Below are 72,089 nucleotides of genomic sequence, written 5' to 3' on the forward strand. Positions count from 1 at the left end.
CATATTGGGTTATATGCTTAAAATTATATGTTTATCGTCGTCTAGTTTAATACTTGTCTTCTATTGCTATTGAATGGATTGATCTGAGGTTTGTTATGTATGCTCTGTTACTACCTATGTTTTGTGGAATTTAGTTTTCTTGCTGGGCCTTGGCTCACGGGTGCTACATGGTGCAGGTAAAGGCAAAGGTAAAGGAAAACTGGACCAACCATGAGTTGGAGAGCTCTAGGGCAGAGTGTACATCAATAATTGCTCGACCGCCACAACCGAGGGAATTTACAGGAACTAGAGCTCTAAACTGTATTTTTCCATTTAGACTGGCTACTGCTGTATTAACTTTTGAGAGTCATTTCCTCCTTGTAAATCTTATTTTTTGGGATCCCATGTATCAAACTCTTATTTTAATGGAAATCAATCATTTTATAATCAAAATCTTTTAACTCTAACATGTCAGATGACTTTAGAAACACATTTTAGCTCAATTGACCTGATTAGCAGGTCTTGTATTATTCTAAACACACAGTGTAACGGTCCTGGTTACCCAGGGCGTTACAGTAATTGCCTTGTAAACACCTTTTTGGGATCCCATGTACAAACTTTTACTTTTTAATGGAAAACAACTATTTATGATCAAAATATTTTAACCCAAATCTTTTAATTGACCTTAGTAACACGTTTATGTCCAAACGACTTAGTTAGCAAGTCCTGTACTATTTAAAATACACAATGTAATGGTATTGGCTATAAAAGGCATTACAGGCTATATTAGGGCATCATTTCTCATCAGCACGCAAAGGAAGAAGAAAACAAGGAGCAGTCGCTTATTTCTCGAGTATTCATTCTGAGGCAGTCATAGTCGGAGATTGAGACTGAGGCTGGTTCCTCAAGGATGGCAGGTCAGCTTTCTAGTTTTGATTTTGTATTGTGCTGACTGATTTTGGTACCATGTTGTTCTTTGATTGTTGCATATATAGAGGCATAGAGATGATATGCAGATTGCATGATTATGTTGTGATGAGTTATATTATGGTGGAAAGGACCCATTAGTTGTTTTGATAAAGTTGGTTATGACTGAATTTAGTATGATCTTGGATATGGATTGGTTAGCCAAGTGAGAGGCAATGATAGATTGCAAGGAAAGAATATTAATTCTTGGGTTTGAGAGTGGAAGACCCTTGTGGTAACTGGCACGGTGCATGAATTTTGTATGCTTATGACATCTGTATTGAAAGCTAGAGATCTATTGCAGGAGGATGCATATAACTCTTAGCTAGTGTGGTGGATACCACTTAGGTTGTGCCAGTGGGATTAAGACAAACTGGATTAGTCTGTGAGTTTCTGGATGTGCTTCTAGGGAATTGGCTATAATTACGTTTACACAAGGAGATAGAATGGTGAGTGGATTGGTGCCAGAGATGGAATCAGGCTTAGGGAACTGTTTTGAGCAGCTTCAGCAAAACTGTAAGAACTAAAGGCTCATTTATTGAGTAAGATGGTATTCTCCAAGGTGGATCTTTGATCTGGTTATTACCAGCTAAAGATCAGGGAGAAGGATATGCAGAAGACTACTTTTTAAATCAAATAAGGGCACTGAGAGTGCTGAGTTATTTTTATGAATTAGATGAACAAAGTATTCGAGGATTATTTGAATTGAATTTGTGATCTTCTTGATCGATAGTATTGTGGTATACTCTCAGTTGGAGATTTTCCAAGGTCAAGGAACGCCTTAGGGGCAGGAGTTTCCTTGGACGAGAAGGATATTATATGTGCTTTGGGAAAGAATTCTGAGTCTTCTTACAAATCAGAATCAGTTTGTAGGTTGTTATGACAACTCAGTGACAGGGCAAAGTGATTGCCTATGCATCATGTTGGTTAAAGGATCTGACCAGGACTAGAGTAGAGTTTCTGGTGGACCAAGTTGCCAGCTTTATACTAGAGATTATTATTTCAGAAAGGATCAAAGGAAAGACATTTAAGTGAACTACAGATAGGAAGATTGAGTGGAAATTCCTAGCTGGATTGGCTAAGGATTATATAGTGTCAGGTATGAATTTATTGAGGTATAGAGATCGAATTTGGAATCCGATGAACACTGGGATTAAATGGGAGATTCTGGATGAATATCATATTATCCTCTTATTCTCTTCATCCAGGCATCATGGAAATGTAACAGAATATGGAAGCTTTATAGTGATGGCCTGGGATGGAGAGGGACATAATGGAATACGTGACAAAGTTCTTAACCTGTTAGCAAGTCAAGACAGAGTATCAGAAATCAGTAAGGCTATTGTAGCCTTTGAGTATTCCATATTGGAAATAAGGAAACATCGCGATGGGTTTCGTGGTGGGGCTACCCAGGATAGTGGGCCAGCGTGATTTGGATTGGGTCGTTATGAACTAGCATTTAAAGTAAGCCCACTTTTATCAGTAAAAACAAGTAACACAATTGATCAGTATTCAGATCTTTGTGTGAGAGAGGTGGTATGCATTCATGGGAATTCAAGGTCCATCTTATCAGATGAAGACTCTATTATTACTTCCAAGTTTTGGGGAAAGTTGCAGAAGGCAATGAATATACCGTTCTAAACTCCATTGGGATCCCATGTATTGAGATTAAACGTTTATAATGAAATGGTTGACTTTTGACAAAAAAATTTAGTACCTAAACCCGTGGTTGGTTTCAATTACACTGTAATGCCCCAAAATCCCTAATAAGGTTTAGGACCTTGATTAGGAGGCCGGGAGGGCCATAATTGATTTATTATGCCATTAAATGATTATATGCATGTTTATGTGAATTATATTATTATATGATGATAAATACATGCATATGGGTCCACATTTTACTATAAGGGAATTTTAGTAATTTGGCCCGTTGAGGGCATAATTGTGTATTTTCATGCATGTTGGTGAATTTTGAATAAGACCACATTATAATGTGGATTTGTTCGAGTCATTCGGCATGAGACGATCTGTGAATGCAAGTTATCAATCTGGTCATAACGGGGTTAATTTCGGGGCTCGATGTGAGTCTCGGGGTAATTTGAGGATTAGAACATTACCGGTAATTAAAGGGTAATGGGATATGATTTATTAGCATTTGAAAATATTGAGAATAACGGGAATTGGGGGCGTTAATTATGATTAACGAGATAGGCGCGAAAGGACGGTTTTGCCCTTGGTGGCCTTAAGAGGATTTTAAATGACCTACGGGCATTTTGGTCTTTTGACCTTAAGGATAGATATAACCCTTTGAATCTGTAGAAACTTGGCCAAAACAGAGCCTCCTTCTTCCCTTCAATCATTCATCATTTCCTCTTCATTTTCCTTTGAATCTTTGAGCTCTTTTTGAGGAACCAAGCTAGGGAACCAAGCCTTGAGGGTTTTAGGTTATGCTCTACCATTGAAGAGGGTGTGTTATGGAGATTGAGGTGAGTTTTTAGCCATTAAAACCCTTGTTCTTGCTCTGTTTTCATTTGGTTTTTAGTTTGGTTCTTGAGTTGGAAAGTTGAGAATTCAATGGGGTTTTTGGCAAAGGTTACTTAGGTTGTGATGCCTAGGTCATGTGTGGATGGTCTTTGGGTTCATTTGGGGGTTTGGATGGAGTTTGGAAGCTTGTTTTGAAGGTTGGAAATGGAGGAATCGTGGGAAGGAAAAGCCATGGTTGATCAGCCTGGTTGTAGTGCTACAGCGCTAGCCAGGGGGCTTTCAGCCCTGCCAATAGCGCTGGGGCGCTAGGGGCGTTGCGCTACAGCGCTACCTTGCTTTTCCATATTCCTGTTTTAGGCACTTTTGAAGGTTTTTAGCTCGGGGTTTCAATTCCTAAGGCTCGGGTTCGAATCTACTCACCGTTTGGGTACAATTCGGGGTCCCGGGAGTGAGGTTTAGGTCAAGACCCTTTTATTGTTGATTTTTCATTAATGGAGATTGAAATTGGTTATGACTAGGTGACCTCTAAGGAATCAAAATGATCAATCGTTCTCAAGGTTCTTTCAATTGTTATTTCTCGCTCGAACCAGAGGTAAGAAAACTGCACCCCATATGTGACGTGCATGGTTATTATTGAGGCATGTTGAGTGTTTAAATGTGGACATTGATTTCATATCAAATGCTTAGCAAATCTTGCTCACTTGTGAATGGCACTGACTTATTAGTCAGAATCGGCAATGGTGTCGGTATTAACTGTGAAGCTGTGATTTACTAGTCAAGTTCGACAGTATTACCAAGCACTGGTCGTATGGCATTGACTTATGAGTCAAGGACAGTTTTTAGCGTGTTTAACGCAAGCCGATAAAGATTAGATCTAATCGACATCAGCATTTAATGACTCATCATGAGCATTAATGCCAGACCGACCTCAAGTTCGATGAAAACTAAAAGCGCTTGTCTAGTCTAAAGGCTAGTTATTTAGAGCCAGAGCCAAAAAGCTAAGGTGACCTACACGTCACATGGCTAGGAGGGTATGGGACCTCAGAAATAGACTTATCAGTCATCTGACTGAGATAGACTTATTAGTTAACTGTTCAAAGAATGACTTATTAGTCATTTACTCAGAGCGCAGGACTTCACAAACATTTATTTGTACCTGCTTGCATGCATGAGTAGGGTTATTACTACTAGGCACGCCTATTATGACTTAGTAGCATGTTATTACTTGTTCATGAGCATATCAAGTTTTCTTGCTAGGCTTTGGCTCACAGGTGCTATGTGGTGCAGGTAAAGGCAAAAAAAAGCAGGACCATCCTTGAGTTGGAGAGCATAGGTGGCGATGTGTACATATGCAGCTGCTCGACCACCACGGCCGAGGGTTTAAAGAGGAACTAGGGTTAAACCCTATTTTGCCGCTTAGGTCAGCTGGTTGTAAATATTTTGCTGTAATTAACCTTTAAATTATATTTTTTGGATCCTAATGTATATGGTAAACGTTTTAGTAAAACGTTATATCTTAACCAAAAAATTTAATCCTAAACAGCTAATCATATTTAGTTACACGATTATGGCCAAATGACTGGATTAGCAAGTTTAGCACTGTTTAAAATGCACACCGTAACGGTCCCTGGAGATTAGGGCGTTACATACACGGTTTAAGTCCAAATGACTCATTTAGTGAGTTAAGCACTATTTAATTACATAGTGTAACAGTCGTGGATTAGGAGAACGTTACATTCATGTTTTTCAAATGATACACGAAGGATGGGGTTTTCAATTTTTAAGTTTTTATTTATATTAGTTTTAAGTTTTAATAATAGTTTTATTTAATCATATCAGTTTTATTTTTAAAAAGAATTGACGTGGACCAATTATATATTGTCACATGTACATCTACATGACACTTGATGTCCAAGTACCTACGGATGCTAATGATTGTTGACAGAATGTATTTTCACTGCAAAAAAAAAAGTTAGATAGTTAAATGTTATAAAACAAACTTAAGTATTTTTGCCGCAAATATTGCTAAATGTATTTTTATTGTCCAATAAAAGAAAATAAATAATGACATTTGGTGCCATTTACATATACATTTATATATGTATGTGTGTATATGTGTCAAATCGATGAGAGTTGAAATCATGATCCAAAGCCAGCATAAGTCTCATTTCCAATCAACACACAAATTGATGTTGTAAAGATTAATTCACAAAATATGGATGTGTATATGTTTGAAATGTGTTTCAGTATATATATTAATGTTCGACAAATAAAAGAAATAAAAAAAAATCAATGGTGATGATTTCGGTAGCTTTCTAATCACAGTCTCTTGCTTTTCCCTTTAATTATGTACCACATATTCTCATATTATCTAGTGAACCAAAAAGAAGAGAGTAGATGAAGAATGCAAATTTATTTACCCTTAAAGACCTTGAAAAAGAACTTTAAAAATACATTTTTTTTTCTATTTATTTTCTTTTGCCAAAAATCAATCCTCGTTACTGTTTTGCTCCATTATCAATTATAAAGCTGATTTTTTTATTATAATTTTTTCTAGCATATTTCTCGTAAGAACGAGGAGAGTGAGGAAATGGAGACCGGAGAGTGGGGAAAATCTTTCTTTACTTTTAATATAATTGGTGGAAATGGCTATGTTACAAACGAAAATTAGCAAACTAACCACTTCCTTTTTTCTTTTCTTATTTCATAAATTAAAATTTAGAAACACATGATGTGGCATTAATTAACCCTAAAAAAATACTTAACTAATCAATTAAATAATTAAACAAAAACAATAATAAACTAATAACAAAAACAATTTTGAATCCCTAAGACCTAAAACCCACAATACCATCACTTTCTCCCTTTCTCCCTTTCTCCATCATCTTCTTCCCTCCTTCACATTCAAAGTCCATCTCACTCACCATTTCCTTTATTTTTCTCTTATTCAGCCTACTGCAACCCCTTCTAATAACCCTAAAACCCTCATTTATCCCTTCTAATAACCCTAAAACCCTCATTTATCTCATATTACTCCTCGGCTACATTATTTTAATAAGAAAAAAATGGAAATACCAATTGATACAGCAACTAGGTTAGTATATATATACATTTATATTTTCTTTTCAAATATTATTTTTGGATTATGTGTTTATTGAATCATAAAGATTTAGATTTTAAGATTATTGCTAGTAAAACTAAAAATGACTCTAAAATGTGCAATTGTTAAAGCCTGTGTTGTTATATTATCTTAAATAATATAATGTTTGATTAAATAATGTGACAAAATGTAATTTGCCACACTTTGTAATATATTATTGAAAGTTACAAATTAGACACGTGTGTGTTCAAAAGTAACATATTTTGGAGTTACAAAACCAGTTACAAATTTGTAACCCCAAAATATTACCCAATAATATGTAGAGTGTATGTTACACATTTTAGTTTGGATTTAACAATTCCATTATGTAATATGGTTGTTGGAGACATGTTTTTAACTCTCATTAGGTGTATAGATGTTACAAAATCATGTGGAAAGAAATTATGACGTTTTTTCGAAAACTGAAATTTGCATTGTGGTCGCAACCACTGATTATCCTTGGCCACGGCCTGGGGTAAAGAGACTAGTGGTCACGGCCAGGAGTGCTAAAAACCAATTTCTTTTTTTAGTTTTTTCCAATTTGAGCAGTTCTAACACCCCAAGCAACTCCCAAATCTTCATTTTAATTCCATAAACATCCAATTAGACATTGATAGCAGCCATGAGGGTTGGTGAAATTTGAAATTCAAAGGGTATCTCAAGCTCTATAAATAGAAGTCTAATGCTCACTTGTAAGACAGCACTATTTCTATCCACTAGAGCACTTTGCTAGAAATACACAAAAATGTTTGATTATTCCAGAGTGTTATTTCCAATATTGAGGGAATCACTTAGTGCTTGAGATATGAGAAAATAAGCTTTTGGACTAAGGTTGTAAACCTTGTTCAAGTTGGTGATCCACAATATTCTTCACTTTGGTTGTGTGAGTGAAAGAGCTTTATTTCTTATTCTTGTTTTTTTATTATTTCTTATATTGTTCTTTGTCACCTTTCTCCCATTTTCTCTTTATATTTAGTTGTATCTTTTTCACATCTTTTGCTTTACTACTTCTAGTTTATCTGTAACTTTTGTCATAGAGTTGTTATTTCTTTTACTCTCTTCATCTTCTCGTTTCTATATTTACTTGTATTTTTGCAATAGACTTGTAAACTTATTTAATCCTCATCTTTTCATTTGTATTCTCTTGCTTAGAGTTGTAATAGTCTTACTATTTTCCATTGAGACAAATGTATTATCTCTAGCATCTATGACCCATAATTATTTGAAAGAAACATTGTGCAATTGTGTATGACCCTATGGGTTGCTTAGTTATTTGAGCTAAATGGAAAAGAAATCATGGGTGACCTTGCGACGCATAGGGTCGTTTATGTTTTAAATTAGACATAGAAAGCTGACTAAAAAATTGCACTAAGTAGGATGTAAAAAAAAATACTATGTGACTCTATGCAACCCACATGGTCTCTTATGCGACCCTCAATGTCTTTTAGTTCAATTTAAACTAAGTATAAAAAGCCTTTATGCGACTTGACCTAGAAGGCCGCACGAGAGGTCACATGGGTCACATAAAGTCGTTTAATTTAATTTGCAAAAAATAAAAATATAATTGATAAAAACACATCAAAATTTGATTATCTGAATTATCATGCTATAATATTAATTTGTAATTCATGTTTTGTATTGTTTAGTCCTATTGTTATTAGTTTTATTAATTTAGAAATTTTTATTTGTTTGTTAAATTATTCAATGTTCTAGAACTGTGTTGACAACAGAGCTTCCTTGTGCACCTCGTGTTATTTCTTATGCACAAGGGAAATCTAAAGTTACTGTCAGATCTTTGCATAAGTGTTATTTCATCAAAGAACAATTTAAAGGAAAAGTACTTTAAGAGCAACTCTATAAAAATCGAGGATATATCCAATACTCTAAATAGAATACTGAAAGAAGAAATGACTAGGGATAGAGCCAAGTTGTCATTTATCTACTTGCTTGGTGCATTTCTATTAATGTTGATCCTTGGTTCGACAATAGATCTCCATTGGCTACAACTAGTGGACAAACTTGAGATATTTGACAAATATCCTTGGGGAAGATAATAGAGCAAATCACCCGTCAGGACATGGAAAATGATCCTACTAAACCTTATGTGAGGTGGAACTTCTATAGATGTCCTTGGATATTTCAGGTAAAATTTTATTGTGTATCCAATTTATATTGAATATGATTTATTATTGAATGATTCATGCTTATAATTACTATTTTATCTCTGATAGGTATGGATATGTGAAGCAATGCTAAAATTGGGAGCCATGATAGCACAACGAATTCCAGGAAACCATATTCCATGATAGTTTGGTTACACTAAGCGACTCTAAAAGACCCTAAAGGTCGCTTCGACTAATCTTAGAAGCAACCTGGAAATTACATTAAGCGACTTTGAAAGACCCTAAAGATCGATTCGTATAATCTTAGAAGCAACTTAGAAATTACACTAAGCGACTCTAAAAGACCCTGAGGGTCGGTTCGACTAATCTTAGAAGTGACCTTGAAATTACACTTACCAACTCTAAAAGACCCTTGGGGTTGCTTCAACTAATCTTAGAAGCGACCTTGAAATTATATTAAACGACACTAAAATACCCTGAGGGTAGCTTTGACTAATCTTAGAAGCAACCTTGAAATTACACTAGGCTACTCTAAAAGACCCTAAGGGTCACTTCGACTAATCTTAGAAGTGACCTTGAAATTACACTAAGCGACACTAAAAGACCTTAAGGGTCACTTCAACTAATCTTGGAAGCAACCTTGAAATTGCACAAAGCGACTCTAAATACCGTGAGGGTTGTATAGGCCATGGGTCCCTAAAATTGCTCAAAGAAATTTCAAAAGACCTTGACGTCACATAGGGTCCCTTATGATAATATAATTAAATGATGAAATTGGAATTATATAATGTAAGCCAATGATGAATTCACACATATAGTCTAGTTAAATGATCATATTCTTAATAAAATGGTTTATATAATGTAATTCAATAATGAAATCACACATATAGTCTAATTAATTGGTCATATTCTTAATAAAGTGATTTTTTAATGCAATCCAATGATGAAGTGGCACATATAGTCTAATTAAAATGTCATATTCTTAATAAAATGATTTATATAATGTAATCCAATGATGAAATCGCACATATAGTCTAATTAATTATTCATATTTGTAATAAAATAATTTTTAGAATGTAATCCAATGATGAAGTTGCACATATAGTCTAATTAAATGGTCATATTCTTAATGAAAGGATTTTTATAATGTAACTAAACAACCCAATATGTTGCATAAGGTTTCTTTTAAATAATAATGGGTCACAGAGGCTTTCAAGATTGCACATTTTATAGTCATTTTTAGTTCTACTAGCAATAATCTTAAAATCTAAATCTTTATGATTCAATAAACACATAATCCAAAACTAATATTTGAAAATAAAATATAAATGCATATATATATATATATTTACTAACCTGCACATTTCATGAGGGTAACTTAGTTGCTGGATTAATTGTTATTTCCATTTTTTCTTATTAAAATAATGTAGTTGAGGAGTAATAAGAGATAAACGAGGGTTTTGAGGTTATCAGGGTTGCAGGAGGGTATAGACTGAATAAGAGAAAAATAAAGGAAATGGGGTGTCTACAATGAGTGAGATGAGTCTTTGATAGTGAAGGGGAGAAAGCGATGGTATCGTGAGTTTTGGGTCTTAGGGATTCAAAATTGTTTTTGTTATTAGTTTATTATTGTTTTTGTTTAATTGATTAGTTTAGTATTTCTTTAAGGGTTAATTAAAGCCACTTCATCTGTTTTTAAATTTTAATTTATGAAAAAAGAAAAGAAAAAAGTGGTTAGTTTGCCAATTTTCTTTTCTAACATGTTCATTTCCACCAATTATACAGGATGACTTGATTCTAAGTATGAAGTATACTCGTGCTGCAGATTTTCACAAGACTAATGCTATTGATTCTATCATTACGGAATTTAGTCGTCCTAGAGTATAAGATCAGATCAGTGCTTCAAGACATTACAACTAAATACCTCGAAAGTGATATGGTCGAGCTAAGAAAATGCCAGCAGAGGTGTTTTGGGATGAGTTCCACACTTGGTTGAAGGTACTCCTGAAACTGATTCTGAACTAGCGTTGGGCTCTGGCCAAGTTTTTCTTCCTGCCTCTACTGTTCCTGTTTCTTCTCTAGTCTCAATTGATGATCAAGTTATGTAAATAGTTTGACTTAGGTACTAATTTTATTTATCTATTCTTATTAATAGTTGCACTTAAATATCAAATCAATTTTATTTATTTGGTTGGCAAAACTTGTGTTTTTAGTTTTGACTTATTAAAATACACTTTTACAAAAAGTCACATTTTGTAGATTCTCTAAAAATAGCTTATTAAATGTTACTTTTACAATAAGTCACATTTTGTAGGTTCTTTAGAAATAGCTTATTAAAGCTAAAAATAAATTTGATTAAATTATTCAATCAAGCTCTCAAAAGAGTTTTTAAAACTTAATACACATAAAAATACTTTGTAAAAACTATGTCAACCTCGTCCTAAATCAATATTTTTTTTTCTTTAAATTCAAATTGAATTCGAAATCTTTGCTAATATGGTTTCAGGTTGGATATATCAGGTCACACATCCTTGAGTTTCAAAATGTAGTAGCTGTTCATGTGAAAATTAGCATTCGGTGGTTCTCGTATGCTTATGTCTTTTGCCTTCGCCTTCAAATAAATCCAAACTGAGGAAGATAATGGAATTATAAATGTCTTTTAGATATGGTTGTAATATACTATTATCTCTGCACTACCATTGGCAATACATCAAGCACAAACATTACATCATTGATAAATGTTCCTGTAATATGCTCATGTTGTTTTATGTGTTTTTTAACTTGTTCTTACATTTGGTTGCTGTGTTTGAAGCCTGATTATTTGCATAATTTATAGGACAAAAGCAATAAGTTCTTAGTGCGTTCTCTTAATTGTTAGCTTCTGATAAGGGGTGGTTATACTACATCTTTTTATTTTTGAAATTCAACAATCTATTTAATTTAATAATGGAACACTCATAACATTTTGCTATTAAAAGATAAACTTTATTTAAATGTTAATTGATGCCTCCTTGTGGCATTGAAATTTGAAACAGATCTTCAACTCTTGACATGAGGGTGCAATGTGTTGATATTTCTCACTGAGCCCTGTCAGCAGATGTGGTTAATAAATAGTTTCAAGGATGAAAATAACTTATTTAGAAAGCTTTGTAAATAATAGTTTTCTTTGAGTTTGTACCAGCTGAATAGGGATTTTATAATTTATTTTTGGTTGGATAATATAAACATCATGTAAGATATTTTATCATCTACAACTACCACTACCACTAAACATTTGATTCACTTCATAGAAATAAAGATTGCTTGCATAAAAAAACTCAGTCACATACCAATCTCGCCCAATGTTTGAACAGGCTCAAACTACTGACTTAACTTTTAAAATTTCTCTTATAATATTGTCTAATAAATTTATATTTACAAATATGTATATTTATATTAATATTACACATGTTAACTGAATAACAATAACTGCCATCAAACAATGCTACAATGCCATTGAATTTTCATAATATCCATCATCGTCATCTAATACACAAAGTTCAAAGAACAAACAAACAATACGAAAAGAAAGAATAATTGCAATAACAATGAAAACCAAACTGAAAACTTTAATTTTCAATTTTATAAAAAAAAATAAAAGAAGTGAAATTTGATATTTAATATAATATAAGTGTTCATGGCTGAAAATAATAATAATAATAATAATAATAATTAACAGTATATTTTTATCATTGTTTGGGAGAAGACTGAGGCCAAACACTAACACTTTCTTTCTGAACCTTAACATACAATGCCGTCGCCGCCGCCACGAAGTAGATCTGAATCAGCACAATCGAAGGCGTGTGGTAATTTATTACGCTCTTCCCCGTCGCCAGCTCCACCAGCAACAGTGCCGCCAATCCCAATATCGCCACCCGCCCGTTTACCCGCTCGCTGTACGGGCTGAACCCGAAATCCACCTTCACCCGACCCGCCATCGGCTCCTTCAAGGGCACTGGCGGCAGGTAAATCGACGCCGAAGAAGATGACGTGCCTTTCTTCGACTTCCTCGTCTTTCGCATCTCCGCCTTCTTCCCCGTCCCGCTCCGGTATCGGAGTCGGACCTGGCTCAGCCGGTCCTCGAAGTCATCGGATTCGGTCCCGGCTTGCGTCGCGGGCTCGGATGGTTCAGAGGGCGGAGAATCGGAATCGGTGGCTCTGGTTGTGAATGAAAGGAGGGGTTTAAGCGCGCGGGGGGGCTTGGAAGAGGACGACGCGAGTGGGAATGGGTTTGGGAGCTGTAGAGAGGAGGATGGTATAGTCGCCATTTTCAGTGACTCGCTTTCTTCGGATAAGGAACGTAATTATCTCATCTTTCTATCTCTACATATTCTTTTCTTTAAAACAAAAATAATAAAAAATTTATTAATCTTATTTTAAAAAAAAATTAACCCAAGGTGATAAAAAAGAAAAAAAAATTATGGTTTGAGTTGAGTGTCTAAAATAATGAAAAGGATGACAAAAAATAACTACAAGTGTTACAATGTTAAAAAATTGTGTTACAAACAATGCTTTTAAGTGAAAAAAAAATGTATAATATATTAAAAAAATAAAAAAGCAGTTTTGATTAGTGTTTTTCCCAGGGTGTCCCTTGGAATCAGTTAAGCCGATGAATTGTGAAGTGTTGGGTTGAATGGACAAGAGTGTTTTTGGGGTCTCATTATCCATTTCATTTCCACATTCACATTTTTCCCTTCTGCGTTTGCCTTGCATAGAATGCGGTTGTGTTAGTTTCAATGAAATTCATAATCAACCCCATTAACCCTTTCCAACCAAACGAAACACAATCAAAATAATAATGAACAAGAAGGCTTCTGTCTCTAAGGAGCTCAATGCCAAGCACACCAAGGTCTCATTCTTTCCTTATTAACCAATCATCCAATCTTTTTTAATGGATTTCAATGCTTCATTTTCTCTTCTTCTCCTTCTGTATGCAGATTCTTGAAGGTCTTCTGAAGTTGCCAGAAAACCGAGAATGCGCTGACTGTCGAAACAAGTACATTCATAACCCAACTCTTGTGTTGCACGTTCTTCACCTTTGCATCTTCCAATAGTGTTTTATTGCACAGTTTAGTCATCGTCTCATAATAATTTATACTTTTGCATATTTAGTGATTTAGGTTCTTCATTTGAAAGTTTTGCTATATTAGACAATATTTTGCTCTAGAGTTACTAGAGATCCATTGCAAAAATTTCAATTTTCTTGTTGGTTCATTGCCAAACTTCCCCATTTAGAGAATGAAATACTGAAGAAAATTCCAATAGAACAGCTCCTCAGATATCAGTATGGATGCATTTATGTTCGAATTTGCTAAAGGAATTATCAAAGAATGCCTCTTGTAAACAATCACTATAGTTGATTACATGAGTGGAATATTTTGTAAGCTTGACACAAAAAGAAATACTTACTATCATACCCTTTTTTAAAACCTTGACCGTAACATTCCAAATTTTGGAAAAATACTTCTATATTGGAAAGTGTTGCAGAGTTTCCCTTGTTCTATTCTTAACTTTATGTAAACTTTATAACCTACAGATCTAAACATTGTTGTTGTATACTTCTTCAGGGCACCACGATGGGCTAGTGTGAACCTTGGAATATTTATATGCATGCAATGTTCTGGAATTCATCGGAGTCTTGGAGTTCATATTTCAAAGGTGCATTTTCTTCTTTCTAATGATTCTATGTTTCATTTCTTGCAGATGTATAATATAATGGATTATATGCCAATTTGAGTGCAAGACTGCAAGCATTTGTTTAGTTTTTTCAGCAGTAGGAGATTATTTTTAGCTTATGCAATTACAACTTGGAGAAATATAAAGTTTGACTATGATGCATTGCCGTAGTCAAATCATGAATAATCTCAACACTTTTGACAGTTAATTTCAGAAGTATATGATGCCCCAATTCTGTTTGTACAATAAACCAAAAGTTGATTTTATAATATAAAAGTTTATATGTATTTAATTGCACATTGATGTGTGTTTTTCCTATAAGTGAGAATAGAAATTGTAAGAGAAATTGTATTTTCCTTTTCTATATATTTCAATTGGTAAACACAAGCATATTTATTCAGTTTACACACTTAATCTTCTTAATTACAGAATAAACAACAAATCACAAAGATAGCTACAAATCATCTAAATAAGGAAACTAGTAATTTAAAGCTACAATTAAATCATGGTATTTGATTTTCTTAGATTTTCTCTTATCTGTCAATACTCCCCTCAAGCTGGACTATAAATATTGATGAGTCCAAGTTTGTTTACTAGAAAATCAAACACTCGTTCGGATAACCCATTTGTGAGAATATCATCCAACTGTTGATCTGTCTGTACATATTTGATGCTTATAGTTCCTCCATCAATCTTCTCTTTAATAAAGTGACGGTCTACTTCAACATGTTTAGTCCTATCATGATGTATAGGGCTGTGTGCAATACTGATGGTAGACTGATTATCATAATAGAGCTGAATGAGAACTTCATATTCAATCTTCAATTCCCCTAATAGGCATTTGATCCATATTGCTTCGCACACTCCATGGGCCATAGCTTTATACTCGGCTTTTGCACTACTTCTTACAACAACTGTTTGCTTTTTACTCGTCATGTCACCACATTACCCCATACAATTGTGCAATACCTAGATGTAGACTTTCTATCATCAATTGACCTAGCCCAATGTGGATCTGTGAATACTTCAACCTTCCTCTCGGTTGTCTTTATGAAGAAAAGACATTTTCCTGGTGTTTTCTTGAGATACCTAAGAATTATGTATACTGCATTGAGATGTCCTTGACATGGATCATGCATATATTGACTAACCAGACTTACTGCAAATGCAATATTAGGTTTGGTATGTGAGAAATAGATAAGCTTCCCTACTAGTTGTTGGTACCTTTCTTCGTCAACTGAACTTCCTTCAAACATTTTTCTCTTGTCTCTGAGCTCGATTGGAGTTTTGCTGGGTTTACTGTCAAGAATTCCTGTTTCATTTAAGAGATCAAGAGTATACTTTCTTTGAGATACAAAAATTTCTCTTTTGCTCCTAGCAAATTCCATTTCCAGAAAATACCTGAGTGCGCCCAGATACTTGACTTCGAACTCTGTTGCCAACATTTCTTTGATCAGAACCATCTCTTCAGTATGGTTGCGCTAGTGACAATGATATCATCAACATACACAATCAGAGCATGGGAGATTCTTCAAAACCCAGGGGTTAACTCATGTACACTTCTTCTTCCAGTTCTCCATTCAATAATGCATTTTTTACATCAAGTTGATGCAACTCCCAATCCAAGTTGACAGTTAGCGAGATCAATACTCTAATAGTATTGAGTTTGACAACTGAAGCAAAGGTTTCAGTATAGTCAATTTCGTAGGTTTGAGTAAAACCCTTGGCAACTAACTGTGCTTTGTACCTTTCAATAGATCCATTTGCATTGTATTTGACCATGAATACCTATTTGCACCCTATTACTTTCTTTTCAGGTGGTAACTCCACTAGTCTCCAAGTTCCATTCTGCTCAAGTGCTTTTATCTCTTCAAGAACTGCCATCTTCCATTGAGGAGTACCAAGTGCTTCATTGATATTCCTGGGACTCACAAAATCTGACAGACTAGAGGTAAAAACTCTAAATGGAGAAGATAATTTGGCCTAAGAGATGAATTTTGAAATAGGGTGTTGGGTACAAGATCTAGTTCATTTCCTTAATGCAATATGAATATCTAGATTTGACTGAGTGTTTGAAGGAAGTTTACCTGGATCATCTGAGGGAAGTGGTTCTATTACCGAGTCAGGCTCTTGACTATGATAAGAATTCGATACTTGTATATTTCTTTCTCTTCTGGTATACACCCGTATTTCTTTCCGTATGTTTTGATCTTGAGAAGCAGGAGAAGATGGATGATCTTGAGGAGGGGGAGTGATTTCTGGCTCTGAAGGGAATGAAGTGTCTAGGGGTAATTCTAAACCCCACAACCACTGAACTTCTTGCTCGTGATGGATGTGCTCCCCCTGAAGCGAGGTAGGAGTGAGATAAGGAGAATTTTCGAAAAAAGCACATCCCTGGTGAGGGGACAGTAACAACGGTAGCCCTTCTGTGTAGGGTAATGTTCTAGGAATTTTTTTTTTATTGCTCTAGTATCAAGTTTACTCCAGTGTTGGGAGTGCACGTGAACAAAGACAGTGCAGCCAAAAACTTTGACTGGCAGAGTATTGGTGGAAGTGTGAGGGGAGAGAGACTAAAAATGGAGTATGGTGTTTTGAACTGAAGGGGCCTATTGGGGAGGCGATTAATTAGAGAAGTAGCGGTAAGGACAGCGTTTTTATAAGTAAGAATAGAAATTGTATTTCTTCTTTTCTATATATTTCAATTGGTAAACACAAACCTATTTATATAGTTTACACACCTAAGTCTCTTAATTACAGAATAAACAACAAGTCATAAAGATAGCTACAAATCATCTAAATAAGAAAACTACTAATTTACATCTACCATCAAATTGTGAGATTTGATTTTCTTGTGAGTTTCACTTATCTGTCAACAGTAAGATTTGATTGCCTTTCTTCCTTGTAGTCCATGCAGAATATTGTACATAGCATTTAAATACTTGGTAATTTGTTTTCCAGGAAGTTGTAAATTTATTAGTATGATCTAAACATGTTGAGCAGTGACATGTTTATAGATAGGTGGTTCAAAATCAACTGTGAACATAATAGAAATTAATTTAAACACTAGTACAACAATTTTTTTTCCCGCTCATTTGCTTAGTTTGGTGTTTTTTCTTCTTCTTTCTTTCGGAAACAGGTACGGTCTACTACTTTGGATACATGGCTTCCGGAGCAGGTTTCTTTCATGGAATGTAAGAGTTATATGATAAAACCAATTCAGAAAATCATACATACATGTACTTGGATTCTAGCATCATGTCATTGAAATTGATGTTTTGCATTAAACCTTACAACTATTTTCCACTGTTTGTCAAGGTGAAGGGTCAAAGGAAACATTTAATGGTGCTTTCAAATCATTTTGTTTCTTGTTCAGAGAGACATTAATTATATTTACCCACAAACTAATCAATGGTTCATTTTTGTCTTTTCATAGCTATGGGGAATAAGAAGGCAAACAGTTATTGGGAAGCAACAATGCCTTCAGATTTGGACAGAAGTGCCATCACAAAGCTGATTCATGACAAGTATGTGGCTTACTTGAAGCCTATTTTGAGCTTTTACACTGAACATAGAAATGGACTTGTTATTTCTCCCCATTTTTCACTAAATTATTTTAGGAACTAACAGGTACGAAGGAAAAATATGGACTAAGAAGAGAAGTATAAAAGCAACTGCAGAACCAGGTGCATCACAAAGCAATCTCAATATGGTTACCGATAGTCCAAGGAAAGTACGGAGTCTCTCTCTTGAGGAACAAATTCTTACCAAACATACAACACGACCTGCCCTCGCATTGGCAAAACCACGTGCAGTAATGTCATATCTTTTATGTCAAACTATTCTATATTCTTATTGTTCTTCTTGTATAGAACATGTCTTGCCCTATATTCATAAAAAATATCTTTAATCACTTGGTGTATCTGTACACTGAAGAGCATTTGGGTTATTTCAACTTTTGCTAGACTTGTACACTTTCATCATTTTCATTGATTTAGTTTTTATTCATTGTTTAAGCCAAAAGAAAGGGGCAACTTCTAACAAATATGATGCCACCATTGAGTATGGAGGCTTTAGAATGAGACTTTACAGCATTGCAAGTTGACAAATTCTTTGTTAAATTTCATTCCAAATGCATTATACTTGTTGCTAAAAGATGATTCACCTCATTGGTTACTTATTGGAAAATATGACTTGGCATAGTCCTACTAAAACTTCCTGCCTGACAGCCATATCATGCTTCTTTTTTTGATTTCATACATTATATTTCTGTGATTCTTGTCACTGCTTCATCTTTTCTTCTTCTGGTACTTGAAAGAGCTGAGAAATATACTTAAAGAAGATTTCATTTGTTGTATACAGGGCTCTTTAGATATAAATGAGAGTTATACCATTACTTCAACTTTGTCAGAGGGGCTGCCAAAAACTATAGAATGTCAAACCTCCAACACAAAGAGCAATTGTAGCACCACAAACCTCTTCAGCTTACTTTATATCCATGATGTGAAAAAGGATAGTACAGCCGTTGATCCTTCATGCTGGGCAACTTTTGATTGTAAGACCACATTCTTACTTGTATTCTATTTTTTATGATTATTATTGGTTACATTTTGGAGTTTCAAAGTTTTTATCTATTTATTTTAAATTTGCTACTGAATTAGTCAACAATGATCAAGCCAAGCAATACATCTGAAAATTTATGGTGCAGGAGAAACTCTGATCAGAACAAATGCCATGGATATAACATTTAATTAGCTGCTGCAATTAAAATCTCTGTTCAGAGCAAATGTAAAGGACTGTAGCAACAATGCATACCAGCAACAAATTTTAAAAAAGTACTCTCTACGCACCACATAACAAGGTCTGCAGTTTTAATGTGTTGTTGGAAAAATTTCATCTTCTATTCCTTTTTCGGAAGCTTAAGGTGTGTAAAATTCGAATTTAAAAGGGTAGTGTTTTCTAATCAATCTCCACGTCAAATAATGTTGCTCATTATCTTAGGCACTTCCGAAATTTCTTTGTTTCTCATAAATCTGAGGCAATTAAATATTTGGATAAGTCCTACTTTTTCCACATACTTTTTATTCAATGATTTGGAATTTATATGAAAACTGTAGTCACAACTCACACCTGAACAAAAACTACTTGCAAAACATCTTAAAGTTGAAATTGATTGGAAAATCAATGAAATTTTTACTACTAAGGGTATGTTGTTATTCTAATTTAAAAAATTAATTATTGCATTGTTAGAAACAAAGTAAATGAAATTTAATTGTCAAAAGTACCATATTAATTAGTCGTGTTTAACTAATATAAGGGGATATTTGTGTTATCTATTTTACTTTTTGTAAGTGTCAATGTAAACATTTTCTTAAGTTGTATAATCATATTGTTTGTAATTTTTCCTTTTATATTGTTGTGTTCTTTCGAATGGTTGGGATTTCACAAGAAGTAATAATATATATATATTTTACAAGCAAGTTTTTTTGCTTTAATTACAAGTAATATCTTCTGTATATTGTTGCTAATTAGTGGTCTCTTTAGTATTTTTGTTTCTTCCTTCTCTATTGTTTTAAATTTTTAATCATCTTTCTTTGTTCGTAAATTTTGCCAAGGCTTCAAAGAATGAACTTGCATGTTTAGTCTTTCTAATTAACAAGCTTTAAACTGCTCTAAGATCCAAAATTGCCTTTTTGCTAGTCTATCTCTTTCCATTTTTTAGATAGCCATAATTGACATTTCATTTTTCCTATCATCTTGAAGAGTAGATAGAATGTTATATTTTTGAGTCTTTTACTACTGCCAAATAAAATTTCCTAATGCAGTCAAGACATGGTCACAGAGTTGAAAAAATTGAACTTTAAACGTTATCATATTAAGATGAAATGTAGTTGAGAAAATGGAAAATAATTTAAAACTGAAATGTACTTGGGAAATTTGACATGTGCAGTGTCTAATGTCTGGATACCTCAAAGGTTCAAGCTTATTATATCTATGTATTGGAAACTCATGTGATGCTTTACACATGCATATGAGTTCATATATATCTTTGGATATATCATTTGCTTTGCTGATAACTGAGCCATCGTATATAAATGGAGGTCTGAAATATCTTGTAATGCAAAATTGGTAGCAATAACTTTTGGCTTCTGGTTGCTTATGATTGTACCCTTTATTCTTATTTTTATTTCAATACTGGTTATCCTACTAATTATTATGTCTTCTGTAATGGTCACTGTATCTTTTTACTATTTAAAAAAAAAAATCATTGAATTTCCCATCTTCCTAGATTAAGCTTATTAATTTGGTGGTCTTCCAGTGACCCATCCAGTTTTTTTGTGCTAATTAATGCTTTTGCTTTAATTACCTCTTTTTATAAGATCGTTGTTTTTCCAACTTCCCAAAAATTGAGAGACAAAATAGTAATAAACATAAAAGTTAACTAACATAACAACTGTTTTTCCACATTAACAGAAAGCAGAATACAAATTTTCCACATAAGAATCTTACTCAAACATTTCACAATTATTTGTTGTCGTGTCTCAACAGATGTTTATTCAATTAATTTACATTAAATTTATGTTTTTTTATCCAGAAATAATTAACCAATTTAAAATTCAAAATAAAGTAAAATTAAATATTCTTCATAAAAATGTAAAGATAATTAGTGTTTCCACTAGCATTACCTTTGTTAGAGAACAATAATTGATTAATTGTAAACTCCATCACATAATTAATGATCTACTATTTGGCCTACATAATTGTCTAATTAATTAAGAAGGGTTTACCCATTTGCCTCCGAAAACGGAACCAAACATTAAATTCACAAATTATACATTAGGAATATACATTTTTTTTTTTTCAGAAGAATTGTTTTATATATATATATATATATATATTTATTGAGAAATTTTTTTATAGAGCTTTACTTTAAGCTTTACTGGTAGGGCTCTCAGTGTTTATAACCCGTGAACAGTTTTCGGCGCGATTTTTTTTTATGACCGTGTATATTGTAGCTATTTAGAGCATCCTGGAAATTTTCAGAAAATTCTGAATAATTTGCAGTACCGAAAACTAGGTTCAAATATGTTGTTGCACGCGTGGCTAAATTTTTTTTATACGTGTGGAAAACAACATGTTTGAACCTAGTTTTCGGTACTGTAAACTATTCGGAATTTTCTGAAAATTTGCAGGATGCTCTAAATAGCTACAATATACACGGTCATAAAAAAGTCGCGCCGAAAACTGTTTACAGGTCGAGAAACACTGAAAGTCCTACTAATAAGATTTAAAATGAAACCCCTATAAAAAAAAAATTCTCATAATAAATATATTTAAGTTTTAATAAAAAGATGTCCCCACACAATAACAGAGGGGAAAAAAATAAGCCAAATGAAGTATTAGTAGCATAATAATGTTTGTCAATACTATTAAGAAAAATCTAACCAAATTAGTCTTATTGGATTGTTAATTGACTCCCTGAAAACCTCCTAATATTATCTACAGGCACAAAACTATGTAAGGGCAAGTGGTTGGGGGGGGGGGGGACTTAAACCTCCATTTAATTTTTAATTTTTTTAGTAAATTTTATATTTTTATTATAAAAAAAAAATCTCAAATTCAAGAAAATTATAATTAGCTCTCCTAAAACTAAAAAAAGTTTCTAAATTTAAGAAAATTAGGTCTTTTATTATAAATTATGGTAAATCACATAAAAACCAGGAGACACGTACCCCTATATTTTTTTTAAAAACATTTGTGTTTTATATATAATGCTTATTAATAGTCAAGACAATTTTTCTTTCTCTTTCTCAATATACATTATTTTATAGATTATACAATTGCAATCTTTCAAAGTAATTAATTCTATGCTATAGTTACACTACCTCTCTTTAAATAGTTGTTTATGTTGCTAAATAATGCATGGATATTTCTTTTGAGATCTTTGGTTATGTAGTATGCTACTATATAATTTGACCATATGTTTTGTGCTGTTTCATTTTGCCGAAAAAATTATATAGTGCCCTTCTCCGTACAAGTTTTGGCTCTTACACTGGTCCTACCTACGTGAAAAATAAAAAGGTAAATCAAAGCCACATATAAGTGACTAAAGTCCTCCCCTAATTTTTAAAAATAGTATTCTTATTACTCAAGTTCAAAAAAATATGAATAATTAATCACATTAGTCTTCAAAAAAAAATTCCTGTATATTTATAACATTATCTAACTAATGTCTCTATTATTTATACATCCAAATGAATTGAATGATCCTTAACTAATTGAACATCTATTAATTATAATAATGCAACTTTTATTTGATGAAAGAGGCAGCGCTATATACTATATAGCAAGAGGAACATACATGGAACCTTAACATCCAATGTGAGGAAGAAGTTGGTACCTTAATATATAAATATATATGTATATATAGATATATTAATGTACAAACGACCTTTTTTCATTTGAATAAAAGTATGGGTCTTGAAAAAACTAAGTGGGGTTTTCTCCGAAAATTTTCTATGGTAGGTGGGTGGAGGAAGAAGATTTGATAATTCGTTTTCAAAAGTGATTATATCTTAATTTTGATATATATCTTCATAAAAGATAATAATATATATTGGGGGTCCTCATCCAACAAAATCATGTGCACATGGCTTGAGTACTCAGACTGATTAAACTAATCTCTCAATACTAATATATAAATGTATCTTTCTCATAAGTCTATATAGTATACACATATATAATTATATTTATATATGTGATGTAGACGCTTTAGCTCATTATTCAATCAAATTGAAAAGAACTAGAACACTATATAAATGGTACACCTAACATTGTATTTATTATTCCTTTATCTACACAAGCCAATTCTCTTACTTATAGTCATAGATGAATTTGGATTCATTCGTTGCGCTTTTTCAAATATTAATGAGTTATAACATTTATATTAATGCGTTTGAATGCGAGGTGATGGTGATGATCAAGACAAAATTTATAATTAAGACTAAACATATATATATATATATATTTACTAGGTAAAAATAAGGTGAAAATTGTTTAATTTTAAAATTATAAACATATTTATTTAAACATGTATTTATATTTATTATTTTTTAATTATCATATAAATTTTAAATAAATAAATAATATCATAAAATAAATAAAATATATTTAATATAATGTATAACATAAATATATTTAAAAAATTAGGGTAAAATATTGTCTATAATTTTAATAAAAATATAATATAATGAATTACACTTATATAATATATATAAATATTTATATCAATAATGTCTACATATATGACATTTAAACATAATATTAACATAGATATATATTTACATGACTACATAACATATATATAAATTACAATAATATTTAAAAAGAAAATAATAATAGAATAAAATAAAAATATAAAAAGTCATAGTGTAAAGTTGTATACATGCATCAACTATTTTTAGTTTCTAATGTATCTCACAGTGTCCTTTGGTGAATTTGATAAAGAAAAATAGCTCCAATCCCTTGATATAAAATAAAGTATCACACAAATTTATAAGATAAAAAAATGATATGAATGGCTTTATTATCTTCAAATAAATATGATTTAATTATTTAAATTATCATAAAATATCTTTAAAATATCTTATTTTAATTAATTAATTTTTGTTTAAGTTTATGTTTCTTCTAGTTTTTGAATTTGACAGTGACAACAAGAGAATATATATTATATATTTAATATAATATTAATATTATACATAGATTTTAAATTTAAGTTTGTTGCTTGTTTTTTAAAAGAAGTTTGTTTCTAGTTGATAATAGATTATATTATGTTATATGTTTAATATGATATTATTCTAATACGTGAAGTTTAAGTTTAATTAAATTTTATTTAAGTTGTATAACGTATGATTTTATTATCTTTAAATAGTTTATCATTGTAAAACATCTCAAAAATATCCTATTTTAATTTGTTTAATTATTTATTTATTTAAGTTTAAATCATATTTATAATCTACTGTTAAATATAAGAATATTCTGTTAGAGTTAACGGAAAAAAATAAAAAACCGTTAAAATTAAGAATTTTCGTTATCTACACATTTATTATATACAAGAGATATATTTTAAGAGCAACTTTATTACACTAAAAAATAGATGGAAAAAATTCATCTATTTAAAAGTTTATTGTCTAGCTAAAAAATGCTAAATAATTTCTAGATTACTAAAACAAATGCGAACAACGAGAAAAAATGCTCTTAAAAAGTTAAACAATAAAAATACACACGAAATCCAAAAAAAAAAAAAAGAGCCTAAATCACTTGTTAGACTAGACAAATTCATCATTAAGTATGGATCTAACAATGTATAAATCATAAAACAATGCACAAAAGAAAGCTTAAAAACAAAAGGAAAAATAGACAATTGCACAGCAGGATTTATACTGGTTCAAAGACTAGTTTCCTAGTCTTCTACATCCAATTTTCGAAACACCATCATGGAGGCCTTTATTGATCATCAATGGAGGAAGAATACAGTTGTGGCTCACAAACAAGCTCTCAAACTCAGTTTAAATCTCTCACACACACCCGATCATTTCACTGTCAAAACAGTAGTGAAATTGCTCTATACAGTAGCCCGAAACCCCACACTCTTTCTCAACTCTCTTCTCTCACTTTCTTGATCTTCTCTTTAGCTCAATCTTGGAGCTTCTCACTCTTACTCTGTCATTTAAAATCGTGTCTTGTAACAACCTTAAACTTGTATATATAGACAAACATTATGTAATGACCCAACTATTTCTAAGATTTGGACCATTAAAACTACTAGACATAGCTACTACTTTTGGAGAAAACATACATGAGAAATAATCATTACTTTATTAAAACTCCAAAATAAATATTGTATTAATAACATAAAATTATAAATTTAAAATGTAATATGGCATGGGTACCCATTGTTTATAAAACATAAAACATAACTTTAAAACAATTGTTCAAAAACTAAATGCGGAATTACAAAAGAACATAAAAAAAACCTAATAAATAAACGTCATCTTCGATCGACACGCAGTCCATTGAATCCCTTCTTCCTTAACACACAAGCCAATCTGCCAAGAATCCTTCCGCCTCCATATCTATTTTCCTGCATCACACTAAAAATAAAGGAGTGAGTCTAATGCCCATCAAGAAAAATCTACTAACAATCATATAACATAAATCATAAGCATAAAACTATATCATAAACATATACTGTAAAACGTATGACTATAACAACATTTATCATATAGGACTATAACAATAACGACCATCATAAATTATTGGGGCTTGTTAGCTAAGCAAGTCATATGTCCATAAATTTGTGGGGCTTGCTAGCTAAGCAAGTCATGTACCCAATATAACTTCTTGGGGCTTCCTTATCTAAGCAAGTCATATGTCCAATCATTCATTCTTGGGGCTTGTTATCTTAACAAGTCATATGTCCAATCATAGATACTCGGGGTTTGCTTATTTAAGGAAGTCATGTGTCCAAGCGACTGAAAACATATTCTATATACATATCATAACATAAACATAACATAACATATAAGCACATAAAATCTATCTTATTTCTTTACCAAAACCGGGATATTTGAGAACAAGAGCGGGACTAGAACACTCCTAAAACCAAAAGTAAGAATTGTGAGTTTCTAAAGAAAAGAGATGAAAAGAAACTAAACCATCAAAGAAGAAACTTACTGAGAAGAAACTTAAATCAAAGAACTTAAACACCTAACCACAAAACCATAAACAAAAGTTAGGATCTAAAGGAAACTTAAGGAAAACTAAGGAATCATAAAAAAAAATAGAACTTATGAATAATATTACCTTGGATGAACTAGAACCGATCTACACTTCAATATCAAAATCACACTTTATCTCACTACCCAAGTGTTTATAAAGCTTTAAGATAATAAGGCTTTTATCCCAAAACCCAAGTGTATCTCTCTATAGAAACCCTAGCAGCTTGAAGGCTCTGAACACAGCTTGAAGAATGAAGAAAAATGGCTGAGTACTTGTAATGACCCAACTACTCTAGACTTTGGATCATTAACGACAACTATACATAGACACTACTCTTTAATAAAACTTACAAGTGAAATAATCATTACTTCATTAAAAACTTGTAAAAACAAATGTTTAACTACATAAAACTTAAAGTGGGATATGGGATCCCATTGTTTTTAAAAGAAAAACATAACATAATTTTAAATAAATGGATTACATAGTAAAGTGCGGAAAATACATATAAAACCATAGTTAAAGAAACTTCATCCTCAATCGAACTCTCGGCCCTTTGATTCCATTCTGCCTCAATACACATTCCCAAGCTTCCAAGAACCTTTCCCGCCACCAAAGCTATTTTCCTGCACATATAAACATAAATGAGTGAGCCTAATGCCCAACATGGAAAACCTAACACGTAAACCATATGCATAAAATTCATAATGCAACATAAAACATATCATAAACATATATCACATATACTATAATGGCCATTATTACTTGGGGTCCCATAAACAAACAAGTCATATGCCCATTAGATTTGTGGGGCTTGCTAGCTAAGCAAGTCATATGCCCATAAATTTATTGGGGCTTGTTAGTTATACAGGTCATATGCCCAAGTCTACAAACATACATAACATCACATAAATCATAGGTTAATCATAACACATACATTATAAGATAACACATAACATAACATATAGAATCCTATCCTATTTTCCTTACCAAAAGATACCGGGATATGAGAACAGATTTGGGACTTTGGAACACTCCTAAAAACCATAAATGGAAGGGTGAGTATACTAAAGAGAATGAGATGAAAAGAATGGACGAACTATACCATCAAAAATATACTTACCAAAAACCTTATGTTCAAGATCTTAGATTTCCTATCCAAGAATAAAGAATAAAGTTAGGGTGCTGAATAGAAAACTATAAGATCTTAAAGAAAAATAATACCAAATGAACTAGAGTTTGGAATACCTTGAATGCTTCTATGACCAATCTAAACCTTGAACCAAAATGTGTTATAAACCTTACTTCCCAAGTGTTTGGTAAGCTTATAATTACCACCCAAGTGTTTACACTCTCAAAAATAACCTAGTAGCTTGCAGCCTCTGAACTTAGCTTGACGAATGAATAAATGGCTGGGTACTAGGTCCTATTTATAGAGTTCAAGAATGAAAAGATCTTCATTTAACTTGAATAAAAATAATGGCTTTTTAAGTGAAAAATATTTGAATTATCGTTCAGCAGAGGCTAAAGACTCAGTCAGAAAGATGCTGGACTTATCAAGAGGTTAAAGATTGAAATGAGAACTTTTTCAAAAACATTCAAAAATATGCTAAGGGAGCCGATATATCGCCCCTTGTAGGCGATATATCGCCTGGGCCAGCCTGCCCGAGGCTCGTCGAGGTGCTCGTGCGAAGTTACGTGTTTTTCGTATCCCCGTACTGTGATATATCGCCCCCATAGCTGCGATATATCAGCATACGCTGAATATTTAAACATGAAATTGCACATTTTAAGCTTAATTTGAATTGTGTAAACAGCCTTGACTAAGTCCCCTAACGTTTTCAAAGCTGTTGACAGACCCTAGGATATTCAAATATTACTCTTAATAAACTTATTCCTCAAAAATACTTAATTGTCATTAAACATACACATGACAAATGTTACTTTCTTATTGGGTCTATCTAAACCTTATAATATAATAAATATCACCATCAATATCAATCATATTAATCAAACCTTAGGTTAAAATTAATATTTTTAAACTATAGGTTAAACTTAGAAAATCTACAAGTGTTACTATGAGTGTCCAAATAAATCCCGGTCTGAACCATAATCCACAGTCATAAAAATACTACTACTATTACTATTATACTACTATATAACTAGCTAAGTAAAGTTCTTGGACTCTACAGTACTAGGTCCTATTTATAGAGTTTGAGCCTATTAAAAAAATACTTAAATCCTTAAATAAACATGATTATGACAAGTGGCATGCTCTTAATGGTTCTGGAAGGTTCTAGAGTTTCTAGATCTTTCTTTTATTTAAAAAAATACTTAAATCTTTAAATAAACATGATTATGACAAGTGTTATGCTCTTAATGGTTATGGAAGGTTATAGAGCTTCTAGATCTTTCTTTTATTTAAAAAAAATACTTAAATCCTTAGAAAAATATGATTATGACAAGTGGCATGCTCTTAATGGTTCTAGAAGGTTCTAGAGCTTCTAGATACTTCTATTATTGAATTATCCATTTAAAATACTTAAATCCTTAAATAAACAAGATTGTGACAAGTGTCATGCTCTTAAAATTCTATCTAAACCCTATATTATAATTAAAATATTTCTATGAACAAAAATATTAATTAAACCTTATGTTATAATTAATATTTCTAAACTATAGGTTAAACTTATAAAATCCATAATTATTGCTATGAGTGTCCTACTAAGTCCCGGTTTGAACCAAAATCCACACTGTTGCTGCTGCTGTTGCTGCTGGGACATTCTAGGACTCTACACTTTAAGTAACTAGGAGAGTTAGTTAAAACTAGTTTAGGCAGCTGTCATAAGGTAGCTAAATTGGTTGGTCTTTGGGAGAAATCAAAACCCACAAATTCCACCTTATTCCTTCCAAATATCAACAGTAAAAGGTTGTGATTATTCTTTCCAAGATAGTGTTCCTCAAGTGTATTATTAGTTCCCAAGGCTAAGCAAGTTTAGGCAATGCCTAAACTTACTTACTGTCAAGACTTTAGTACCAACATCAACTGGATTATCTTCTGTTTTTACTTTATCCAAGTCAATTATCGCATCTTCAATTTTCTCCCTTATCCAAAAAATCCTTATGTCAATATGTTTACTCTTATCATGATACATAGGATTCTTGCATAAATGAATTGAAGATTGGTTGTCCGAGTCCACCTTTGCTTTTCCATTTAGCATCTTTAATTCTTGTAAAATACCTTGCAACCAAATAGCTTCTTTAAACACCTCAGTAGTAGCCATGAATTCTGCCTCTATGGTACATTGAGCAACAACGGATTGCATTTGAGCTTTCCAGCACACACAGTTCCCATTGGTCATGAAGATGTATGCAGTATTAGACCTTCGAGTGTCTCTATTTGAAGCATATTCAGCATCTACATAACTTGTCGATTCAAGTTCATTTTCTGCTCTTTTGTACAACAAACCATAATCCTAAGTTCCCTTTAAGTACCGTAGAAGTCATTTGAGAGCTTGTTAATGCTCCAACCTGGGATTTGACATGAATCTACTAAGAACACTAAGTGCATGTGCAATATCTGGTCTAGTACTAACCATTACATACATTAGGCAACCTAGAGTCATAACATATGGCACTTTGCTCATTTCTTCGATTTCTTCTGAGTTGACAAAACACTGTTCTTTGGGTAGCACAAAATGACCTCCTAATGGTACTGAAGTACTCTTAGCATCTTGTAGATTGAATTTTTGAACCATTTTCTGAATGTAGTTTGATTGCTTCAGATATAGTTTTCCATCTCTTCTGTTTCTTGTAACTTCTATGCCAAGAATTTTCTAAACATGACCAAGTTCCTTCATTTCAAACTCTTGTTTGAGTTTAGTTTTTAGTCCTTTAATTACTGCCTTATCTTTGCTCAAGATAAGCATATTGTCTACATAAAGCAACAAGTATACTACTGTAGACAAATTTAGATTTTTAAAATAAAGACAATGATCAAAATCTGACCTTGTGAATCCGATTTCTTGCATATAGGAGTTGAACCTTTTATTCCACTGTCTTAGGGATTATTTCAAGCCATATAGAGATCTCTTGATCTTGCAAACCAGTTATGAATTGTTGATTTCCACCTGAAAACCAGGTGGTTGTTTCATGTAAATTTCCTCTTGCAAATAACCATTTAAAAAAGTTGATTTGACATCAAGTTGTTCCACTTCCATGTCTTTTTGTGTTGCAATAGAAAGGAGTTGCCTTATTGTCTTGTATTTAACCACAAGGGAAAAAATTGTGTAATCTATGCCTTCCACATGATTGAAGCCTTTAGCTACAAGTCTGGCTTTAAATCTCAATGGTTCAACCTCTATTATTCCTTCTTTCACCTTATATATCCACTTGCATTCAATTACTTTCTGGTTTGGAGGCTTAGCAACAAGTTCCCAAGTTTTGTTCTCGTCAAGTGATTCCATGTCTTCTCTCATAGTTGTAGTCCATTTGTCTTTGTGCACCCCATTTACAACTTCCTCATAGCCTACTAGTTCCTGAATTTTTATTTGGACAACAGCTAGTGCATATGCTATTAATTCTACTTCTGCATATCAGGTTGGAGGTTGTAAGTCTCTTCTAGCTCTATCTCTAGCAAGTTGATAGTTAGATAGATCTTCTTGGTTATTTGAAACCTCTGTTTCCTCTTCCATTTCCTCATTCCCAACATTTTTTTTACTCGACTCTGCAATAGATTTTTTCATTTATGTCTTTGCTATTTCTTTGCTTGATGAGTTACCTGCAACATCATTCAGAAAACTACCCTTCTCGGATATTAAATGAGGAAAATCACGTTCATTAAATATCACATTTCTTGCTATGACAATCTTAATTTTTGGTTAATACGTATTCTATATCCATTAATGCCAATAGCATAACCAAGAAAAATATCTTTTATAAATCTAGGCTCTGATTTATCTTTGGATTGATGTACATATGTTGTACAACCAAAGACTCTGATATGTTTAAGATTAGGCAACCTACTATACCATTTTTCAAAATGTGTTTTTTAAATCTATAGACCTATTTGGGCTTCTGTTTATCAAGTAGCAAGTTGTAGCTAGTGCTTCTCCCCAAAATGGTTTGCCTAGACCAGAACTAAACAATCAACATCTCACTTTATTAAACAAGGTTCTATTCATTCTTTCTGCAATTCCATTTTGTTCAAGAGTGTTTACAACAGTTCTATGACTAGTTATGCCACAATCTTTACACAAAGCATCCAACTCATTATTTAGAAACTCTAAACAATTATCAGTCCTAAGGGTACTAACTTTCAAATCGATTTTGTTTTCTACTTGAGTTTTCCATGCCTTAAATTGATCTAAAAATTCATCTTTAGTTTTCAATAGGTAAGTCGAAAAACATCTACTAAAGTCATCTACACTTGAAAGAAAATATTGTTTACCCGAGTGTGTAGACACATTGTATGTCCCCCTTAGATCAGCATGAACATACTCAAGTATCCTCTTTATGTGGTGTTTTGCGACTGTGAACTTGATCTTGTGTTGTTTTCCAAAAATGCAAGCATCACAAAATAGTAATGCAAAGACTTTTTGTTGGGAATAGTATCCTTAAAGCAATTGTAGTTGACAAATGTTTTAAATGAAATAAATAATTGAATTGAATAATTATATATATAGACTATGTCTGATATTATATTGATAATATTAAGTAAATATCATAAAATTGAAAGTTTATCTATGTGGTCTTAATCTCATATTGGTATGAGATGATCGAGATTAAGATAATAAACTTAAAACAGTTCATAGTAAAATAAAGTTATGGAATCTTTAGATTAATTACTGCTAGTACAATACATTAGTATTATGAATACATGTGACATAGATCCGGTTACTAGTGTAGTAGGACACTTTAGTAGAGGTACTTTGCATGCTGAGAGTATGTAGAACTGGACCAGATGTGATTTGTTAATACTTGTTTAAACACTGTTTCATAGTATTAATCAAACATATCAAACGATGATCATATACACGATGATCTTAATCCCGAGGTTGCTATGAACTCCTATATATGGCATCTGATCATTTGATTCATGCGTTAAGGTTTGTCGGAATGATCAAGCTAAGAACAATTGTTTTGGGGACTCAATGATATATACTAGGGCTGAGCATAAAATCCGAAAAACCGAAAAAACTGGATAAACCGACCATCCGAACACCGAAAAAACCGAAACCGAAAAAACCGAAAACCGAAAAAACCGCCAACGGCGCAAACCGCCACTGGTCGGTCGGTTTGGAAATATTGTCCGGACCGACCGAACGGAACCGAAACCGACCGACTACTATTATATATAATAATATAATATTATATAATTATTAATTAAAAATTAAATAAAATCTTTTTTTTATTTATTTTTACTAGGGCATCAGAGATCAGAGAAGAGTCTCTTCTCTTCCTTCTCTACGCACGGCGCAGGCGCACAGGACTCTCACTCAGCCCCCTACTGCACTCATCCTTCCTCCCTCCAGCGACGACTGCCCAAACGAACGGAACAGCCCAGCCCAGCCCAGCCCAGCCCAGCCTCCTCTGCTCTTCCTCCTCTGCTCTTCCTCTCTGTTTCGCGAACGGAACGGACCGAGCACGTCTCAGCGGCGGCAGCACTGCCCAGCCCACTCCGGCGCGGACACAATATATATATAAATTGTATGCATCATCCTTCCCACTCTGGCGACCACTTCACGGAGGTATGCCTCATTTTGTATGCATCATCATTCTCTTTTTAATGTGATTGGGATCAACAGTAGGTTCTTTATTCGATAGTGGTTAGGTGGTTTTGGGTATATTTGTAATCCTTCCTGGTTTTGATGGAAGTTTAATATCAGTGAAGTGGATCATGAGACTGGTTATATTGTTTAAGAGTAGGTTTGAAATAAATGAATCAAAACGATAAGTGCAATGGCAGAGTTTTTGTACGGAGCAATATTAGTATCTGTTGGCTATAAGGTAAATGTGCCTTTATGTTCATGTAGTGTTGAAGATGATTCTGAACTTCCCAATCTGATAGGTAGCTGTCCCAGCTTATCTAATTTTTTTTCTGGTTAAAGTTGGCTAATGGATGGATAGGTCCATTGATTTTATATTATTTTTTATTGTTTTTCTTATTCTATTTTTATCACGAGGATAACTATAAATGTAGAAAAACCAAAACTTAGAACAAATATATTTAGCAATCAGAGGTTTCAGCTTACTTTCTTCATATATACATTTTTTTAATGGGAGAATTGATAACAATATATATATATAAATAAAGGATACATATATATATATTGATATATTATGTTCACAATCACTAGTGGTTGTTAGCCAACTTACCTTCTTAAAATTAAAAAATGTTAATGTGATAAGTAATAGACCAGATATGCCATAATCCAAGTATGATGATCATTAATCTATTAATTAAGTATAGAGACGTATATAATTATATGTCAACATATGTATAAACTTTTGGCAATGAACCAAACTTAATTTTTGGCTTGTACTTCAAGTTGATAACAATCCACATACATATATATATATATATATTTTGGGGTTTTTTGACAAGTGATGCATTACACTGTTTATATCATCGGCTTCTCTATGATGTTCTTTTCTACTTCTAAGTAAATTTTGTACTTTTCATAACATTCAGGTATTTGACATCTTATATTTATGGATCAATAGTCAATATATAATTTATTATATATATGTTCAATTATTTTTCGTTGTGAACTTTGTACTTGACTTATTTTTAGTGTTTCGCATGATCTCTCTCCCACATATAAATATCTATAATATTCTAGTCTTTTTCAAAATAAATCTTAAGACAGTATACAATATCAAAACATTAAACTATACTGAAATTGCAAGTAGTATAATATAGATGTGTACATTTACGAACCCAGCTATGGGGCCCTTCTCATTATTTATAAAAAAATATTTTACTCTTAAAATGTATTTTTGATTATACATGATTTGTTCATTTTTTTATATAACTTTTAAATGTAATTTCTGTTTATAGCTGCTTTATTTACATACATGACTTGTCCTTGAATGATCATAATAATCATGTCTTGTTATTATGTTTTATATTTATTATGTTTTATGAGCACATTCATATTATGTTTTATATTTGTTGCTGAAATTGTGTTTATAAATATGTAAATAGATCGTTAATATGGATAACGAGGAAAATTTAGAAGGGATGATGGGGGAGTGGTTGGAGTATACTGAAACTAATTTGTCAAGTTCTGATGGAGAAGAACAAGCGAAGGAAAGGAAAAAAGAGAACGTACGAAAGAAGAGGAATGATCAACAAAATCAAGATAAGGAAAAAGACAAAGAGACCGAGAAAGAGGATAATGAAAAAGAAAAGGAGAAAGAGGTTGAACGACCAGAAAAGAAGCAAAGGGTTGGAAAGAAAACATCGAGCGTGTGGGATCATTACACTATGTTGCCTGATTGTGATCCTAAGAAGCCAAGAGCTGCTTGCAATTATTGTGGCACCGATTATGCGGCTGATACAAAGTTGAATGGGACTAGCACACTATGGGCACATGTGGAGAGAAAATGTAAGAAGTGTCCTTTCAGTGACTGGGTTGAGCAAAGTAAGAAGCAACAATCAACTATGGATAGATTTACTAAAAAGACAACAACCTGCAATGAAGAAGAAGTTGCTTCAAGTGGGTTGCCGCTAAGGTTTAATCAAAATGCTGTTAGGAAAGTGATCGCCGAATATATCATTATGGATGAGTTATCCTTTAGGCACGTGGACGGAAAAGGATTTCAAAAGCTCATTAAACATTTCTTTCCCACATTTCAGTTCCCATCAAGATTTACTGTTGCGAGAGATATTTACAATGCGTTTCTAGATCAGAAGAAAGAGTTGAAGTCGATTTTGGTGAAGCACAGAGTGTCGTTGACCACTGATTGTTGGACATCAATCCAGAATATTAGTTATTTGTGTTTGACTGCACATTGGGTTGATGATAATTGGAAAATGCAGAAGAGAATTATCAACTTTATTCAAGTTCCTAGCCATAAAGGGGACTTGGTGGGGAAAGAGTTGATAAATTGTCTTAATGAGTGGGGTATCTCCTCAGTTTTTGCAGTGACGGTTGACAATGCCTCCTCAAATGACGTTGCTCTTAGAAAATTGAAGGGGCACTTGTTGGACAAAGACAATACCATTCCATTGAATAGCGAAATGTTTCATATGAGGTGTTCAGCTCATATTTTGAATTTGATAGTAAATGATGGGTTGAAAGAGTTGAATGATGCAATTTCAAGCATTCGAAATGCGGTGAGATATGTCCGGTCATCTCCAGCTAGACTGAAAAGATTTAAAGAAAGTTGCAAGGATGCAAACATTGAATCAAAAGCCTTGTTATGCTTGGATGTGGTTACTAGGTGGAACTCCACCTACTTGATGTTAGAATCTGCTATAAAATTCAAGAAGGCTTTTGAGAATTTGGAAGCAGATGCGAACTACACAAAGTACTTTGATGAAGAAAGAATGGATGGCCCACCAACCAACCTAGACTGGGAAAAAGCAGTTGTATTTTTCGACTTTTTGAGGAGATTCTATGATCTTACTAATCGATTTAGTGGGTCATTATATGTCACATCCAATCTATTCCTTCCAGATATTTTGAAGGTTCAAGCTGATTTAACTACTATGGCTTCTAATCCTGATACTTTGTTAGGGGCTATGGCAGTTAGTATGAAACGAAAGTATGACAAGTACTGGGGAAGGATTGAGAAGCTGAATATGTTGACATTTATTGCCAATATCCTGGATCCAAGGTATAAATTAGAGGTTGTGAATCGTGGTTTTAAATTTGTGTACACTTCAAGTGAGGCTGAAAAAATGATAAAGTTGGTGACAAATACTTTGGCACAGCTATATGCTTTTTATAAACAACAACAACCATCTCAGTCATCTCAAGCTCAACCATCTCAATATCAGTCTCAGCCATCTCAGCCTGTTTTCAATTCCACTACAGAATCATTTCTTCAAGGGCAATTACAACTTAGTGATGATATTGAAGAAGATGATCTTGAATACTACTTGAGTGATCGTCGTGAGAAACTTGATCCTACCTTTGATATTCTATGATGGTGGAAACAGAATGGATTCAAGTATCCAATAGTTGCGCGCATGGCAAAAGATGTATTGACTGTTCAGATGTCTACAGTAGCATCTGAATCAGCTTTTTCTACTGGGGGAAGAATCTTAGATTCATTTAGGAGTTCCTTATCTCCGAGGATGGTGGAGGCTTTGATTTGTTCTAAAAATTGGTATACTTGTGAGTCTGAAGAGCCTGTTGTGCTTCGACAATACATGGATGAGATTGATGGTTTAGAGGCATGTGAACAAGTTTTTCCAGGTATTTATTTACTTAATAGCTTATTCTAATTGAAATAATATATATATATATTATAGCTTATTTGTATTAATTGAATATTTGTCAGGTGATGGCTCGTGTATTACCTATGTACCTGAGAATCTTGGCAATGGGTCTGGGAGTGGGACCGATAAGAACAATTGAAATCTCAAGGTAACTAGTTGAATTCTAAGATTGTAGTTTAGTAGCTTTATTTCTCTAAAAAGTACCATGTAGCATGTGTTATATATACATTATAATTTTATTCTTTCTTTTGTCTTAGGAGCAGGTGGTCATGGTTGCTTGATGCAGGCCATGAAATGAATGAATGCTGGATTTTGGATTGGACTTTGTTTTCTATCTATTCTTTTGAAATTTGAACTTGATTTGTGTTGTTGTAGACGATTAGACTTAAATTTAATTTGTGTTGTAATGGACTATGGACTATGGACTATGGACTTTAAGTTTAAACTTTAATCATGTGTTGAGATTTGTGGTTGTAGTTTTTTGGTTTTAAATTTTAATTGGGTTGTGTCTTGGATTGAACTAATAGATATTGGAGTATTAGACTTTTGATGATGTGTTGTGATATGAGATTATGTTATGCTCTTATGGACTTTTAATTATGTTTCAAACTTTAAAATTTGTAAATGTAATTATGTTATATATATTTATGTTTTAAAAACGCACAAAAATGGATTCCAACAATCCAAAAATTTTAATTTTTTAACTAAAACTAAAAAAAAAAAAAACATTTCGGTTTGGTCGGTTTAACCGACCAAACCGCGGTCCAAAACGGTCGGTTTTTTTTTAAACTGGTTTGGTTCGGTCGGTTTTTGGATTGCACCAATCCGAACCGAAAACCGAATTCTGGATTTTTTGTTGTGAAAAAACCGCCCAAACCGACCGTTGCTCACCCCTAATATATACGGCTGGGGGCGAAGTTTAATAGATATGGAATCTACACCTTCTTATACATTGAATAATGGTTCCCTATTGTTGGCTTTAGAAACAGAAAAGGTTATCAGTGCTCACATCGCAGACTTGTTGTGACACAACCTTCACTGGTAAAGTCAATGGTACTCTAGGAACAAGATATAGCTAAAAGGGTAAAATGGTAATTTTATTCCCTGTTAATTATGAACCATTAATAGAGCATTAATGTTGTATGTAATGATTATATCAATGAATATTTTATTCTTAAATAAAGTACTCAGTAAATATATATCTATAATTATTAAGAGTTCAATCTCATATTTATAGTGGAGTAATCATGAGATTAATAAATATGATTATTTAATAAAAGAGCTTTAATTAATAATGTAATATTTATTGGAGCTTGATATCATAGGTCCATAGGTCCCCAAGGTGGCTCTATCAACATCATATTAAGGTAAGAGTTGATACAAGAGTATAACTATAATTTGGGAATTTGAAACGAATTTTATTTTTCGGGTCAATTATGCAATTATATGATAATCGAGATTGAATAATTAATTTCGAATTAATTATTAATTTTTGAAAAATATATTTATTAATTTAAATTTGTAAATATTGAATTTCATTTATATGAATAAAAATGAAATTATTTTATTTGAGTGGGAGAAAATAAAATTGGTAAGTCAAAAATAGTTTTTGATTTATTTAATTTTAAAAGATTATGATAATGATGATCATCAATTTGAATTTTGAATTTAAAATTTAAATTTTGAAATATGGTTATCATCTTTTTCCTTAAAAAGAATAATACATTATTTTGTGGGAGATTGATTTTAATTAAATAATTAAAAGAAAAGAAAAATAAAAAATCTCTGAAAAGGGAATAGTGGGTCACGCATGACACAGTCCAAAGATTGTGCCATGCGTGTACCACATATACTAATATTGTATCAGTGTAGTTTTTAGTTTTTTTATTTAATTATTTAATAATTTGAAAGTGATTTTTCAAATTTGATATTTACCTAAATCAAATCCTATCATCATTATGATATTTTATAATATTACTATTATTATTAAGAATAATAAGGTAATAGAAATATCTCTATATGTATGATATAGAATAAAGAGAAGAGAAAATATATACAAGAACACAATACACTACACATATCAGGTGAAATTTAGAAAAGTTCTTAGAATTTTTGTTAGACAAGAACTCTTTCTTTCTTCTTATTTATTCTAGTCATTCTCAGACCATAACTAAGTTCTCACGTGTTGAGAAATACTTGTGATTCTTAAAAATACAAATTCATGTTCTCTATGTGCCCACACACATCTTGAGGTGTAGAGAACACTCTGGAAGATCGTGGTTTGAGTGCTTAAAGTTTTGGATAGAAAGATCGATAAATATACAAAAAGACTCAAGGACACTTGATAGGCTTCGAGAGGAAATTGTATAAGTTCTTGAATTTTTTGTGTTTATATGTTATATGTAAATATATTGTATATCTATATATTTTTATATTTGTTGCGTGATTAATAATATGTATATTAATGTTTCTGGATTTTTTTCTTGGTCATAAAAACTGTTTATATGATTAATGAAAAAAAAATTATTGTTGTTGTTACTATAACAATGGGCCCACCATGCCAATTTCTTTGCGTGCTCTGAATGTTTTTTCTAACAATTGGTATCAGAGTAGGTCACTAATCTATACATATTATTAATTGTTGTGTGGGGTTATATGCATTTTTATATTATATGGATGGATGTTTATTTTCATGATGATAACTTCTTAAGGGTTGTTTATAATGATGTTTTTGGGTTTAGGAATTGTTCTTAAAATTTCTAGATGAAATATGTAAGCCATGTCCGGGTATCAGAATTTTGTAATTTTTTGTTTAAAAATTCTGGTTAAAATTATGTCGGAGCCCGAGCCCTGAGCTGCTGCCCAGCCAGTGTGCGCCACCCATCGCGCCCCTGCGCGCCATCCCTGCACACCAACCTATGCCCCTGCGCCCCCCCTGTGTGCTCGCCCAGCCGTGCGCGCTTCATTGCCTAGCACCGCACCCCTGCGCCCAGCTGAGCCTCCTCCTGTCGCCAGCCCTTACTTGGTAAAACCTAGGGTTTATGTCAAACAAACCCAGTGTGTTGTTACCATAATTATTTTTCATTTTTCATTTAATTCAAAATCAGAAATTAAATTAAGATGGTTTTAATTTGAAAATTTCTTTAATTGAAATGATGTTGATTGTTTTCCGTAATTAAAAATGTGTTAATTGTTAACTTCCATAATTAAAATTGTTTTAATTAAAATATCCAAAATTAAAATTATATTGAATTTTAATTTATTAAAATTAAATTTTTTAATTTTATTTTTGAATTAAATTACCCAAATTCAAATTGGGCCTTAGAAACTTTTGGGTGTTAAAAACCAAAGTTTAATTATTTTAAAAGGTTGTTTAAAATAATTAAAATGTTGTGTAATTCAAAATGGATATGGAAAATGGTGGCATTGGCTCAACAAGACTACATCTCAAGGTTGAAGATTAAAGTGCTCTTTATCAGATCTTAGCTAGTCTAGGTTACTTTTTCATGTATATTTTTGCAAGTGTTGTAATTTTTCTAGAAATACCAAAAAGTTACCATACCCGCTTTTATTTATTTATTATAAATGTCTGAATGTGATTAAAATATTTAATACTTTGCCATGCATTATAACAAGTCATTCATATACTCACACAATATGCAATTAGCATGCATTTCATTCGTGTAGATACATGTTATTAGGAACGTCCTATATTTTGTTATATGCTTATATATGATAAATCATATAATAATAGATTTAGTATTAATTATTTAAGGTGGTAAATAAAAATTAAAGTTGTTTAATTTGTTGTTTTAATGAAAATTATATTATTAAAATAAAAATGATATTCTCTTAGTTAAAGAAAAATTAGAATGAAAATTAAGGGCCCCATTTTGTTTTTTTTTTTTTTTTGCTTAATTGGAATAGTAATTATTAGAATATCATTTGGTTAAAATAATTAAATTTATTTTTACAACTAAATTAAAAAATATTGATTTTGTGAAAAAACACATTTTTCCAAAATAGTGAGTGGGAGAGGGAGTTATGACAATAAGTCTCATGGTCTTCATTATTGGTTAAACATTGAGAGACATAGGAAGGGTCTTGTGTCGCCTCCGTTTGCGGCCTCCCTAAGGAAAGACTCCCAAATATGTTTATTTTATCTCAAGGTTGACTTTTCTTATGAGAATATAATTAGTGATGTATTTCAAGTTTGACTGACCCTAAGGCACACTCTTGAGTTAAGTCATTGATTGAAAATAATGGGTTACACTCCAAAGATGTATCTAGGCTTTCGAGCACGTCTATTGCATCTTGGACCAAAAGAGAAAAATGCGTTTTTAAGTTTTCACTTATGAAATTGAGATTTGTCTCAAAATTAATTTGGAGTTAGTCTGGCCTACCCCAAGGCGGTCCATTAACTTTTCAAATTAATTTATCAAGGATTAGTGTATATAATTTTTTATATGTTGCATTCATGCAACCTGTTTACTTTTCCAAATAAATTTTGATATTTATTATATGTTTTAATTCATTATATTTTATTTATTTATTTCCAGCAACAATGGTTAATTCTCTAAATCCTGATCATGTACTTGAAAACTTGGGAAATCAAACATACCTCATTGACAAACTCTTGGAAATGATTTCATTTAGTCTTAACCACATGAGAAGATGGTACGATGGGATTCACATTGTCTTTGGAACACAAAACTTGTATGGAGCGATCAATGATCTACCACCAGAAGTTCCAAGCTTTTCATCTAGCTTTGATTAACATGAAAAATATGGTGAATGGATGAGATCGAATCACCTGGCACGTCAATGCATGTTATCGACCATGCATGGTGATATTAAAGAAATATATATGGTTATTGAAACTGCATACGAAATGAGGGACATGATAAATGATTATGCTACAGCACATGCTCAATTTTTGAAATACGAGGTAAATTCACTTTACTCAAAACTCTTCTTTAATATTTTTTAATGCTAGATTCAAAATTATGCCACTAATAATATTTTTCATTTGTTCTTGTTTTCAGGGATGCAAAAATCTTTTGAGAAAAAGAATAGTTGCATTGAAACCATAGCGAAGAGGAAATGATAAAGACAATTGAATGAAGAAAAGATTAGTTTAGAAATTTATTTTGTTAATAACAATTTAAATTTTTTGTCATTTTGAAATAGTTGATTTTCATTATGAAAGAAATTAGTAAGTTTTTTTTCTTTAAAGTAGTTCTAGAATTTTCTCTAGAAATTATGTTTGTAGATTCCTTTATTTGATGACTGAACAAGTTTAGTATTTCTTTTGAATAATAAACTCAATTGTAATTTTTGAAATATACTTGTTCCACCTATTTCATCAATGAGTATATATGATAATTATGAATTATTATGAAAATCATAGATTGAATAAGACATCTTATTCCAACCACAATTAAGTGAAACATATATGTGAATTATTTTTTAGATTGGCTTGTAATTAATTAGACACATAAAACAAATAAAATACAATCTTTTATTGCAACCATTTAATGGTTATCTCCTTGTTTATATAGTCTGTTAATTGTAGTTAACCAAAATATCTTTCTCTAATAAATGCTCAAAAATCACATAATCATTTAGCTAATACATAGAGATGTATGTTGAACCTTTTAATGTTCAAAGCTAAGATAAATATTGATTGACATTTATTTAAGATATGTTTAACTTTGATCAAATGCAAAGAAAATTTCTAGAAATTTTCATGCAATATTCAAAGTAAAATCACTTAGAGACTTGTTTGATTTGATCAAAAGGATGTCTAAACTCAAATTTGGAATTCAAGTAATTTGCATGTGAACTTGAAATTTAAACTCAACTCACATACAACTAGAATGCTAAGCAAAATTAGTATTTTGGAAATAGAATATAATCATATTAGATAAGATTATATAGATATTGAGTAATCATTACCGTCTTTATTATTTCTATAATTTTAACACTTGTTATACTCTATACATATTTGATTGTACAACATCAAAGACTTAGAATTTGGGATTCACAAGTGGTTGTGTGAATAAATTGAAAATTTTCCATGGAATCATTTAGTGAAATAGATTAATAATCATAAAAGATTACAAAAGAATTTGTATCTCTTTAATGTTGCTTTAATGAAACATGATTATTATAATCACTGTATTTTCTAGTTAAGTTGTACTAGAAATAATGATTGCAGGTCATGTAAGCAAGTTACTGATAATTAACAATGATAAAACCAAAGAATATCACAAATTCTGTAAAGCATTGTTATAGTGGGAGTGTTAGTTAGTAACTACTCCATTACAAATGTAAAGATAGTTAAAGTATGTGCAACACAATCTAACTATACTTCATTCACATACTAGTATATGAAATGAAATTTGTTTTACGGAAAACAATGGTTGAAACACCATGAATCTAGAAATAGAATTTGGAATTCTATGACATATGGATTCTTGAACATCCAACTAAAGTTTATTGAGCTTCCATTTGAAAAAAGATATTCAAGATGAAGAGGAGAATAGAGGAATGTACAGACTTTTCAAAGATAGGTAAATAGCCTGAGGCTATGAACAGAAAAATGAATTTATTACTTGAATAAATACCATCTACTGTAACCAAACTTGATTCTGTTTACATACTCTTATCCACTGCTTTATGCATGGATCATGAGATTAATTTACTTAGATGTCTAAGTAGTCTTTACTTAATGACTGACATGACAAAATCATTTGAAGATCTCGACCAGAAAGATTCTGTTGTGATTCTTATTCTTAATATTGAAAACGTTCTAATCATTGGGAATGATGTAAAGATGTCGTCAATAGAAAAGAAATGGTTAGCTGAACGTTTCTAAATATTAGATTTAGAAAAGCGAAGAATGTTCTGTACATTCGAATCTATAGAGATTGAAAGAACAATCCTTAAGCACTGTCTCAAGCGACTTATATAAGATAATTTTACAAAATCCATGAAAGGTTTTTTGCCTTCCCGGTCAGAAAGATGTATTATCTAAATAATAAATGTCCATTTATTCTTTTACTAGAAAGGAGGACATAAGAAAATATTCCTACAACTCAGTGATAGACTGTTTAATGTATTGAATGTAATGTTTTCGAATTGACATTTGTTAAATAGTGGGAATAGTCAGCAGTTATCAATCCAATAATGGATTGAGTCATTGAATAATTATAAGGACTTAATTTTGAGTATCTTAAATATAATAGAGATTATATGTATGTGCATTTAGGCAGAGACCTAAAATCCCAACGGATGATCTGTTATTAAATCTTCAAATATTGATATCAAAATCAGCTTCCATAATTGTGGAGCAGACACATTAATCTAGAAATGTGTTAGACATTTAAAATTTATATGTTTCACCACAAAATTTTAAATATAACAGCTACGAACAGTTGAATAGGCTATTTGATTTAGTTGAGTTCTTTGTTATTCTTGAAAGGGTTTCAAACTAGAATAAACAACTAGTATCTCATTGCGAAAGCAATGGAGATACAACTATTCTAGAAGAACAAGAAATCATGAGAGGGTAAAGCATATGAATGAAGTATCATTAATTCAAGACAATTTTACATAATGATGTAATGATCTTGAAGATAACTTCAAAACTATTTCTTACAAAAACAGTTACAAATAATTTGTTAGACAAATTCGGTCATGAGAATGTGATTGACATATTGAAATAGATGCCTCAATTTGCTTTAGGGAAAGTGGGAGATTGTTGGGAATAGTGCCCTTAAAGCAATTGTAGTTGACAAATGTAATAAATGAAATAAATAATTGAATTGAATTGAATTATTAAATATATAGACTATGCCAATATTATATTGATAATATTAAGTAAATATCAGAAAATTTCAAAGTTTATATATGTGGTCTTAATCTCATATTGGTATGAGAGGATCGAGATTAAGATAATAAACTTAAAACAGTTCGCAGTAAAATAAAGTTATGGAATCTTTAGATTAATTACTGCTAGTACGGTCCATGTAATGCCCCAAATTTCCTAATAAGGTTTAGGACCTTGGTTAGGAGGCTGAGAGGGTCATAACTGATTTATTATGTCATTAAATTATTATATGCATGATTATGTGAATTACATTATAATACGATGATAAATGCATGCATGTGGGTCCACATTTCATTATAAGGGCATTTTGGTAATTTGGCTCGTTGAGGGCGTAATTGTTTATTTTCATGCATGTTGGTAAATTGTGAGTGAGACCACATCATAATTTGGATTTGTTCGAGCCATTCGGCATGAGACGATCTTTGAATGCAAGTTATCGGTCTGGTCATAACGGGGTTAATTTCGGGGCTTGGGGTGAGTCTCGGGGTAATTTGAGGATTAGAACATTACCGGGAATTAAAGGGTAATGTGATATGATTTATTAGCATTTGAGAATATTGGGAATAACGGGAATTGGAGGGTGTTAATTATGATTAACGAGATAGGCGGGAAAGGACGATTTTGCCCTTGGTGGCTATTTAGGGTTTTATTTAAGCCTAAGGGTATTTTCATCTTTTCACCTAAGGATATATATGAACCATTGAGAAGGCTATGGAAAGCTAAGCAAAATAGAGCATCACTTCTTCTCTTCTCCCGTTCATCATTTCTTCTTCATTTCTCTTTGAATTTTGAAGCTCTTTTTTAGGAACCAAGCTTTGATGATTTAGGGTTATGTTCTACCATTGAAAAGGGTGTGGTTCTGAGATTGAGGTGAGTTTCTAGCCATTAAAACTTTGGTTCTTGTTCTATTTTTCTTATTGAGTTTTAGTTGGGATTTTGATTTGAAAGTTGAGAATTCAATGGGGTTTTTGGCAAAGTTTAGTTAGGTTATGATGCCTAGGACATGTAGAGTAGATATTTGGGTTCATTTGGGGGTTTGGATGGAGTTTGGGATCAAGTTTTTAAGCTTGGAAATGGAAAACTTTAAGGAGGAAGAACCAGGGCTGGTTCAGCCTGGTTCTAGCGCTATAGCGCCCAAGGGAGGGCGCTACAGCGCTAGCCAGGGCAAACCAGTTCTAGTTGTAGTGCTGGGGAGCTAGGGGGGCAGCGCTGTAGGGCTACCCTGTTTTCTCTGATGCATATTTTGGGCACTTTTGAGGGTTTTTGGCTCGGGGTTTCAATTCCTAAGGGTCGGGATCGAATCTACTAACCGTTTGGGTACGATTCGGGGTTCCGGGAGTGAGGTTTAGATCACGAACCTTTTGTTGCTCATTTTCATTGATGGAAATTATATTTGGTTATGACTAGGTGACCGCTAAGGGATTAAAGGATCGATCATTCTCAAGGGTCGTTCAGTTGTTATTTCTCGCTCGAACCAGAGGTAAGAAAACTGCACCCAGTATGTGACGCGTGTGATGCATGAGAAACATGTGATTAGGGCATGACGTGAATATTGAATATGAGATTGATCAGAGCTTGAGTCTCTGTGTTTGTGCATGATCATAATTATGCTAGTGATTATTAAGTAAGCATTCTGAATGCCCTACATTTGGATATTTGACATATGATATATGCCTGGTTGCATTGCTTACTTATGAATGGCACTAACCCATGAGTCAGAAATCGGCAATGGTGTCAGTATTAACTGTGAAGCTGTGACTCATTTGTCAAGTTCGACAGTATTAGTGAGCACTGTTCGTATGGTATTGGCTTAAGAGTCAAGAATGGTTTAAGCGTGTTTAACGCAAGCCAAAAAGATTAGATCTAATCAACATAAGCATTGAATGACTCATCATGAGCATTAATGCCTGACCGACCGCAAGTTCGATGAAAACTAAAAGCGCTTGTCTAGCCTAATGGCTAGTCGCTTAGAGTCAGGGCCAGAAGGCTCAGGTGACTGCATCGTCACATGGCCATGGGTGTTGAGCCCACGTTAGTGACTTCCTCATCAGTCACTCATTTGGTTTATGTTAGTGACTTACTCATCAATCACTCATCTGGTTTATGTTAGTGACTTACTCCTCAGTCACTCATGTGGTTTATGTTAGTGACTTACTCATCAGTCACTCATCTGGTTTAAGTTAGTGACTTACTCATCTGATTAGGGCTACACACCCCAGCATGGTTATCAGAACCTCAACATATTAAATCACTCATTTGATTAGGGCTATACACCCCAACATGATTATCAGAATCTCAAAGTGATATTCATTCATCTGATTAGGATTGACTTGATAGTCATCCAATCAGGAGGGCAAGATCCCCCATCATTATTTGAACTTATTTGCATGCATGAATATGGCTATTATTGCTAGGCATGCACATTATGATTTAGTAACATGTGTATTACTGTTGATGAGCATATTGAGTTTTCTTGCTGAGCTTCGGCTCACGAGTGCTATGTGGTGCAAGTAAAGGCAAAAGAAGTTGGACCATCCTTGAGTTGGAGAGCTTAGATGACGATGTGTACATATGCGGCTGCTCGACCACCACGGTCGAGGATTTAAAGAGGAACTAGGGTTTAACCCTATTTTGCCGCTTAGATCGGCTAGTTGTAAATATTTTGTTGTAATTAACCTTTAAATTATATTTTTGGGTTCCCAATGTATACAGTAAACGTTTTAGTGAAACATTATATCTTAACTAAAAAATTTAACCCTAAACCGCTAATCATACTTAGTTACACGATTATGGCCAAATGACCCGATTAGCGAATTTAGCACTGTTTAAAATACACACTATAACGGTCCCTGGGTAGTAGGGCATTACAATCCACTAGTATTATGAATACATGTGACCTAGATCCGGGTTTCTAGTGTAGTAGGAAACTTTAGTGGAGGTACTTTGCATGTTGAGAGTATGTAGAACTGGACCAGATGTGATTTGTTAATACTTGTTTAAACAACATTTCATAGTATTAATCAAACATATCAAACGATGATCATATACACGATGATCTTAATCCCGAGGTTGCTATGAACTCCTATATATGTCATCTGATCCTTTGATTCATGCGTTATGGTTTGTCGGAATGATCAGGCTAAGAACAATTATTTTAGGGACTCAATTATATATACGGCTCAGGACGTAGTTTAACATATATGAAATCTATACCTTCTTTTAGATTGAATAATGGTTCCCTATTGTTGGCTTTAGGAACTGAAAAGGTTGTGAGCGTTCACGTCGCAAACTTATTGTGACACAACATTCACTAGTAAAGTCAATGGTACTCTAGGAACAAGATATAGCTAAAAGGGTAAAATGGTAATTTTATTCCTTTTTAATTATGAACCATTAATAGACGATTAACGCTGTATGTAATGATTATATCAATGAACACTTTATTCTTAAATAAAGTACTCAGTAAATATATGTCTATAATTATCAAGAGTTCAATCTCATATTTATAATGGAGTAATCATGGGATTAATAAATATGATTATTTAATCAAACAGCTTTGATTAATAATATAATATTTATTGGAGTTTGATATTATAGGTCCATAGGTCCCTAGGGTGGCTTTATCAACCTCATATCAAGGTAAGAGTTGATACAAGGGTATAATTATAATTTGAGAATTTGAAAAGAATTTTATTATTTGGGTCAAGTATGCAATTATATAATAATTGAGGTTGAATAATTAATTTGGAATTAATTATTAATTTTCAAAAAATATATTTATTAATTTAAATATGTAAATTTCAAATTTCATATATATAAATGATAATGAAATTATTTTATTTGAATGGGAGAAAATAAAATTGGTAAGTCAAAGATAATTTTTTATTTATTTAATTTTGAAAGATGATAATGATGATCATCAATTTGAAATTTGAATTTAAAATTTAAAGATTGAAATATGGTTGTCATCTTTTTCCTTAAAAATATTAATACTTTATTTTTTGTGGGAGATTGATTTTAATTAAATAATTAAAATAAATGAAAAATGAAAAATCCCTAAAAAAGGAATAGTGGGTCACGCATGACACAGTCCAGAGACTGTGCTATGCGTGTACCACATATACCAATATTGTATTAGTGTAGTTTTTATTTTATTTATTTATTTAATAATTTGAAAATAGTTTTTCAAATTTGGTAAGTTAGATAATTACCTAAATCAAATCCTATCATTATTATAATATTTTATAATATTACTATTATTATTAAGAATAATAAGGTAATAGAAATATCTCTATATGTATGATATAGAATAAAGAGAAGAGAAAATATATACAAGAGCACAATACACTACACATATCAGATGAAATTCAGAAAAGTTCTTAGAATTTTTGTTAGACAATAGTTCTTTCTTTCTTCTTATTTATTCTAGTCATTATCAAACCATAATCCAAGTTCTCACGTGTTGAGAAATACTTGTGATTCCTAAAAATACAAACTCATGTTCTTTATGTGCCCACACACATCTTGAGGTGTAGATAACACTCTGGAAGATCGTGGTTTGAGTGCTTAAAGCTTTGGATATGAAGATCGATAAATATACAAAAGACTCAAGGACACTTTGTAACATCCCAAATTTCCTAATTGGGCTTAGTGCCTGGATTAGGGGGCCGGGAGACAATAATTGAGTTAATATGTGAATTATATTATAATATAATCATGTTTGTATTTTAAAGATATTAACTATGTGTATGTGGGTTCGCTTCTTATAAGAAGGGTATATTGGTAATCTGACCCGTTAGGGGTATAAATGTGAATAATTGCTTGTGTGATTGAGACCACATTATTATGTGGATATATCTGGGTTACTCGACAAGAGGCGGTCCCGATGAGCAAGTTAGCGAAAAAGTCACAACAGGGTCTTCCCGAAGCCCAGCAAGAAAACTCAAACGATACATAACATATGCATAGTATACAGTCAACACAGCAAATAGCTCATATCTAGTCAGACAGTCCATAAAATCTAACACATATACGGCCATGCCGTCCCAGAAGCGTTACCATAACCTGGGATCTCGGTCTACACCGTAAGGATATCCCATGTATCCATTGGGGTCTCACCCTAACCACGAGCACTTCATGTGCTTAAGTGGTATTCTCGGCCTCACTGCCGTTCTCGGCCTTCGCCGTTCTCGGCCTTCGTCGTTCATTCTGCTATTTCCACATTTAGCATACTCAAATAACAATCAAACACATAATCATTCATGTCATGCTACATCCTAGCAATAATATAATCTAGGGCCGCGCCCCGCAACAAAACTATGGGCTCAAGCCCTGCTCTACGGGTGCTACAGTTTTCTTACCTGTATCCCGAGCTTTCCGATGCACCACGGTCACAAGCACGGTCCTCTAGCACGAGCCTCTCCAAAATCCTAGTCACAACACATGCAAAACACTCTTTAATACTAACCAATCCAAAACCACTTCCCGGGACCAATCCTACACTCTCAGAATCCCCATATTCCTAAAACCATACATCGGAAACATCCCCCGAACCACCGGAGCAAAAGCTCAAAATTGCAAAATCCTATGTTCTAAAAATAGCCTAGTGCCGCGGCGGCGCTGCCCTAGAGGGCCGCGGCGCCCAGCAAGTCAGAGAGCTTCCCCTGCCCAGAATCAGCCTCGCGCCGCGGCGCCCAAGAACAGGGCCGCAACGCTCCTTCGCGAACCCAGAAATCTGGGTTTTCCCCTGCATTTTCCCCGAGCCAAAACACTCCCAACATATACCCAAACCCCAAAATCAGTTTAAAACCCCAAGCAAACCATTAAACAAACTATAAACCTCAACAACAAGCTTAATTATTCACTTATACTCAAAATCCACTCTTGAGTTAAAGATTTCATAAATTCAAACCATGACTCCTAAGACCTAAACCAAAGCTTGAAAAGTATAAACCATGCCTCTAACATCTCAAACCAAACCAGATATGAACCCAAACATGATAAACTCTTACCTCAGTCAAGAACCCAGCTTGATTTCTCCTCAACTCTAGCTTCACGTCACCTTCCTTTTGATTATCCCAACTCTGAATTCCATACAAAACCAGCCACCACCCTCTTTCAATTTCATGCTTATTCTCTAAAAACCAGACTTGAAACTTAAACGAAACAGAGACAAATCCTTACCTCTGAACAATCTTGGCTTATGCCCAACTTAGTTGCTTTGAACCACCAAAAACTCTCCTCCTAGGTCTCCCAACTTCAGCCTTCCTCTTCTTCCCCTTTCTTCTAGATTTTCCTCAAATTTCAGCATAAACCCAATTGCCCAAGTGAAAATAACGTAAATGATCTTTCCCTCAGCGAAAGTTATCTAAACCTCTGCCAAAAGACCATCTTATCCCTCCATTAAAATCCATTCCTAACTAAACCTTAAGGGCACTCTTATCCTTTCACTTACATTGAAATTCTACCATTTCTCCATCTAAACTTGTTACTCTCAGCAGTTACTAACGGTTACACGAGTTACCAGTTTACCAGTTACCATTAACTCACAAGTACTAAACTTACAAAATCCCCAAAACACCCATGGGCTCCTCCCGAGCCGGGTATAAAATCCTGTTGTGACTTTTGAGTTATCTAGCTCTCTATGACCGTCTTGGCACGTGCATCACATAAATATCACCACATCCACGTGGTACAATTCACATAATATAATTATCACATTTATGCCCTCAACGGGCTAAAATTACCAATTTACCCCTATCATGCAAACGGGGCCCACATGCATATTTATACCACCTAAACATGCATTCTAATCACATATTCATTTAGATTCATATATTATCATATTAATTCACTTATTGCCCTCCAGGCACGCTAATTAAGGTCCTAAACCTCATTAGCAACTTAGGGTGTTACAATAGCCCTTGTGAACACTTGATGAATAAGATAAGGGCAAGGGATAGAGTGCTCATTTTGGGCTAATTTTAGTGTTTGAGTGGGCTGGGATTGCTGAGAAGGTTAAGGAACAAAAGGGAAACAAAGAACTCAGCAGCTGTCCTTTCTCTCTCTCACGTTCTCTAGGTGCCATAGAAGCTTGAGGAGGTTTTTTTGGAAAATTGAGGAGTAAAGCTTGGGAAAGCAAGGTGTTAGGCTTGGGGGAAAATCAGAGGCTAGGCTCAAAGGTTTCATCACAGTTAAGGTAAGGGTTCTAAACTTAAATTTCTTGGTTAGCTTTGCTCAATATTTAGAGAAAATATGTTTATGCATGCTTGATAATTGAAGGGATAGGTTTGGGTAAATTTGATGTGTTTCACTATGATAATTGGTTGGGTTTGATCGGTGAGAATGATTATATGAGTTTGGGGAATTGAATTGGAGGAGTGGGATGGAATTGGATAAGTTTTAGTTGGATTCGGTTGAAGAAAAACCCAGAAAATTCTGGATTCGTGGTGATGAGTCGCGGCTCTTTTATGGTGAGTCGTAGCCTGCGAAGGAGATTTTGAGCCAGCAGGGCTCGGATGCAGGGGCAGGCCGCGCCGAGGCGTGCGTTGATTTCCAGGGAGGCTGCCTTTGGATTTAGAGGCGCGCCGCGACTCGGCTGGGAGGGGCCGCAGCTCTTAAGGGGAATTTTGTCTTAAGTGAGATTTTTAGAATGGGAACTTAACCGTTTGGGCTCGGGATCGATCCTACTTCCTTGTTAAGTGGAATTCAATGTCCTGGAGGCTAAGAGTTGGTCTGGAAGTTGTTATTTACCTATTATTGATGGGAACTTCTTTATCGCGGTTGTGACTAGGTTTTCGCTAAGGGCTTGAATCGGGGATCATGCTCGGAGGGTTGTCGCTAGTAACCCGCATACGGACCAAAGGTAAGAAAATTGTACCTGTTATGTGAATGCATGATTAGAGCTTAGTTAAGGTGATGAACATGATTATAATTATGTTGCAAATGTCTGATTAGGTACGTTGTAACGTGCATAATTATGATTATGCTTATGACTGTTGAGTGAATGTATTATAATGCATTGCGTGATTATCTGTTAAGTATGCTATATGAAACATGTGGCTGTCTGTTATGATTGTGAGGCTTAGTTTATAAACTAGGGTATCATTAGAATGCTAAATGGGGATCGACTTATTAGTTGAGAATATGATGGGCTCTGGGAGATTCTCAATGGTTGAAAATCCCAAGGCTTCAACTTATAAGTTGGAGGCACGTGGTGGCTTGACTTATAAGTCAAGGGCATAAGGAACTTAGTTTATAAGCTAAGATTGGCATAAAGCACGTGGAGTGCAGGCCACCATGGCTGGGCCACCCTGGCAGTGCAACATGCACTTGACTGGCTCGGATGCCAACAACATGAAAGGAAGTGCGACATGCACTTGTGTGACTCTATGGTCTCCAATTAGGTTTAATGAGTGCACTGGATTCAGTTATTACTGTTTGATGGTTGTTTTATTCACTGAACTGCTGATTGAGTTTTCTTGCTGAGTCTTCTGGCTCACAGGTGCTTTGTGGTGCAGGTAAAGGTAAAGAGAAGCTCAACCAGCCATGAGTCGGAGGGCATTAGCAGTGGTATGTACATATGCAGTCTGCTCGACCACCACGACCGAGATGCTCAGAGGAACTAGGGTTAAACCCAGCTTTTGCCGCTTAGGACGGCTTAATATGTAATCTGAGTTTTGTAACAGGCTTTTAAACTAATGTTTTTGGGATCCCATGTAGAGAATTGGTTACTAACTTAATGGAAATGTTTATGAGATAATCAAAAGTTTTTAATACCTAAACCTTAGTGGCTTAAGCACATGTTTAGTCCAAATGACTTGTTAGTAAGTCCAGCACTGGTTTCTAAACACACCTGGTAACGGACCCTAATTAGCAGGGCGTTACACACTTGATAGGCTTCAAAAGGTAATTGTATATATTCTTGAATTTTTTGTTTTTATATGTTATATATTAATATATTGTATATTTATATATTTGTTGCATGATTAATAATATTGTATGTTAATGTTTCTAGATTGTTTTCTTGGTCATATAAACTATTTATATGATTAATGAATTTTTTTTATTGTTGTTGTTCTTATACCAATGGGCCCACCACGCTAATTTCGTTGTGTGCTCTGAATGTTTTTCCAACAATTTTATCTTCTCAATTATGCCTTGATTGTGCAATTCTTTTATGCCTTGCTCACTGATATGTCCAAGCCTTTGATGTTAGATTTTCATGTCATTTTCTTGGTTTTTCACCATGTCAGTTTCAGCAACTGAAACTGTTTCTCCATCCAGCACATAAAGACCATTTATTCTCTTCCCTTTCATGACCACCAACGAGCCTCTTGTAATCTTCAAGTTTTCCCCACTAGATTTTTAGTCATAACCTTCATCTTCAAGTGCTCCAAGGGAGATTAAATTTCTTCTAAGATTTGGAATGTGTCTCAGTTGGATAGAACTTTGATCTTTCCATTGAATTTCTTGCCAACCACTTTGCCGATGCCCATAACCTTGCATGAAAAATCATTTCCCATTAGCACTTTTTCACCATCAATAGATTTATAATAAAAAAATGACTCTTGATTTGGACACATGTGATAAGTGCATCTAGAATCTAGAATCCACTCCCTGTTTAGTGAAGTTTCAGAGATTGAAAAGAGTTCTTCATCTGATGAGCATTCTTCTCTTCTTTCAGCAATGGCAGTTGTATCTTTCTTGACAGATTTCAACTCATTATTGCAATTTTTATACTTGTGTTTTGATTTCTGGTTTTGGTGTAGCTTGAAATGGCCTTGTTGATCTTTAAACTTGTAGCAAAATCTTTGTATATGTCCTGGCTTTCCACAGAAGTAACACTTCCTAGTATCTCTTCCCCGAGACTTGGATCTTGAATGTGAATGATGACTTCTTGATTGATTTTTCCTGGATGTTCTTCCTTGAGCCAAATACACTTCTTCCTTTCTAGACTCTTTCTCCAATTGTGGTTCAAAATCCTTAGATTTTAGAGCACCAAGAACATCTTCCAAGGAAATTACATCCCTTCCATATTTAATAGCAGCTTTGACCTCTTGATATGCAATCGGAAGTGACCTCAATAGAATAATGGCTTGACTTTCCTCATCCACTTTGTGATTTATGTTTGCCAAACTTACAATAACCTCATTAAACTTGTCAATGTTATCATCTAAAGATAAATAAGGGTTCATTTGAAAACCATATAACCTTTCAATCATATTAATCTTGCTTAAGATTGAAGGCTTCAAATACAACTCTCCCAACTTATCCCATACTTCTTTTGCTTTAGTCACATTGTTCAACTTTCTCTTAACATTGTTAGATAGATGCAGAATGATGGTGTAGTATGCCATCTCTTCCATATCTACAATCTCATCCGGTTTCTTCTCGAACAACAACTTTTTTTCTCCAAGAACCTTAGCTACCTTTTGGTGTACAAGTATGCCCTGAAGGCTCTCTCTCCACAAGGAAAAATTCCATGTTCCATCAAAATTTTCTAACTCAAACTTTGCCATAGTTTTCATGAGTTCTTGGAGCTTTCTTGATCAATCTTACAACATAAATCTTATTCGATCTTGAGTTTGAATCTTAGACCATGAGAACCTGGCTCCGATTTGTTGTAAATTGTACTCTCAAGATCAAAAATCACTTGTTAAACTAGACAAATTCATTAGTAAGTACGAATCTAACAATGTATAAATCATAAAAAAATGTACAAAAGAAAGCTTAAAAATAGAAGGAAAAATAGACAATTGCACAACAAGATTTATACTGGTTCAAAGACTAGTTTCCTAGTCTTCTACATCCAGTTTTCTGAACACCATCATGGAGGCCTTTATTGATCATCAATGGAGGAAGAATACAGTCAAGTATGGCTCACAAACAAGCACTCAAACTCAATGTAAGTCTCTCACACACGCCCGAGCAATTCACTGTCAAAACAATAGTGAAATTGCTCAGTACAGTAGCCTGAAACCTCACACTCTTTCTCAACTCTATTCTCTCACTTTCTTGATCTTCTCTCTAGTTCAATCTTGGAGCTTCTCACTCTTACTCTGTCATTTAAAATCGTGTCTTGTGACAGCCTCTCAAACTTGTATATATAGACAAAATTTAGGTAACTAGGACAGTTAGTTAAAGTTAGTTTAGGCAGCTGTCATAAGGTAGTTAAATTGGTTGGTCTTTGGGAGGAATCAAAACCCACAAAATAAAAAGTAAAAAAGATTCATATAATTAATTTGATGAAAAAAAAATCATTAGTGTGATATATCATAGATAAATATTGTTGAGTATTGACTCAAATTAATTATGGTTTTATTTATAGTATTTTTAATTTTGGGTTATTACTAATTTGTGTAAAAGGAGTGTCTTGTTGAACAAGTTGTCTTGTTGCCCAAGTTTTGCAACTCTATAAATATGTATTTGGTGGTGTATGTGAGAGTGTGAGCTTTTTGGAAGAGAAGTGAGTGTGGGTTTTTGAAGAGAGAAGAAAGAGTGAGTTTGAAGTGTTGAGAGTGTGAGAGTGAGAAGAAAATGATGTATTGGGTTTTCGGTAGAGAAATTGAGAGAGTTTAAGTGTGTAATATTGAAGTTTGAAGTGAACGGTTTGGTGATTTTACCAAACCGAGTAAATTTATTTGCTTGTTCTTTATTGTTTTTGCTGCGCTTGGAAAGTTTAAATTTTTTTTCCCAACAAATGGTATTCAAGCTAGGTTCATATCTTCACCAAATATGCCAAAGATGATGTCTTCCACAAAATTCGAGATTGAGCTTTTTTATGAAAGAACAATTTCAGTATATGGCAAAGCACAGTGAAAGATGTTTTGGTAAAACAATGACTCATGAAGGCACTGCAAGGAAAGAAGCTTGAGAGTATGGATGGCAAAGATAAGGAAGAATTTCATGCAAAAGCAGTAAGCACTATTCGTTTAAGCTTGACTCCTGAATTAAAGTATAGTGTTTTGAATGAAACATGTCATTCTGAGTTATGGAAAAAGTTAGAGAAACTTTATATGTCTAAATTCCTAACAAATAGGTTATATTTGAAGAAACAATTATATGAGTTAAAGATGATTGAAGGTGATGATGTTAGAGATCATATAAATAGATTTAATAAGTGCATAACTCAATTGTTAAGTGTAGATGTCAAAATTGATGAAGAAGATAAAGTTATTTGTTATACCCATTTTTTGGGCATGATGATGTGTCAATGAGTAGCAATATTAATGATCTCGGACTTGCTAGCTATTTCCTTCAAAATAAAAATGAACAGAACTTATAGCATGCTTGTTCTCACAAGCATGCGCTAACAGGCAATGATAATGTGTCTGTTCGCTTATATGAAGTCATCATGTGCTAACAGAGAAGTTCTTATACCTTTGTTCGCACAGGGCAAGTTCTTCTACCTCTGTTCGCACATGAGAGGTTCTTCTACCTCTGTTCGCACAAGGCAAGTCATTACACGCTAACACGAGTATTCTAGTAGCCCAGTAGCACACTCTTGTTCCTGTTCGTTCATGAGTGCCTGTAGGACGCTAACAGAGATACCTAATCATAAAGCATTGACTAATTTCATTTATGTTCTCACAAAGCATAAAGTAAGCCAACACTAACAGAAGAGGTTTGGTCGCCTAGCCATATTCTCCAACTCATGTTCACTCAAGAATGTGGTAATTTGCTAACAAAGACATGTGTTCATGTCTCTTGGTTATTTTATGCCTGTTCGTTCAAGAAAGACTGTCTACGCTTATAGAATTAGCAAAGGAGTACAAAGTCATCATTTATCAAAATACAACTATATTTGTGTTATTATAATTTTGTAATGTATTATTTACGGGTCAAGCCCAATAGCTTAGGCCCATGATTTATATGTAACCCTAAATTCTTCAATATAAATAAGAGGAGATCGGATAGAAATAGAGGAGGCAATTCATAATGTTGAATCTCTATGATTGTATAAACAAGTCCTTATGTAATATCAAAGTGAATGAGGACTGTGGAACAATCGACCACGCAAGTTCGCCGGAAACTATGGTACTTCAAGCTTAAATATCAATAAAAGTTACTAAGTGGACATAGGTCATCTTTTTGGGGTCGAACCACTATAAAATATTGTATTATTTATTTGATCATATCTCAATTCTTGAATCCATGCTCTTATGTTCTCAAGTTGACGAAAAACGTTGTCAATACTATTATTTTGTTGGCCTCTCTACCAAAATCATATGAGACGTTGGTGACTACACTTTTAGTTGGAAAGACTACTTTAACTGTGGATGAGGTGTCAACTGCTCTTTTGGAGACAGAGAGTATCAAACAACCAAGTAGTTTGTCTCATAGTGATCAAGCTCTTGTGGCAAGGTGAGGACCAAATTGTTGTAGGAGTCAGTCAAGAGGAAGGTACAATGACAAAAGAGATAATCGCAACCAATCACGCTCTTGGAGAAAAGTGGAATGTTATTATTGTCACAAAAGGGACATGTGAGGAGAAATTGTGAAGAGTTAACCAAGCATCTTAAGGCAATGAGAAATCAAGAATGTAAAGAGACTCCAAATTCCATTAATGTTGTTGGTGCAGGTTTTGAAAGTGATACTGGTGTTCTTTTTGTCATAACTGCTGAAATTTTTTCTGACTCTTGGATTTTGGATTCTGGTTGTTCTGCAATGCCTTGGATAACCAAGACCATTATACTATGTGTTTAAAATAGTGCAAGACTTGCTAATCAAGTCATTTGAATAAAAATGTGATCCTAAAGTCATAAACAAGTTAAGGTTATAATATTTTGGTCATAAATAGATAATTTTCATTAAAATAAATGTTTAGAACATGGGATCCCAAGAACAGGGTTCAAAGGACAAATTTACAAAATTACAAAAGTCATATACAATCCAAAGGCCACTCTAATGGAAAAATACGCATTTTAGGTTTTCTGTCCCTATACAAATCCCTCGACCGTGGCGGACGAGCAGCTGACAATGTACACCCCGCCCCCAGAGCTCTCCAACTCATGGTTGATCCATCTTACCATTGCCTTTACCTACACCACATAGCACCCGTGAGCCAAGGCCCAGCAAGAAAACCATAATAGCATAGCATAATCAATAATTCACAAGACAGTTAACTAGGTATTCAGCAAGCCATAGCAGACACATAATCAGTGATGACAGTCAATGAATTACAAGCCAATCATCCAGGTATTTAACAAGCCATAATCATCATATTAACAATAGTAAGCATATTTATACTCAACAGTTTTTCACAATAATCATACAATACTCAGGGTCAACGCCCTTAGGCCGCACCCTCTATTTAACCCACTGACTCCGGCTCGCTTAGGCTGAGTCCAGTGTTTATCTAGCTGACCCCAGCCCTCAGTGGCCAAGTCGCGTCCTGAGCACAAATTATCAGCCTCAGCCCTCTTAGGTCGTTTATTTCATGCTCACATGGCATATTATAATCATACAACATTTGTATTCAAATATAGGGAATCTTAGTCCCAACACAACAACGCAAGGGTGCAATTTTCTTACCTTTAGTTTCGATCGGAGATAATGGAATGATCCTGAGCACGATCCTCATCCCCAACCCTTGGCGATAAACCTAGTCACAAAGGCCAATGGGTGTCCATAAATTTCCAATCCAAATAAATACCTAGGAGACAGAAACTAGCCTCCGGGACCTTAATTTATACTAAACCGGGTAGTAGAAATTGTCGCAAGCGCCTAGGTTCGAGCCCCCAAGCCTTACCAATTCTAGAAACAATTCTAAGGCTAAAATCCCTAGGCAGGTTGCGACTTGGCTTAGTGGGTCGCAACTTGCCCCCAAGTCAAAGAGCAAGCACCCAAGCCAAAGGGGGAGGTGGGTCACGAATTGGCTTAGTAAGTCGCGGTGCGCCCCCAAGTTAGAGAGCATCCCAGGCCACACGCGCTGCGACACCCCCTGAGCTGGGTCGTGGTGCGCCCCCTGCAAACCCAGAAAATCTGGGTTTTCTCCTCCTTCTTCCCAGCCAAGAACATCAAGATTTCAACCCAGAATTTCCCTAGCAAACCTCCTTAATTCAACACCAAACTAGCTACTAATTCAAGACTAAATCACATATTTTTAATCACCAAAAACCTTAGCAACAATACCAAAATCACTATCCCAGATCTTTAGCTATTATCACCCCAAAAACTCAGTCTAATTCATCATCCAATTCATACTCAAGAACCCAGAATTTTACCTAAACAAAGCCAGCAAAAATTCAGAGATTAAACTAAAGTTCTTACCTCAAAGTGTAGCCCAGTTTCCCAGCAGTATCGTTGCACAAGTTCAGCTTAATTCCTTGAATTCTCCTCTGTTTTCCCAGCTTAAACTCCCAGCCAAGGCCTATGTTGCTGCCATTTTTCTCTTCCTAAGCTTTAAGGCACAAATCCCTTTATGTTTCTTCAAGAGAGAGAGAGAGAGTGAGAGTGAGGAATCGTAAGAGTGAAGAGTGAGAGAGAGCCTGAGTTGCTTCTACACCATTCTGCCTTAGTCTTAAATAATTATGAGTTTATCTATAATAGCCAAAAGACTCATTTGCCCCTCCAAACTTATCAATCTTTCAAGGGTACTAAAAGGGTAATTTAGTCATTTTGCTCCTAGTTCTTGCTATTTCCTCGACTGTTCCTAACATTTACCAATTAATCTCGTCATCCAGTTAATTACCAATTATTTATTCAATACCTAATAATTCTCAATATATCCCCTAAATTCCCGAAAATACCCCAGGCTCCCCCGAGACGAGTATTAATCTCCGTTGTGACTATTTCGACAATCCGCTCACTAGGACCGTCTCGAGCCATGTGCTGCAAATATATATATCCACATAATAATGTAGTCTCAACAATTTATCACATATAACTACATTTATGCCTTCAACGGGCTAAAATTATAAATATGCCCCTATAAGCTAGAAAATGCCCACATGCATAATTAATACTCATAAAAATACTTATCACATATCTATATAATTATATAATCATGCATGCTACATAATCATGCATTTAATCACAATCAAACATATACCAATTATGTCATCCCGACACGCTAATTAAAGTCCTTAAAACTTATAAGTGATTTTAGGTCATTACATGTGTTCATTCTACATGTGCTCATATAAAGAGTGTTTTGAAACTATGATGATTGTACTATTTTGATGGCTAATTATTCTAGCTATAAAGTTGATTTTGATATTTGTAAATATTAAATTATAAATTGTATTAATTTATAGTGAAATAGATGGTAAAGATTTATCAAAAAAAAAAAAGATAATTAATATCTACCCAGCTTCATTTCACTTAATAAAATAACAAAAAAAAAACTAAAATATTTCTGTAAGTAATGATTATGTAACTATAAACTTAGAATTAGTCCTATTTCATTTCATGTAAAAGTCGGACTCTGTCACTGTTTAAATATAAAAATATGTATATATGCTCTATGAGAGCCTAATTTGGGCCAAAATTTTCAACAAAATGATTGATTTTATATTGAGCTATCTTAGAATAAGCACTTTGAATATACTTTTACATTAATGAATATCCTTATTATTTTTTATCACTTTGAATATACTTTTACATTAATGAATATCCTTATTATTTTTTATTATTTTAGCTAAGACCAAAAAAAAATTATGTGATATGAAGTGTCACATAAAAATGAAACTCGATCAGATATATAACAAGAAACTACTTTAATTGGTAGAATATATGTTGGCTCTATGTTGTATCTTAATTTAATTTGTACATCCATTAGATTCATCTTGCATTTTTAATATTAATATATATAATTCTAGATATTAATGAATAAATATGAATATAATATTGTTTTACATACTCTCGTGACTGGAGTCAACGAGTCAACAATGAACAAGCATTAAAAATATGGACCAAATTAAAACTTTATTACTTTATATCGTATTGCAATTTTTTATCATGAAATTATTTTATCCATAATGGCCAACCACACTATTATTTTTTAAATGTATTTGTCCACAAGTCCATTAATTTTCCTCAAACTATACATATATATTGAACGAGTTATACATATAAAAAAGTATATATTATTGTTCCTAGATAAGTGCACACATAAATATTATATTGGTCATAATTTATAAGGTACTCATTGCAATTCAATCATTCACGATTCATCTATTGTGCATCCAGCTCTAACTTCCTACAAATTCACTAGTGTATTTTTTTAAAATAAATAGGCAGCAGGAGCAGTGACAATTTGCAAGGACCTATAAATAATAAGTACAAAAATCTAGTAGATATATAATTATACATGAAAAAAATTAGTTAATTATATAATTTTGAATTTAATATAGTATGCATTATTAAATGTATGTTTGTTATAAGAATAGTCCTTATCGAGATACTAATGGAATATATATAAATATAGGTCGTAGGAATGAGATGATGTAAAGAAAGAAGGCCACAAAAAATGATGAGTTAGGAAAGTGGTGAGTGGTGAGTGGTGAGTGATGAGATCTTTTTCTTATTAGCTTAGCTTGGCAACAAAGCAATATATAGAACCGTCCACCCAATTGGTGGCCTTTCTACTCTTTCAAACCAAGCAATGACCAACATCTACTATACCCACTCACGTACTAACCCTATAATTGTTATTGTATACAAAAATAAAATAAAAATACACCTTTAATTGTTTATGGCTTTATATATTAAGGATTGTTTATGGAAGTACTCTTTTTTTTTTTGTTTAAATGGTGTTGTTTTTCAACCTATGATGTACTCATTTTGAAAATTGATAACATGTCTATATTGTATATACCTATTATTAGATTACTATAGTCTATAGTTTTATACAAAAATGAGCAAATTTGATTTATATGTATACAAATATGTATTTTTTTTAAAAGGGCGATTACTGCAATTACTTATCCTTTAATCACACAAGTGGGTTATCCATGGCAATCTAATTAAATCAAAGTCTCATAATTCCATAAATAATTTTAGAAATTTACTTAGAAAATTGAAACAATATTTAATTATATATTGTGAGCTCATAATCAAATATTGTTACAATTTTCTTTCTTATTATATATAATTGATTGTTTGCACTTTTTTTTTATTGTTTTTTTAACTAATAATACCATCATCATTTGAGGTGTAAGTGAACGATTAAAACATTGATATTGAACCGGTCAACCATCATAATAGTACTACTATACTAGTTATTTGTTTTTGTCTTTGAAATAAGTTTAATATTGTTTTTTAAAAAGGTAAGGGGATAAAGACAAGAACTGGACTAGGCGCCGTATGGTAGAGACCCACCACTCTAGGAGTTTTGTGTTTGAAATTTAAGAGAGATGAAGACACTTCTTTTATTATCATTTAAAATCATATAGTTTAAAAAGAAGCTTCCATTTATCCCCTTCCTGGAAAATTGCATTTTGGGCCTATACTTCTATTCACACATGTACTACTGGACCACACTATTTTGTTTTCTTTATATATATATATATATATATAAACATACATATATGGCAACTATGGTACAGCAGATCTTACTGGTAGTGCTCTTCAGTGTTTTTGACGAATAATTTTCGACGTAATTTTTTTTTATGACCATGTATATTGTATTTATTTAGAGCATCTTGCAATTTTTTAAAAAATTCCGAATAATTTACAGTAGCGAAAACTAGATTCAAATATGTTATTTTCCACGCTCTTAAAAAAAAATTAGTCACGCATGCAACAACATGTTTGAACCTAGTTTTCGATATTGTAAAATATTCAGAATTTTATGAAAATTTGCAGGGTGCTCTAAAAAACTACAATATACACAGTCATAAAAAAAAACCGTGCCGAAAACTGTTCAAAGGTAGAGAACATTGAGAGCACCACCGATATGACTTAAAGTGAAGTCCCTGTATAAAAATTGTCATATTTATATATATATATATATACTAGATACAAACAACGTGCATATTGCACGTTTGCTTAGTTTTATTTATACACTTTATTAATTATTTTTAGTAAATTTATATTAATGTCATATAAATTTTGAAATAAATATCATATTTTAATTAAATAATTTATTTATTTTTGTTTATGTTTATGTTTGTTCTAGTTTTTGAAGAGTGACAACAAGAGATTATATATTATATGTTTAATGTAATATTAAATATTATATATGGATTTTAAATTTAAGTTTATTACTAGTTTGTTAAAAAAAGCAATTTGTTGCTAATTCATAGTATATTATGTTTAATATGATATTATTAAATTAAGTTTAAGTTTAATTAAATTTTATTTAAGTTATAAAATATATGATTTTATTATGTTTAATAATTATTATTGTAAAATATCTCAAAAATATTATATTTTAATTTGTTTAATTATTTATTATTTTAAAATAATTATCATGGTAAAATATCTCCAAAATATCATATTTTAATTTGTTTAATTATTTATTATTTTTAAATAATTATCATTGTAAAATATCCTATTTTAATTTTTTAATTATTTATTTAAGTTTAAGTGTTCACAAACTATAGTTAAATATAAGAATATTCTGTTAAATATAAAAATATTTCGTTAAAGTTAACCTTAAAAAAATAAAAAATCGTTAAAACCAAGAATTTGCGTTATCTACACACTTATTATATGAAAGATATATATATATATATATGACAATTTTTATATAGGGACTTCACTTTAAGCCCTACCGATAGGGCTCTTAGTGTTTCTCAACTCGTGAACAATTTTCGGCGCGACTTTTTTTTATGACCGTGTATATTGTAACTATTTAAAGCATCCTGCAAATTTTCAAAAAATTCCGAATAGTTTACAGTACCGAAAACTAGATTTAAACATGTTGTTTTCCACGCGCATAAAAAAAATTAGTCACGCGTACAACAACATGTTTGAACCTAGTTTTCGGTATTGTAAACTATTCAGAATTTTATGAAAATTTGCAGAATGCTATAAATAGCTACAATATACCGGTCATAAAAAAAATTGTACCGAAAACTATTCAAGAGTTGAGAATACTGAGAGCCCTACCAATAAGGCTTAAAATGAAGCCCCTACAAGAGAATTCACCTCTTTCTCTCTATAAATATATATATATATATATACATGCTCTGTACCGCAGATAACTATAGCTCCAAAACAAAACCTTCTTAGTTTTTTTTTTTTTTTATCTTTTTCCAATTTTTTTTTTTCTGCATTTTATTTACTGATCAGAGAGCTTATCAGATCCATTGAGTCACTCGTGACCATCTTTAAGGGTTTTTTTCTTTTTTAAAAAAAAAAAACTTCTAAACAAATCAGTTACACAAACACTACTTATAATGCATTATATTATAGTTAGATTTTAATACAAGGGTAAGTTATATATACACATAATGCATTAGTTTAATTAAGGGTCAATCCATATTATTTGCATGGAAAGGAACTTTCTAATAAATTGATAACTTGATTAGTGACACATGGTGGAGTCTAGCATTATAAAATTAACATATCTCTCTTTATTAGGTACAAAGACATTTGTATAGTTTTATTTTAAATTTTTATTAAATTTTTATGATTATCATATAAATTTTAAATAAATAAACAATATTATATATAAAAAAATGATATAAATATATTAAATAAAAAATTAAACAAAAAATATTATTTATAATTTTTAAATATATATAATATGATAATTTTTTTTAAACATAAATGATAATCTTTTAATAAAAATTAAGATCATGTATTATATATTATTATAATGATATTTTATAATATTAAAATTTATATTAAGTATTTGAATTCATATTAATATAATTAGTAAAAAAATTAGGATTATACAATATTATCATAATAATATTTTATAACATTTAAATTTATATCAATATAATTAATAAATATGTATTTTTATTTATTTTTAAATATATATTTTATTAAATATTTAAAATATTATATTAAAGTTAACGAAATAAACTCTTAAAACTAAGAATTTATGTTATCTACACACTTTTTATATTAGAGATATCTCTTCTATATAAAAAGTGTGTAGATAAGAATTTTTTTTTATTTTAATAGTTTTTTTTCCGTTAATTTTAACAGAATATTCTTATATTTAATAGAATATTATTATATTTAATGGTAGATTGTAAACATGACTTAAACTTAAATAAAATAAATAAATAAATAATTAAACAAATTAAAATAAGATATTTTTTAGTACAATGATAATTATTTAAAAATAATAAAATCACACATTTTATAACTTAAATAAATTTTAATTAAACTTAGACTTAATATTATATTAAGCATATAATATATAATATTTTGTTGTCACTGTCAAATTCAAAATCTAGAACAAAAATAAATTAATTAACTAATTGATTAAAATTGGATATTTTTAAGATATTTTATGATCATTTAAATAATTAAATCATATTTATTTAAAAATAATAAAGACGTACATATCATTTTTTTTATCTTATAAATTTGTGTGGTAGTTTTTTCTTTATCAAGTGATTAGAGTTTTTTTCTTCATCAAATTCACCAAAAGACATTATGATATACATTAGAAACTAAAAATAGTTGATGCATATATACTACTGTCTACACTATGATTTTTTCTATCCTTATTTTATTTCTATTATTAATTTGTTTTTAAATATTATTATATTTTATATATATATATATGTCATGTAGCTATGTCAACGTTGTGTTTAGATGTCATATATGTAGAGATTATTGATATAAATATTTATATATATTATATAACTATAACCCTGATTTAGTCCCGCTCAGTACGGTAGCGGGACACATTTTGCAATTAAATTACAATCGTTTATTACAATCTCCTTAATCAGAAAATTTTATGTAGTTACATGTGTTGTATTCATGGCCATTGATTGAATCAACAGCTAAAGAGCTGTCTGGCAAAGAAAAGTATTCAGTGTCAGTGATTTGACAGTCACAGGTTACTTAGTAGGGGTATGACAAAAGTTTTGAGCTTTCTTGAATAGTGGAGAGAACCTGTTACCATTCTCTATGCCTAAGCTCCATAAACTCTCCTTTTTTTTAAGAATACACGTACTTACATCTCAAAGCAAAACTGTTTTTTTTTTTTTTAAAAAAAACTTTGTCGTTTTATAGGTCCTTCTTCCGCCATTTTTGTTTCATGCAAGTGTTATTCTCAGGATTTAGTTTAGGCAAGTGATACTAAAAGTTTGGACGAGAAAGTTTGAAAAATAGCGTGAAGTGAGGTATGAATTTCAGTAACTTTGATTTTTTTTAATCTTTTTATTCTTATTTTTTATAGTATTTTTTTTCCATTCCAGTGGTTGTCCTTGAGAGATTTTTGTGTTTTATTTTTTGGACAAAGTTACTATGCTTTCAGTTGAGTAAGGGTTTATTAGGTTTTTGGATTTTGGTTTTTGGTTTTTATGTATTTGTTGGTTAGAGCATTCCTTGGAGCACCATTGAATCCTCTGCAACGCGTGATTCCATAGTTGATAGCATAGAAATTGCATAAAAGCTAGCCCAAAGAGTTTTCGCTTCGTTACGAACGCAACACTAACATGAAACTGAACGTTAACATGCACCATTGTATTATTACTTGAATGTTGCATGCTGTTTATGATGGTATAAAATTAAAAAATAAATTTTAAACATTTTTTGTATATGGCCAGGGGGTTTTGTATTTGACTGTTTAAATCTACATCTATCGAATCAAGGGTTACTTTATGTACTAGATTAAAAATATAACCAGAAATAAAAGCTGAGTTTGTCTAACAATTAAGTTTTTTGAGAAGTTAATTAATTATGCTCAATGTTAGTAAATTGTGATTGTAACCTTTTATTTGCTCAAATACTTGTTTTCTAAGAAGTTAATTATAATTATGCAAATTATATACTTAATTTTTTAATTTGGTTATTGGGAATAAATATGTTATGATCATAATATCAATTAATGGTCTGTTTACTTGGTTTGAAGTTGAGTAGGTTATTTGGGTCGTGGAGGCATATATGTATCTAGAACACTGACGATGAGGAAGAAGCATGGTGGAGTGATCAAAAAGGTCGAAGAAGTAGACAATAATGAGAAGATGGCCCCATGATAAAAAAGTCTCCTAGTTAATTTCTAACCAGTTTTCTATATTACAAGGACATGATCCATATGGTTACCTTAGCCAATATTTAAAGAATTTAACATTTGCATTGACAAATAAATGACTAAGATAATCTACATCACAAGGTCCACAACTCGAGATATAGCATACCACAAAGGAATAAAAACAAAACAAATATGCTTATAAACATCTTCAAAGAACGAAACCAAAGAATATTTTATGTAACATCTTCAAAGCGCGGAACCAAAGAATATTTTATGTAACTATCATACATATTTAGTTTGATAAAATGCTAAAAAAGTCACCAAATTTATAAGAATTGTTCTGTACATCAACATGTTGCATAGGGTTATCTCTCATTCGAAGTTCAAACAAATCAGTGTTCACATTTTCATCAAACACAATAAAAAAAACACTTACAAATAATTACATACCTCAAAACCAAAGACAAAAATCAGGAATAAAATAATGTGTATCCTAGTTCAACTATTGTGTAAATTAACTAGAATCATTGTGTTTTTACGTGCATTTATTGTGCCAAACATGTTTACGTGACAGTTATATCTTATATCATAAATTACACAAAACACCTTGTGACCACAATTAAATATTATTTAATAAATGCAATTACAACTATACACAAAACTAGCTACCACAAGTATTACTCATATTTTTTAACATTGGGTGGGTCAGTGGCCTATGCAACTTTTTCCAAAATAGTCAGTTAATGGTATCCATTTATTAGAAGCAAAATATTTTATATATATATATATATTAATTTAATAAGAAACATAAGCGAGAGCCGTTCTGCAGCCGTACTTGGGCTGGAATCGGTGGCCTAATTATAATTTATTTTATTATATATATTTTTAAAAAAATAGTGAATTAGATTTTATTAAAATTATAAACAATATTTATAATTTTAATACTAATACTACTTCTAGATGGTGTATATATATAAATAAATATGTATTAAATATAATATACATACTATATGTATAACCAACAATCGGGTTGAGACTAGGTAAAAGAAAAAAAAAACTGAGCGGCGGCTGATGATCGAAACAAATATCAAAAGTGTACGTCTCTCTAGCTATTTTGTAATTATAGTTGGGGTATAATATACTATATATAAAGTAGTAGTATTTTTTAAATTTTATATTGGCTTTCAATTTTATTTTCTGTATTATAATGATAGTCAAATAAATATAGTATATTGGAATTGACCGATCTAAAAAAAAAGTAATAAGGAGATGAAATAAATTTAGGGCAATATTCATATATTTTTCGCGTGACATATAGAAAGTGGAAAAAGTTTGCTTTTGATGAATTAAATAATGGATAGTTCTCTATGCAAGCGATTCCAAGGAAGATTTGAGATATAAGATATTTATGTTAATATATTTCTAATAAAGTCTTATATATTTCATTACGTACTCAGATCTCGTATACAACGACTACTGTATGAAAAATATATCATTATATATAGTTATTGATGTTTTAGTAAACCCTCCAACATTATGGATTGAATATCCTACTGATTTGGTAGCATATGTTTTATGAAAATACAGAATTCATATCCTATATTTTTAATATATTATTTTGTAATTTGAAATCGTCATACTTGGTACCCGACTCAAATTTGATCAACATAATCAAACTCACATAAGTTATATATAATTAAGTAATTAAAATAAAATTTAAAACTCATATAATTGAGAGTAATTTGGTCATATTAATAAAATATTATTGATACATTTAAGTTTAGAGTACTAAATATTTACAATTTTAAATTACAGGGTACTAAATGAACATTGAAAACATAAGATACTAAATTTATATTTCGATAAAACACATGATAACAAATGAGTATTTACCCAATTTTAAATAATCTATTGTAATTAATTAAATGTGCAATCTAAATAATTTGAACTCAAAATTATTTACTTTTTATGATATAAATATTTAGATTTTTTTTTTCTAGCTCGAGTTTTATAAGAGTAGTTTCACTAGTTTGACTCTTCAACACATATATTTTGTTGAGTCCAAATAATACGCTAGGTGTTTAGCTGAAAAATAATTATAATCAACCATTTAATGTGTTATTGATTAAAACAAGATGAAAAAACCCTCTAAGGTACATGCCAAAGAAAAAAAAACTTCACTACAAGAAAATGCACTTTTGCGTGCGTTTTTCACTAAAGATGCCAGCAAAAGTTATATTTTTCACTAGCGTAATTTAGCACCGGCATAAGTAGTTTTTGCCGGTGCAGTTCAATAACTCGCCGATGCAACTACCTGTTGATGCTGTTTTTCGTCAACTTAGAAATGAAGAGCAATTAACAAAAATACCAAAGGAAACAAACAATATAGACACGATTTTTTACGTGGTTCAACAATTAAAATCTGCCTAGTCCACGATTTTGTGTTATTCACTTGTTGGAATTCTCTCAAAGCTTTCTGGAAGCAATTTTACAGAGTCTTCCCAATATAAATTTTTCTGTCCCCACAAATGAACTGTTCCACTCTATTTATAGAGTGGTTCAGGGAATATCTTCCCATAGATTTTGGGGAGTTATATGATACAAATCAATAAGAATAAATACAATTAAATACATACAGTTACTACGCACACGTATATATCCTATGATATTTGGGATTTAATAACAGATTACATCTGATCCCTTAAACATAGGGATTTTACAACAATAAACATGTTCACACAGAGCTTACGAGATGAGACATTAGACTTTCACGCCTTCGAGACCGTTCATCCATCGCGAACTCAACACCTTGGTTCGCCTATGCACTTAACAAGTAATGTTGTCGAGATCATCCTCTCCAAGCTCACAACGCTCGGGCTCGAACCGCATTGTCTGGTGGTAGGAGATTTATACAAGTGTTGAACTATTGTTATTGTGGTTTCGAGCCTAACTTATTGTTATCCCAAAAATTTGAAAAGAATGATGTGGCAATAAAATTGGCACATGGCATGAGTTAGTGGGGTGATCTGGCTTAGCAATGGCCCAATACATCAGTTAAGAAATCTGACAGATAGTCGAGACAAAGACACCTGACCGAAGAGAATATTTGGTCTATGGGTTGCTTGGCTCAGACCCCAGTTTGAAGACCCTAATGATTGATTTGAAGCCAAGTCCAAGAAGATTGAAGGAGAGATGTGGATTTTGATAAAAGCAATAGGTCCGATCGGACCTAAGCTTAGGGAACCTCTTGATATTTTGGCTCGAACGTGTCCAAAGAGAATGACTAAGGCATAAGTTTTAGTCAAGAGGAAAGCCACATAATGGCCGATCGGGTATGTCATGGAAGAGGTAGGCTTGGGCTTGAACGAGGTGAGAAGGAGGAAGGAAAGTAGGCTCGGACCACCTTGGTCCGAGGAGAAAAGTGCAAGGTCCGATCGGACCTTGGCTAAACAAGGAAGGCTCGGACCATTTTGGTCCGAGGAGAAGAGCATTGTGTCCGATCGGACATACCCATGGGAGGTGCCTTGGACCACTTTGGTCCGAGGAGATGGCATGAAGAGATGGCTCGGACCACCTTGGTCCGAGGAGGAGAGTACAAGGTCCGATCGGACCTTGACTGAAGGGAATGACCTCGGGCTTGACCGAGGTAAGATGCCAAAGGGGGTGGTTTGAACCACCTTAAGCCAAGAAGAAAACCATTGTGTCCGATCGGACACAATGAAGGAGTATACCTCAGACTTGCTCGAGGTAAGGAGCAAAGGAAGTGACCTCGGACCACCTTGGTCCGAGGAGAGCCATGCACATACCACCTTTGACCCACGAAAAGCTTGAAGAGTAATCAACATGCATGAGAGACTACGTCAAACTTCCCGAAACGACTTCAGTGAGAATTGGTCTAAGCATCCGGGAATCTCTCACTACTCACTCGAATTTAGGATCAGTTGTATTTCAAACATTTATTTTGTAATATAAATATAAGGTGAATAATAAAATATCCCTATGAAAAGGGGATATCAGTTGTAATGCCCCGGATTCCCTAATGTGGTTTAGCGGCTGGATTTGTAGGCCGGGAGGGCCATAATTGCTTAATTACGCCATTAAATGTGTTTATGCATGTTTATGAGAATTATATTATAATATAATGTTACTTGTATGCATATCGATGTTATGTGTTGAGACCACATTATGATGTGGGTTTGCTCGAGCTATTCGACATGAGACGATCGTAGATTATTGATTAGCGGTTTAGTCACAACGGGATTAAGCGTCGGGACTTGGGTTGAGTCTCGGGGTGGTTTTGATGATTAGAGCGTTACCGGGAGATAAAGGGAAACGGGATGTGAATTATTGGTGTTTGAGATTATTGAGAATAGCGGGAATTGAAGAGCGTTAATTATGATTAACGAGTTAGGAGGAAAGTACCAAGAATGCCCTTAGGAGCCTTTAGA

The 72,089-nt window shown here is 32.6% G+C and overlaps 2 protein-coding genes and 1 long non-coding RNA gene across 4 annotated transcripts; 2 read left to right on the forward strand and 1 right to left on the reverse strand.

Moving 5' to 3' along the window:
- Positions 1 to 12,160: 12,160 nt before the first annotated feature.
- LOC133824006 (uncharacterized) lies at positions 12,161 to 13,055 on the reverse strand. Its single transcript, XM_062256867.1, has one exon. The coding sequence runs from the start codon at positions 12,996 to 12,998 to the stop codon at positions 12,420 to 12,422; it is 579 nt and encodes a 192-aa protein (XP_062112851.1). The 5' UTR covers positions 12,999 to 13,055; the 3' UTR covers positions 12,161 to 12,419.
- Positions 13,056 to 13,190: 135 nt separating this feature from the next.
- LOC133824005 (probable ADP-ribosylation factor GTPase-activating protein AGD15) lies at positions 13,191 to 19,783 on the forward strand. Of its 2 annotated transcripts, XM_062256865.1 has the most exons (8): positions 13,191 to 13,579; positions 13,668 to 13,726; positions 14,298 to 14,388; positions 17,543 to 17,597; positions 17,840 to 17,930; positions 18,034 to 18,217; positions 18,766 to 18,958; positions 19,112 to 19,783. In XM_062256865.1, coding segments are annotated over exons 1-8 (726 nt in total). In that variant the 5' UTR covers positions 13,191 to 13,528; the 3' UTR covers positions 19,114 to 19,783. The 2 variants fall into 2 exon arrangements, with proteins under 2 accessions (XP_062112849.1, XP_062112850.1); XM_062256866.1 differs by lacking the exons at positions 18,766 to 18,958; positions 19,112 to 19,783 and having other exon boundaries at positions 18,024 to 18,114.
- Positions 19,784 to 36,419: 16,636 nt separating this feature from the next.
- Positions 36,420 to 37,187, forward strand: LOC133821629 (uncharacterized). The gene is made up of 3 exons (XR_009887714.1): positions 36,420 to 36,611; positions 36,697 to 36,782; positions 36,892 to 37,187. It is a non-coding gene; the product is annotated as an uncharacterized LOC133821629 (long non-coding RNA).
- Positions 37,188 to 72,089: the final 34,902 nt, after the last annotated feature.

This window comes from Humulus lupulus, chromosome 3 (genome assembly GCF_963169125.1).
Source record: "Humulus lupulus chromosome 3, drHumLupu1.1, whole genome shotgun sequence".
Taxonomy (NCBI): domain Eukaryota; kingdom Viridiplantae; phylum Streptophyta; class Magnoliopsida; order Rosales; family Cannabaceae; genus Humulus; species Humulus lupulus.

What these genes read in the sequence shown, in the direction of transcription:
- LOC133824006 (XM_062256867.1), bottom strand. Translation starts at nt 12,998, where the DNA reads ATGGCGACTATACCATCCTCCTCTCTACAGCTCCCAAACCCATTCCCA.
- LOC133824005 (XM_062256865.1), top strand. Translation starts at nt 13,529, where the DNA reads ATGAACAAGAAGGCTTCTGTCTCTAAGGAGCTCAATGCCAAGCACACC. An exon ending in GCAGGTTTCTTTCATGGAAT is followed by an intron (nt 17,598 to 17,839) that starts GTAAGAGTTATA and finishes GTCTTTTCATAG; the next exon opens with CTATGGGGAATAAGAAGGCA. An exon ending in CATTGGCAAAACCACGTGCA is followed by an intron (nt 18,218 to 18,765) that starts GTAATGTCATAT and finishes TGTTGTATACAG; the next exon opens with GGCTCTTTAGATATAAATGA.